The 72,089-nt window shown below is 39.2% G+C and overlaps 1 protein-coding gene across 3 annotated transcripts; it reads right to left on the minus strand.

Moving 5' to 3' along the window:
- Positions 1-679: 679 nt before the first annotated feature.
- Positions 680-36,749, minus strand: LOC127550176 (rho GTPase-activating protein 7-like). 3 transcript variants are annotated; one of them, XM_051978874.1, is made up of 14 exons: positions 36,676-36,749; positions 29,379-29,450; positions 27,937-28,018; positions 26,960-27,023; positions 25,337-26,676; positions 22,655-22,825; positions 21,754-21,913; positions 20,597-20,795; positions 12,371-12,596; positions 7,895-8,009; positions 5,985-6,176; positions 5,262-5,479; positions 3,531-3,704; positions 680-1,301 (listed from the first exon to the last, which is right to left on the minus strand). In XM_051978874.1, the coding sequence occupies exons 1-14, from the start codon at positions 36,686-36,688 to the stop codon at positions 1,196-1,198; spliced, it is 3,132 nt and encodes a 1,043-aa protein (XP_051834834.1). In that variant the 5' UTR covers positions 36,689-36,749; the 3' UTR covers positions 680-1,195. The 3 variants fall into 3 exon arrangements, with proteins under 3 accessions (XP_051834834.1, XP_051834833.1, XP_051834835.1); XM_051978873.1 differs by lacking the exon at positions 36,676-36,749 and adding an exon at positions 30,630-30,743; XM_051978875.1 differs by lacking the exons at positions 27,937-28,018; positions 36,676-36,749 and having other exon boundaries at positions 29,379-29,426.
- Positions 36,750-72,089: the final 35,340 nt, after the last annotated feature.

Consider the following 72,089-nt stretch of genomic DNA (forward strand, 5'->3'; position numbering starts at 1 on the left):
TGAGGAAGCCTCTACTTTAGAAGACTGTGACCTTGCCTGAGGCATTAGAGGAATTAGATGCCCATCCATAGGCCCTCTCTTTAGTTCTGTAAATTCTCTTGTTTTTCCTGAATTATCCAATGAGGTTTCAAAAACCAAATAAATAGGCCTTTTAATAAAGAAAAATTATGTTATGCACCACACAGGATAAGCTGACTTCCTTTCAGCAGTTTATTGGTTTTGATGAAACTAATATTATGCAATAGCTACACTAAAAGTAGCAGTGATGATTTACTTAAAATATTGTGTCACAAATAAATGACACTCTTATCAATTATATAAATCACATGCACATGATATGCTTCCTTACTCATTGACTTTATGGTAAATTATTACTGAAAAGAAAAAAAAATATCCCTGGAAGTTATTGTTGTTTGTTCTGGAAGAAGACCAGTAACATGGAGACAATATCTTGATGTGCAAGTTACTTGGATTTAAGTGAGTCATTGGCAAGACATAGGCCAGATATCCTGGTGTTCGTCCCACATGTCTTAGCCTTTTTAAACTAAGATTTTTCCCAGGTCTCATAGTGGATGTTATTAGTTTGTGGCAGTAGATCCTTTCTATACCTATTTTCTGGCTTCTAATAAAAAATTTATTATTCTTTCTTCCAATTTTCCTTCTTTTAAGTACTACACTCTTACAATTTATTAATGACTTTATTATTAACAGTGTTTTATATCACAAATGGAAATAAGTGGCAATTCATCTTATGTCCTTTAAGGCTTTCAGGCTACTCTTTCCATGCTAAAAATAACAAGCAAACAAAAAATAAAGATCATTTTACAGCAATTTGTACAAATTTTTTTTAAAGTGACATACAACTTCATCATTAAAAAAAAATCAGCAAATCTAGGTAATCACCAAGTTTTTAATAACTTACTGCACAGCATAGATTTAAACCATCACTTTGACTATTTCTGGGATGTTAAGATTAGTTTTTTATATAAATAGTTTGACCTTTAATATCCCTCTATATAGAGTCTCTCCAAGAACAGCTTTTTCTTATACAATTATATTCCTTTAGATATTCTTTGATTATCAGTTGTTTAAAAAAAAAAAAACAGCATTCCATTATCCACATATTTCCAAACATGGCTGAAGGGCATAGCAATTAACTGCGCCTCGAAAACAGCTCTGGCTTCAGATTTTGGGCTTATTTGACTTCTGAGTTCGAAGACTGAAAAGAGTCTTTTAACCTGAGCAATTCAGCTGCACACATATGCCCGAAAACATTCCTGTACCATTTAGAAGTCCGTCCTCTGCAAAGCAACAAGAATGAAATTAAGTTACAGGCATTAATGTGGTGAGGGGGAGTCTCTTTAGCTCTGAAGAAAGGGTAAAGAAATAGGAAGAGTGAAGAAGAAACCAAAAAGAAACAGCAGTTATGTGTAAAATGTTGGTAGAACTGTTTTGGTAAATTTAATGATCCTATTCCGATGAGTTGCTAACCTTCATGGTGGAGCCCTCCAAAAAGAGTTAATTAGAAAAATTGATTGAATACTTACTGAAAAGTTGTGAGTTCCAATTTTTTGATCTAAGTAAGAGACTCAATTTTTTTCTTCTTCACTAATGAGCTATTTTGTAATCTATTGAATTTTCTCAGGTACAAAGGATGCTGAGGACCCATAGGACTGAGTACTCAACTAATGGAGAGTAGACAAGTTTGTATCATGTCTCCAGGTAAATGGAAAAGAAGAAGAAAAACTAGTTAAAATCTCCTTAGACTGGCTCTACCATCAACTTCACAGATGAATCTTCTCAAATGTTTTCCCTGCATAGTCTCTTTGTATCAAATTTAAACAATTTTCAGTACTGTTTGCATGCTACTCATTCTCAATTAAATTTTCTTCTTTTTTGGGGGGTGGGAGTGGTCTTTCCACCTTTAGTTTCTTCTGCTTCTAGTCTATCACAAAGATTCGATAATTCCGTTGCCTACTAAATACAGTGCTAACTCCTTAGTTTGACTTTCAAGGCTGCCCACAATCTAGCATTCTTCCTTTATAGTCTTATCTCACACTAACTCCCTTCCATGCTCCAGGAAAACTGGCCCACTTCTGGGACTCAGTCTTGGTTTCTATCATAGCATTTTCTGCACCGACTTTCTTTTCCTATCCAATTTCTGTCTGTTATCTTTATTCAAATACCATATCCTCCATTAAATCTCCATTAAATTCTTTCAGATGATAGACACAGTTCCTTAAGATTTTACAGGCATTAAAAAAATAATAGCTTATTGTGGATTTTATATCCTTTTCCTAGACTGTGAAGGAAAATACTCTAACTTAATCTTTCTCCCTCTCATAGTGCCCTACACATTGTTGGCATTTAGTTGTTGTAAATTTGTTAAAATAAAATAAGTTCTTTTTAGGGACCAGTTACAAAATATTTCTTTCCAAATCGCTGAATGTCAGAAAATGAAAGTGATTTAGTAGTTACTGTTTCCATTTGCTTTACAAATTTAAAAATAAAGTCCAGCAAGTGAGAAGATTCACTTGCTCAAGGCAATTTACCAAGGAGTGAATTGCAGAAGTAGAATGAAACCCCAGATTTCTTTCCCGATTCCTATTCATTTAAGAAAATTTTCCTTTGGATATAAACTGTTACTTAAGGCCAAATACCTTTTTTTTTTTGTTTTTTTTTTGGGGGGGGGGGAGATAGCAATTTTAGGGGAAGAAAATGCTTAATAAAATTTGTTTGATACAATTCCTTACAGTTAGCTCTTTTAGCCACTCAAGAGAAAGCATCTGTGAATGGTAGTGATCTGCAATCATCTGATCTGTAGTACAGCCAGTGAAAATAATGCTGGCTTTGCAATAAGGCCACTTTCTTTTGAATCCAGGGCTCACTGGGGCTTATTTCTTCCTCTATAATATAGAGGGATTTAAATTTATTTGATCACTTAGGTCTCCTTAAGCTCTCTCTGTGATCTATAATCCTCAGACCTTTAAACAACCAACTAATGCTTTATATATAAGAGAAATTGCAACTTTAGTTACAGAGAGATAGGCCCTTCCATAATAGGGCAGGAAAGGAAATACCAACTGGCTAAGTGTTAAAAATTTATGCTTAATATTTTTTTCTGGTCTACTTCAGGTCTCCTTAAATATTTTAGATTGTAATGCAAAAGAACTCTTTAGAAGTTGGAGTGTTTTTTAAAATAATTGTATAATAGACTTCTGTGGTACCTTTTGACCCCTGGCATTTCCCTTAAACAAAAAACTATTCTAGCTATGAAGCTCAACTAATCCTAGAGCCTTCACCCCACTGCTCATATTTGTTTGCCACCACTAGAGGTGAAGTGGATACCTAATTCACAGCAACTCTTTCCTCTTTACCAAGGAGGAACAGAATGTAGGAGCAGCCCACTTAAAGTGATTAATGGAGAAATTTCTCCAAAGCCACGATAGATGGGAAGGAATATATTTAAATAAATGCCATTCACTATTCCCATTAAGGAATTAACTTTATGAGAAGAGGTCCATTCATACCTGGTATCTTTCCTGCAGATATGAGTCACTCGAGATTTTTCAGGTCCCACCATTTCAATCAGATACTGACACAAGATGACCTCTCCCAAGACTCCATGGAGTTCAGCAGCTTCACACCATACAGAGGTTGCAGCTATAACATAGCTATTAATCTGGGGATATGACTTCCAGGTCCTAAAAAACAATGAAGTCCAGTTTGAGCTCCCAGACCTCCTGGGGCATTGAATAACAAAAGCACTATTAATATATCAAAAATGTCAGCTCCATTCATCCAGTCAAGAATTCTGGGGCATCCAGTCAAGAATGAGTTGTGGGAATATATTATAATATCACTCCATCACACCTATATCAAAAGTTAACTTTCTCTTCAAAATCCTTTAATATAAATGAAGAAAGCTTCATTCTACATTCAATTAGTTATATTTTTAGCCTATAATATCTTTCAAGATATGTTTAAATTCTGTAAATTTACTGCCTGTTCAGTAAAATGAGACTTTTGTTCCAAAATAATCTCCTCCTTCAAGAAGGCCTCCTATTTCTAATATTTCAAAATTTTGTGAACAGTTATTTAAGATCCCACGTCCTTCTCTTATCCATCTGATCTCCTCTTCTCAGTTTTACTTGCTGGATCTTCAACCAAGTTATCATCACTATCCATGAGTATTCCACAAGGCTCTGTCCTGGACGCTCTTCTCCTTCAGGACTGTACTGTTTCATATGGTGCTATCATCAGCTCCCCAATATCTGTGCTAACCTCCACTCTTTTATCTTTAACTACCTAATGAATACCTCCAACTCAACATATCCAAAAATGAACTCCTCTTTTTCCCAAAACATTTTGTCCTTCCAAATTTCCCCACCTAACAACTGCTGTACTCCCTTCCTCTCACCTCCCACACCTAATCTATTGTGGAATCCTGCTGGTTATTCCTTAGAAAGATTTTTTTTTTCCCTGAGGCAATTGGGGTTAAGTGACTTGCCCAGGATCACACAGCTGGGAAGTGTTAAGTGTCTGAGGCTAGATTTCAACCCAGGCCCTCTTGATTTCAGGGCTGGTGCTCTATCCACTGTGCCAACTAGCTACCCTTTGAGATCTCTTTTTTACATCCCTTTCTCTGCTCTGAAGTCACCAACTGGTACAAGTCCTCACGCCTGAGACCCCTGCTGTAGCCTACTGCTTCCCATTTTTGTTCCCTGCTGCATGACCTCTCTGCCTCAAGTCTTTCTCCAATCCCAGCTCCTCATCCACTGAGCTTAAACATGATCTTGCTAAAGCAGAGTTATCCCTTATCTCAACAAACTCCGGTGGCTCTTTCACTTCCAGGATCAAATGTGCAGTCCTCCCTTGGGCAATCAGAGTCCTCCTGGACTGCTCCTCCCATGAGATGCTTTATCTCTCCTGGCTGTCCCTTACTTCATTTCTGCCTCTTAGCTTCCTTAGATAAAATCTCATTTTCCATAGGAAGCCTTTGTGGTCCCTCCTAATTTTCACATCTTCCCTTTTTTGGCTTTTTTTCTAAATTTCTATATAGTTTGTGTACATAGTTTTTTTGCATCTCTCCCCATGGGTGAGCTTAGACATTATTCTTTTGTTGTCTCCCCAGCACTTCGCAGGGCCTGTATCAGGCAGAATTAATGCCTGATCCCCATGCTCTCCCAGGCATTTAATACTTAGTGACTGAAGGATGAGCTTCATCCACACTACAAGCAGCACTGGCTGCTGGATCTCACCGCAGCACCACGTAGTCCTGGGGAGGGAGCGGCGTCATGCTTTTCACTGTGTAGTGGTAAATATCAGCCTCTTCATTCAGTACTTCTAGGACAACAGCCTGCTGCAGAGTGTGGTCCCAGGATGGCTGCGCTTTAAGCACCCGAAGGAGGATAGCCTGAGGGGCAGCATGAATGTCAATGGAGGCTTTCCACAGAAGTAAGTGAGAGTTCTCTTCCACCTGTAGGCGGGCCAGGGGGAGGAAACAGAGATAAGGAGATTTTGAAAGTTCATTTCAAACTTCAAACTGACTTCTCCCTTTAAGCCCATCTAATCTGTTTATATGCAGAAATTAAAATCTCAAATTTGTATGATACTCTCTAGTTTACAATTGTACTTTTCGATTCTTACAACAATCCTGTAAAGAAGGTAGTACTTCATTTTACAGATTTAAATTTACAATATTTCTTAGAGCACTTTCTCCATGGGGATCCTAGGACATAAATTTCTTGGAAACACCAGATTATAGCTGTCTACAGGTCACATGGGGAGGAGTGTCCTGGAGATTTGCTCCCACTGCAATATTTCTTCCATTTTCCCCCTCTTCCCCACCTCTATTTACAGAAGAGAGGGAAATGTAAGATCAAAGAAATGATAAGAGCAAAAAAATCTTCAGTGTATCCTCAGATATTTCTGAAGACCCTTTCAGCAGCTTAGGACAACATTTAGACAGGAGCAAAGCTTACCTTTTTATTGGCCACTTCCACATTATCCAAGCAAAAGCGGCTTGCCCAGGTTCGGAACTTGTCCTTGGAATCTCGAAGCAGGTCCTGAATGGACTTCTCCAAAGATCTCAATGTTATTGAGTGACTGACTAGGCTTTTTTCAGAGAATGGGGGTTTCTGGCATCTATTGGATTCCAAATAACTTGTAGGCAGCTACATGGGGTAAAATCAAGGAAAACCAAGGTCACCCTCATGTTATTCTACCATCTATTCCCTCATTTGTTTTATTTAGTTTCAATAGTACTTGTCTATTTAAATTAGATTTATTTAGTTTAGATACCCAACTAAAAAAATGTTACATATATATATATATATATATATGGCTCCATATATATAACAGGCTTTGTAATTTATAAAATACTTTCACATCAATTGTCATCTGGTCTTCACAACAATCCTATGAATTGGCAAGGTGAGACTTATTATTGCCTTTTATCAATGAGAAAACTAGTGTTCTGGGGCACTAGAAGATGAAGAAACTGGCTTGAGATCTCAGAGCTGGTTGGCAGAACTAGGGCAAGAATGCATAGCTACCTCCCGGTATGGTCTTCTTTCCCATCCTGAAGCAGCTGATCTAGAGTAGAGTGGAAGATGTGATACCCAAGGATAAGGATTATGTTTTTTACTAGATCCATTCCATCTCTGTGCCATTCCCCAACTCTGAGGTTTCCTCCTCACTTATTCAAACCTCAATTTAAGTTCTACTTCCACAAAGCCCTTCATTCTTACTCATTCAATGAATGTTTATGAAGTTCTTTTTCTTTATGATATAAAAGAGTAAAACAAAGTCCTTTGCCCAAGGGAACTTACAGACTACTAGAGAAGATGACAAGAGCTGAAAGACAACTAACACCATAGGCTATGCAGCTAGAGTCACCTCTGATCTAAACATTTCTATGTTCCTCACAGCCCTTATTCTATCACTCTATTTTAGAACACTTCATAAATGCCTATTGAATGAACAAATCTTTATTAAATAGACTCTATTGAATATCTATATAGTGCTAAACAAAATCCCATTGAGAAGGAATACCATAGATTTCCTCATAGCTAAAAGAATAAGGCAGGTACTGACTTAGACCAAGAAAGGGATATCATGTCACCAGATTAAAAAGCCTCAGCCCATTACAGAACAGCTTTACAATTAAAGTACAATTAAGGATGTGATGCCTTGGGATGAGGGTGAGGAGAAAGATTTTTATCCATCCATCCCAGATGATGGGTATACATTAATTTAATGTTGTCTCTGGAACTGAAGCAGGGCAGATATTATTAATCCAAATTAAAAGATGATAAAACAGAGAAGAGTGAAACTGAGCCTAGGACTTAAGTTCTCCTGAATTCCAATCTCAATACCCTGACATCAGAGGTATCTGACATGGGGCCTGCATAATTGGGAAATATTTAATCAAATAAAAGTATAATAAATGTAGTTAATATGTGATCCACAAGGATCCTTGTATATGGATTCATGGCTCCTGTCTCAATTTTAGTTTTACCCCTTACCCCCCCCCCCCCCGCCCCAGCCCCTGCTCTACATTATACCTCTTAAGCACATGCTCACACAAGGAACCATGTGAAGCTGAAAACTGGATATATATAAACCTCCCAAAATCATTCTCTCAAATCATTCCCCCCTGCCTTCTCTCCTCTCAACTCCTGAAATAGATCAGCTCTTCTTAAGCTATAGAACTGGTAACCTGTCCCAAAGGTCTTGAGTCTAGGCCCAGTGTTCAGCATACTACTGCTTGTAGCTCTGCACTTAATCAAGACTTTCTGAAGGTGAACACCCTGTCCCAGGTAAGCAGCAATTGAAAAAGAATAGGTTTTGTGTTCTTTAAGGTAGTTCCCATGAGAGCCTGTAGCCATACCTGAAAGAGCTGGTGGCATTCTGCTATCATGTGTGCCAGGCCCTGGGTGGCAGCCAGGTTCTCGCTCAGGTCTCTCTGATCAGGTTTGCCCACATGGTATTTCCTCTGACTGGACCTGAGAGAAAACAGTCAGGTGGGCAGGCCATTAGAAAACTCCGAAACCTGTAGGTAATCCCAAGACACCATACTGCACCCTCACCCCAACCCTTGTCTGGCCTTATAACTACGCTAGGCAGAGGGAAACAAGGTAGAATAGGAAGCAATAGTTTAAAACCCCATGATTTTCCCTTGCAGGGCAATTCCCCAAACCTTTACTTTTACATGAAACTCAAAGCAAGTACTTTTACATGAAACTCAAAGCAAGAGGAGGAAAGTTCTCTAAGTTACAGGGAAGTCAAAGAACAGAGAAGAGAGCCCATGGAATCATAGATTTTGAACTTGAAGGGAACTTGGTGGTCATCTGATCTTTCAACCCCATTTTTTTTAACAGATGAAATTTTAGACCCCAAACTTAACAGTGACTTACTAATAGTAAGAAAAATAAGTGACAGAGATAAGATTCCAACCTGGATCTTCTGACTACAAATCCAGCACGCTTTCCCTGTATCTCACTGTCTGTCAGAAGACCATAAAATCTTATCATTTTAGAGCTGGAAGGAGCCTCACATTGCACATGAAGGCAACAGATCTTGGCAGGAACCTGTATCACAATCTCCATCAAAGTCAAGGAAGAACGTGGGAAAAAACCAACCATTTGATATTTTACAAGCCTGCCTCTGCTCCTTTTTTCCCACATAAATGCAGTCCCTTAATTCCTCTTTCCAAAGAACAAGGCTTGTTCTGCCATCTCCTTGAGCAGGCTCAGTGGAAGCAAAGGAGAATGTGTGTGAGGGTAAAGTGGAGACTGGTATTCATTCTTAAGCAGGTTCTACACTTTCCTTTCTCTGGTGACATCACCAAAATTCCCTTTCAATATCATTATCTGGGAGCATTCTTCTGCCTCCTTTACAGATAAGGACTCTACACTAGAGCCCCAGTCTGGGCTCTTTGAAGTTTGAGTTCCAAAGTCAAACATTAATAACTACTTATCTGAATGTAAGGTTCAAAGCCTTTTTCTTTTATAATAAGATAAAGAAAACACTCAGTCTTTGAAGCCATTTCCTGTTGCATGTGGATAAAAACAATCTAAGTCCCAATTCCTACACACTCTTTCTTCCCCACTGGCTTACTATTTATTTCTTCAGTCCTAGCCTCAGTTCCACACCAGGAAGATTTGCAGGCTTTCTGCCCCTTTCTTAGTAAAGAAAACTTTACTTTTACATCCTTAGTTTGCCAGTGTCCAACTCTCTCCCTCCAGGAAAGTTGAAAGGAGAAGGCTCTATTGGGATGGGGCAGAAGATGAGATGAAAAAAATGCAAACTAGCCTGCTCTTTTCCCTAGCACTATTTCTTTGCCACAACACGAGAGATCTTATTCAGGTCCTTTAAAGCTCTTTCTGGTCCTTCCAAATCTTACTTAGACTCACTTCTCTGGGGCCTCCAGTCCTTTTGAGCCTCTCTCCATAATACCTGTGATGGTCTCTCCATCAAGCTCAAGTTTGTGGATCACAGTTAGAAATGACCTCAGAAGCCATCTGGGTCATACCCTTTATTTTGCAAAGATATTGAGGCTCAGAAAGTATGAGGGAATCACTTAAGCTCATACAGGTAATACAGACTCCTTTGTAGCCATCTAAATCCAACAACCTTCAAGGCTAGCCTATTTCCCTTATGGAACCTGTCTCTTCTTTCCTGCCATGATGGCAACTTTCATAAATTCTTACAGCACTTATTGTTTAAATACCAACTGACCCTTAATATCACAAAATGCATTATTTTGTTGTTTTCTCTGAATCCCATATCACTATAAACTCCTTATAAGAAGATAGAGTGATTTTATCTTCTGCTTCTCTTTTATCCCTGACTCTTAATCCATCAATGTTATGCCTAATATTTTACTATAATACTCTAAAAGACATGTGCTATGGATGTTCTCCTTCATCAGTCAAGATGACAACCCCTCTTGTCTTCCATAGTTATCAGTTTTTTGAGTTGCTGTGATATAAAAAAAAATAATCTTTTAGTGATGTTGCCAAGCCCCTGGTTGTAATATTTTCCAAGTTTCACTGAAGTGATCCTCCAAGAACAGGTCAACAGCCTATCACTGGCTTATGGTTGAAGTCCTTCCAGTTTGATAGAATCTGTCAGAACTTGCCCTCAACTTGCATAGCCCTCAAGAACCCAGAATCATCTCCACGCCACAATTAAACAGAAGAAAACTGTCGGGTTTTAGTCAGCTCTTATGCCAGTTTGCTACACGATCAAGAATAATTTGCTTCATCTTTTTGCTTCAGTTTCATAACTACCCTATATTTTTCCATGATGATTATAAAGCTCAAATTCAGGAAGTTATGCTCTCACATGAATCCTAAGTGCTTTGAAATGTATAAGATACCATATAATATAAGAGATTGCTCTGAGTATTATTATAAAGAATAGCACAGACTAGTCCCTGCCCTAGGAGAGCTGAACGCTTCAGACAGAAAGCCTTACCCAATTAGATATTAAAAAAATGATTACAGAGGAAGATCAAATGGACAGATAATATCAAAAACATCATCCCATCAGGGAAGCTATTTTGTGTTTTAACAAATCTATTTTCTCAGAATCTTTCTTTTGGTCCTCTGCTGGAGTCTTCTCTAGACCCATGCCCCCCACAGTAACACTAACTACAAAAGGATCACCTACTCTATAGTTTTTTTCAAAAGCAGACAGGCAACCTTCTGTGTAGAGTGGCTACACAAGAGAGGATAGACAAGAAATTCTCTGGACAACCTGTCCAGATCTAGTTGCCCCAGAGGCTTTAAATTCTAGGGTTAGAAGGATCATCTGAGCCATCCATCTCATTTTGATCCCCAAAGAAGGTGATTTATCCAAAGTCACTTAATGGAGAAGTGTTCATGGTCTAGATACATCTAGAAGTCAGGTCTCTGACTCCCATTACAGAATTTTTTTTCCACTATCATAATCCCTTTTTACTCTCATTTACCCTCCTTCTCTTCTCCTTTCAGATATAAAGCTATACCATCAAGGTAGCAATTTACATTTTCCTTTTGAGAAATAGTTTCTATAAGTCTGGGTAGAAAGGATAACTTGTAAACATTTTTTTTCCAAATTTTCATTACCAGTTTTGCAGAGGAAAAATAGCTTTATGAAATAATTTACAAAGCCTGTCCCCATATTTACCAGTCCCAATCCTCTAGCTATAGAGAACCACCAAATTTTAACATTATTTATTGTATAAATTAACAATATTTAACATAATAAATATTAACATTAAATTTAACAAATTTAACATTAACATTAACAAATTAGGGCCTGAGAGGTTTGGTAAAGCCCATACCTGAACAATTAATTTACTCTACAAAACTGCTGATAATTCTATCCCAAATCTCTTAGCATAGGGAAATTACCTGCCAAGGCAGCCCCTTCCAACTTGGGGAAACTAATTGCTAGGAAGTTATTCCTAACATTGAACTTACACATATCTTTTTAACTACTACTACTTATTCTTTCTAGTCCTGCTGTGCAGAGTTAAGCAGGGCCTTTCAAATACTCAAGACAGCTGTTAACTTGCCCTTAAGCCTATTGGTTCATCTTCTGAAGGATACACACCTTTGTTTTCTTTAAACTATTAACAATCGGCATAGTATTCATACTCTTCGCATTTCTGGTTAAACTGGATAAACTCCAACGTATCAACATTTTTATTAAAATGTCCTGCCTGAAACTAAAGACAGTAATCATAATGCTATCATGACTTGTAGTATAGATGAATTACTATGACCCTTCTTCTAGACACATCTGAGCCTAAGAACACACAAAGCCTTTAGGCTATCACATTACACTGTTAACTCATTTGGAGCTTACAATCTGCTAAAAATTAGCCAGATCTTTCTATTGGGAAGTGTTACTTCCTAGGAAGTGCATTTCCTAACTTGTGCTTTATATAATTGATTACTAATTTGGTGAACCCAAGTGTGGAGCTTTATATTGATGCCTACTGAATCTCATCTTCTTAGACTTTATTCTTTTAGCTTGTTGGAATTCCTTTGGATCCCTCCTAAAAGAACTCCATTTTTGCCCTTTCCTGGTCTATTGCCAGACCCAGGAACTAAAATAAGGTGATTAACTGAGCCCCTGGTGGAGAGATATTCCTAGCTTTCCTAACAAATACCAAACTACTATCAATCCAGTAAAAGAAAGGCAGATTTCAGCCAACTGAATTCAGACCCACAATCATCAGATTACTTTTGGGGCCCAATGTCTGATTGGGAAACCCTTGGTTCATCAACAGAGAATTGCCTAGCCTACAATTCTCTCATTTGTGCCAACAGAAGGAAGTGGGGTATAGGAATTTGCCAGTTAAGAAGAATACCTGGAAGATGTGGGATTATCTGACCGAAAGGAAGTGACAGAAGTGAGATGGAAAAGAGATGGGGCGAGGCAGACGGCAACGTTGGTGGGAGTCATCTGGTTCTCCTCCACAAATCTTACAACATCTCGGAGGAAGAAGAGAAGGATAATCAAGGCTTCTCGATTTTCATCTGGAAGTAGGAGAATGGCAGCTTGTACAGCATTAAACTGTTCTTCCTTAGGCAGATCTGGAAGGGAAAGAGAGAATAGACTCTATTGAGGGGACAAAGGGGACCATGGGAAAAATCGATGGCTAGAAGGTATGCCTACTTGGAGTAAAATATTGTTTACACAATTTGATGTCTTCATAGAACTTCAGAGATTTTTAGGAATATCACTTTGTGGACTTTGAAATAGAGTAGGAAGAGATTTGAGGCACAGAGACCATCCAGAAAGTTAATACATTAGTCCACACATAAGAGGGCCTGGACTAGAATGGGAATTATTTATGTAGGGAGTGATTACTGTCTTAAGTTTCTTATCCAAGAAATGTAAAGACAGAAACAAGAATTTACACCATATTCTATGTGTAAGGTGAATTTGAAGGAGAGACTGAGCATGGCTGTGCCCTCAACAATAATAAAGAAATTGGGAAGAGGGAAGGGTTTGGAGGGGGGAAATTGAGTCCTATTTTGGACATGCTAAGTTTTAGGACATCTCATTCAAGATGCCCAACAGGCACTTTGTGATGTGAGATTGGAGCCTAGGAGAAAGGTTAGGGCTAAACACTACATAGGCTAAATCATCTACATAAAGATCATAACTGAACCTATGGGAGCAGATATTACTAAGGAGACAGGATAGAAGGAAAAGAGAAGAGGTTCAGGCCAGACCCAGCCAGCCATGGTTAGTAGACTGAGTCACCTGGAGGATGATCCAGAAAAGGAGACTGGGGAGAAAGAGCCAGATGGGAGAACAACCAGAAAAGATAATGTCAGGCTGGAAGACATGGCTTTTAATAGTATCAAAGGATACTGTTCAAAAAGCATGTAGATTGAGAAAAGGCCATTGCATTTTGGTGATTAGGAAACTATTTTAACTCAGGAGAGAGCGGTTGAGTGATGAGGTCAGAAGCCAGACTTCGGGGTGTTTAGAAGAGAAAGGAAGTGGAGATATTAAATATGGTTGGTTTTTTAAGGAATTTAGCAATGCAGGCAAGGAGGTGTACTGGATTATAGGCAGCAAGGATGGTTGGACCAAATGAGGGTTTTTTTTTTAAAGAACTGAGGAGGCATAATATCTTTGTGTGAGGGGAACAAAGAGAAGTTTGAGGAAGGAGGAAAGGTTTTTTAAAGTTGCTGTCGTAAACAGTAAACCGAGTCAAAAGGGTTACTTTGCCACAGTGAAGTGGCATTGTGGTTTGGGGGGGAGTTTGCCTTTCCCTACAAGACAGAAGGGAAAGAAAGGAGAAAGAAAACAGAAAACAAGGAAAAAAGGTAGACTAAGAATAAAGAATTGTGGAGGTTTTCCCCCAAATACTTAAACTATGCATTTAATTATCATCTTAATAGATAGACATAAATTACACAGATTAGAAGCACATAAAGCATTTGGTAGGATCATCCCTGTGGGGTTCCTGAGGTAGATCGGATTAGGTCATGGGATTTGAAAACAACTAAAGAATTAGGAGATTAGAGTCTTCAAGGGGACATCAGCATGAAAGTTGAAATTCCCAGGAAGTTCCATAGGAAAGAAAAAGAGTATTTATTGAACTCCTTGAGAAAAGGAGGATGACCTTGGGGGGTGGTAAAGGAGAACACCATGATCTAGATTGAATTCTAAATTTTGATCGAATGCACTTCAGAGAAGGAAAGATTCCTGAGGGACAGTGAAAGGGAGAATCTGAAAGAGCAGTAAGAAGCAGAGAATTCTGACTTTCCTGGGTCAGCCTCTCCATTTTCTCTTTAATCTGCTATTTCTTTCCTACCTACTGGTTTTTTCCACGCTATTTACAAATATGATTATGTCTCCTCAATTGTTTAAAAAAAAAAAAAAAGCAAGCTTTGCTTGATCCTATTATCCCCCCCTTAACCATCTATCTATACATATTTATATATACATATATATCTGATATTTCTCAGTAATCCTTGAGAAAGCTATCTATTCTAATTGCCTACATTTCTTCTTCTCTCTCCAGTTTCTGATTTCATCATTCATCTACTGAAACTACTCTGACCCATATTGCTAATGTTCTCTTAATTGCCAAATATAATAGCCTTTTTTCAATTATCCCTGACTCCTCTGCAGCCTTTGACATAGTTAATGATCTTCTTCTCATGAATACTCTCCCCACCCTAAGTTTTCATGAAACTCCTCTCTCCAGGTTTGCTTTTTACTCAAGTGAATGCTGTTTCTCATCTATCATTTCTCAGTCTAGGTCTGCCCACTAAGCCTGGATGTCCCCTAAAATTCTGTCCTATGACTTCTTTTCTTCTCTTTCAATAATACCTTATTGGGGATCTCATTAGTTCTCATTGGTTTGATTATTTTTATGCAGATGATACTCTGATCTATATATCTAACTCAAACATCTCTGGAGTTCAAATCAATTAATCCCTCAAGACCTCACAATCCACTGTCATAAAAAATATTTTTGGGGATAGTTCAGAAGCAGAAACAACAAGCAGGGAAATGTTAGTACTAGCACATTCAATTGAATGCTTATTAAAAGAAAGAAGCTGTTGTAGTGGATTATAGCTTCATATATAACTCCCATATTTCTTGCCTTCTTTGTGTATGGAAGTTTTCTAGTTCTTAACACTTTCTAAAAAAAAAAAAATGAGTTAATTCAAATAGATGGCCTCTAATTCTAAATCTATGGTTCTACAATAAAAGAAAACCCTAAATGTAGTGGTAGAGAGAATCAAGATATAGGAAGTTATTTTTCTTCATCCCAGGTTTTATCACCAGAGAGAGATAGCCTGATGCAACAAGGAATCCTAAAGATTCTTTGCCCATGAAAAGACTGAGGTGGAGCCTACAGGCAAAAATGTCGCACTACCTATAAAACAGGATTGCTAAGTCAGATGGTTTGGTTTAACTGTTTTTGTCTTTTAACAATTTTCCTCTGTATTTTCTTCATATAAATCAGACCATTTTCTACGCCACAATTTTCACGTGAATATTTTCATAATATAAATTGATTTACTGTCTTCTTACAGGGGTACTTAGAATACTTCTTGCTCCCCATTGCCACTTCCAAACTCTCCTTCTATTACCATCATTTAGTAACTAGATACATTCAAATACAAAATATTTACAAATACAAAATCCCCAAAATTCCGTTTACAGTCTGTTGTGGATCTACCCTTCTCTATGCCTTGTGGTCCCCTCCCAATCCTGTTATTCATCCTCACCATGAAACTCTTGTCTTTAGACTCCTCACTTCTTTTCCAGGCTATCACCCCTACCCTGGCTATATTCTTTACCCCTCCCTATCTTGACTCCTTAATGAACGAGTTCAACTCTAAATTGCTCTCTCATCTCAAATTCTATATTTTGTTTTTGTTCCTATGTTTTATCGCCTTGTTTATTTTGCCTTGCTGAGTTTCAGCTCTGAATCACTCCTGCCACCGTCTACCTTTGCTCCTGTTCACATGCTATTGAATGAAGCTGGAGAAAATTCATGGCATTTGTGTTGATTGCGTCTATTACAAATTTGTTATATAATTTCAACTAGACCCTTATTGTGGCAAATTTCACTCTTCTACCACTCACTAAAGCAATTTCTCCAGACCTTTTCATCCATTTTCAAACTTTCCATTGGTTCCCCATCTGTCCTCTCCCATGAAGAGTTGTCCTTGCCAAAACATATACATGTACAAGTGACCCCATATTCTCCAGCAGACTGAATCTTCTATTGCCCCAACTCTCATTTATCTTCAGTATCTTCCCCTCTACTGGCTTTTTCTCAACAATCTACAGACACATCTGCTTACCTCTTAAATTAAAAAAGTCCTTACCTGATCCATCCATCCATCACTATTAGCTATCTCCCAAATCTCTCCTCTTGCTTGTGGCTAAACCTCTTGAGAAGGCCCTCTAATAAATCTGGGCTTCCTCTGCCATTTCTCTCAACTTTACAATCTGACTTCTGACCTCGCCAGTCAACTGAAGCGGATTTCTCCAAAGCTACTAATACTCTTTGAGTTGCCAGATCTAATGGCCTTATTTTTTTAGTCTTCTCCCTCTTCTTGATATTCTTTTCTCTCTAAGTTTCTCTGGTACTTCTTTATCTTGTCCTCCTCCTCAGTCTTCAGTCTCCTTTGCTAGATCTTCATCCGGGGCATGTCCAATCCCTTTGGATTTCCCCAGAGGGCTCTGTTTTGGGCTCTTCTCCTCTGCTGATGTTTTGCAGTTCACAGGACTTAGGTGACTCTGGAACAGAGGTCCTCAAACTATGACCTGTGGGCCAGATGTGGCAGCTGAGGATGTTTATCCCGCTCACCCAGGGCTATGAAGTTTCTTTATTTAAAGGCCCACAAAACAAAGTTTTTGTTTTTACTATAGTCTGGCCCTCCAACAGTCTGAGGGACAGTGAACTGGCCCCCTATTTAAAAAATTTGAGGACCCTTGCTCTGGAGAATAGAGTGCAGCCCTGCCTCACTTAAATCCAAGTCACCTGCAGTCAAGACGTCACCCTCCTGATGACATGGTCCTCGTCAAGAGCAAAGAAGGAACAGCAACAATTTTTTCTGCTATACTATTTAAACTAATGATCTCTAACTCCCATGCATTCAATTATCATCTCTATGCTTATGACTTTCAGATCAATTTATGCAGCTATAATCTCTCTGCTAACTGACAGACTCGGGTCTCCAATTGCCTGTTGGACATCTCAAACTCACCAATGTCCAAAATGGAACTCATCTTTCCTTCAAAATTCTCACCCCTTCTTAAGTACTCTATTTCTATTGAGATGCCCCCATCCTTCAAGTCACTCAGATTCACAATTGTAATATTCTTTCTGACCTTTTTATCCAATCTGTTGCCAATTCCTATTCATTTTACTTTGGATACTTTACTTGCATATGGCCTATTCTCTCCTCTGATACTGAGACCACCCCAGGGCAGGCCCTCTATCACCTCATACTTAAGACTGTTGCAATAGTTGTTTGTTTCCTCAAGTTTTTACCAAGCACAGTTTGTCATTCGCTTGGGTCTCATTGTAATCTTTCTAAAGTGCAAGTGTGACAATATTACCTTACTATTTTTGATTGATTACCTCAATCAAATACAAAATGATCTTTTTGGCATACGTAGCCCTCCATAATCTGGCCCTCTGCTACCTTTTTGGCTTTTTATATATTATTTCCCAATGTATTGCACTGTATGAGAAAAATTTATTCTGTAGAGATCTAATGTAAAATATTTGGACTTTTTTTGTCATCTACTGTTTGCATACCATCTTCCTATCCAGAATTTATTTGCAGAGGGCTGAAAATTTTTTATTGTAGAACTATGTGATGATAATGCCCCTTTTGTATGTAAATAATTTGTTTGCTGAGAGGTGTAAAAAAAAAAAAGAAAGAAAAAGAACATCTACATGAAGAAAACTGATCAAACCAGCATGAAAAGAAACAGACTCTCAAATACAATGTTGAATCACACAAATATAGCCCTGACCCTCAGGGGTAGGAAAATTCATACATTACTAGGCATATATTTATAAAATAACAACAACCATATGAGGAAAAATAGTTCCAGAGGAACAGTAATGAAGTATGTTATTACCTACGTCCTAATAGAAAGGTGATAGATTCAGGGTGTCCACTTTTTTTTCCTTTGGGACATGAGAAATGTCTGAATTTGCTTTGCCTGACTATGCATGTTTGTTACAAGGATTTTCTTTAGCATAATGAAAATGGGAACTGCTTCTCAGTTGACTATACTGAGAGAACATATTTGAAGGCAAAGGAATAACTGATATAATGATGTTGGCAGGGTATTATGGTCTCAGAGATCATTTGCATGTGGCTGTATCTAGAATTTTAAAGATCATAACTAAAAAAGTTACAAGTCAAATAAGAGGGACTGTATGTAAGGAGTGTTGGGATCATACCTGACAGAAAGGTAGATGAGTCACTGACCACCAGGAGGCTCAGGTTTGAGGTATTGGATGATATAAAAAGCCAGAGAAGAAGCTATAGGAAGAGACAGAAAAAGCAGAAGATTAAGCTGAGTACAGGAAGCATTACCAAGAAATAAAGGACAAAAGACACAGAAGGCTTCTAGACCAGACAGTTAACTTTCCAAAATACTTTGATGGGAGCCTGATGTTTGGAAAAGAGGCTTGGATTTGGTGCTAAGCTGAAAAAAAGTGTAAGCTGCTCTAAAGTCTTGAACTCCTGTGCTAATTTAAGGAAAGGCAAGTCCTGCTGCTTTGCCCAGAGCTGTTATTGCTCTTTGACATTATCTAAAGCATGAGAAACAGAAACCTTTCAGGGATACCTGATTGCCATTTAGTGTTCTCTCTGGCTTCAGAGAAGGAAACAAGACGACAGACTGCCTTTACACTTACTTTGTTGTGAGAAGAGACTTGTCTTTGTTGAGAACCAGATGGACAAAGCAGAATCCTCTGCTATTTGTAAACATGAGAAAATTTGCAGTTCTTTGGCTTAAGGTAATGGCTTTTCACTGAGAGTAATACATTTTTCAGTGTCCCATGAAAAGTGGTTTTGAGTAACTTGTCAGCAGTGGAAAGGTAACTGCCAGAAGGGGAGCAGCTCCTGTGGGAACGATTGTTAGTGAAGGGACCAAATACATCAAGACCTCCAGTTTAGAGTTGCAAGTTGCCCTGAGTGTTTGGGTTTTTATGATGATATGCCTCCCTGTTAGGTTTCTATTAAGTATGTATCTATTCACTTTCATAGATACTGTTGCAAGGCTCAGAGAATGTCACCCAGGTTTATGTGATCTCTTGATTATTCCTATTTTGGCCTTCTATCAAGAAACTATGATAGTTGATTATCTTTTCATTCTCCATCTGATGAATTATTAGTCTTGAGGTGTTAAGTGATACAGTGGCCAGAGCATTAGACATGGGAGTTAGGAAGTCCTGAGTTCAAATGTAACTTCAGACACTTTATCTTTGTGATGCTGGCAAGTCACAACTTTTGCCTCAGTTTCCTCAGGTATAACATTGGGATGATATTAACAGCACCTACCCTCTCGTAAGGCTATTTCTAAAGCATTTAGCACAGTGACTGCATATAGTAAGTACCTTTTCCTTACTTTTTATAATAATATAATGAATTAATAATACTTGTTCCCTTGTTCCCTTTCAATTTCTATGAATTAACTGAGCTATGACTTAATGGTATCACAGTGATTGATTTGTGTGACTCAGGAGTTAGAGTGTTAAGCAGTAAGGGGAGTATTTATTTCCCAAACCAGAAACCTAAAATCCAAGAGTTTTGAGTAGTAGTCACATGGTTCTTACAGCTGTAACTGACCCCTGACTTGAGAAACTCCTTTTCTCCCAACCTGCCAGTATGAGGGCAGACTGGGGTGAGTAATCCAAGAGGGGGAGAGGGAGAAAGGGAGAAAAGAAAAAAAAGAGGAGAGAAGACAGAAAGATGTTTATCTCCACAAGCACCTGCTACATTGATCATGTGGCTGGGTCTAGGTCATGGCTGGGTTTCAGTCACAAGGAAATTTTCTTTGGAAGAAGAGGTTAATCAAGAAGAGATTCTGACATAACAAAAGGCTTCAATAAAAAAAATTAACTTAAAAAAGAAAAGGTAAGATCAGTGCAGTGAGGATTGTCATACACACCTCATATGGAAGGCAGCAGATGTGGGAGGATGGATGCCACAGAAAGCGGTGGACTTTGAAGCAGAAGAAGCACCCCCTCCCCTTCTTCTAGCTTTAAAGGCCTAGTTATAGGAGACAGAAATTTCTGGGCCTCCCTCAAAAGAGCAGATTCGTAATGAAAACATCATAAGGAAAGCCATCTTAAAATTCACACTAAAGTACACATGATTTGCTTTTCTCTGATAAAAGGAAGGGAGGGAGATAGGACATGGCTAGTGGCAGGGAAAAGAAGAAAAAGACAAACCTAAGTCATTTTTACAATTCTGCCAGAGACCAGCTGCAGACAATACTAAATAAGGATGGGGTAACAGAATGTTCTAGGAGTCATCCCCACCAAACCAAGAGCACCATCTCCAACTCCCCAAACACTTACATTGGTATATATGAAGGATAGATTCACAGATCTTGCTAGTGAAGATTGGCTCAGGGAGGTCACGGAAATACTGCTTCACCATGTCAGCTACATCAAAGGCAGACTGACCTTCATAGTCCACATGGTCTGGGTGGGCTTCATTCATCTCCCGAAGGGACATGATTCGAGACTTCACCCCTGATTTCCTGAACAAACCAACCTAGGGGGAAACCATTATGGAGTCATGAGATACCAGTTACACAGGAAATTAAGTGCTCACCCCAGGATCTGTGCTGTTCTGAGTCTTCCCCCTTCTTTCCTCTCTCCCCTTCTATTACTTACCTTTCCAGCAAATAGGGCTAGAAAAATTATGTATTTGTAAATATGTGAAAAGGAGGTCAGGATGGTAAAAATGCATATGAATGGAGGTTGGCTGTGGGTATATATGTATTGAAACCTGTAATTTCCTAGAAATGTTTTAGGAAAAATTTACAAATATATGTATATATATAGAGGGTCTTGTGTATTTTAGACTTTTTACATGTGTATAGGGCATACATGTACACACACACATACTGAAAGTCTGGATAAACTGGTTGTCTGTGCTGTGTGTCTGGGATGAATTCACATGTGTCCAAATTAGGTTGTGTATTTATTTCAGGGGAATACTGTCATATGTGCACAGTTGTCATAATTGGGACCCTGAGCTAATTGTAAAATAAATCCAGACAGTGGGAGAGTTGTTTTCTGTGGAGCTAGTCATTGAGGAGTCCAGAAAAGAGAAGTCTAGCTCAAGCACTATTTCTCTTGAGCTCTGCCCATCTTTAATCCATGAGGCCCATAATATATATTTACCCTGAAATATTCTCTGCTTAATGGAATAAACAAGGAACTGATTTATGTGATTTACTTGTTTAATGTATAAACTTCATTGTTTTTTATTATATAATATGTATCTTTATTTCTTTGGCTCAGTTTTTCAAAAGCAGGGCCTGCATCATTTCCCTTGGTCAGAGATTGGTGAAGATATTTTCTAGTCTCTATGAAGTACACCACAAAAAATACTTATTTAATAACTGTTTTATAATTAATGAATAATGATGTCAATGATAACAATGATAGTGACAGTGGGAATGATGCTGGAGAGTTAAGGACAGATTTAAACAATACAATGGTACCTGGTCCAAGAACTGTGCCCTCAGATACTCCATAGCTTGGAAAATGCCTGGTGGGAGTGGATGGCCTGTCCTCTGGACAACTAGTAGTAATGGAACTCCAAACACATTCTTGCCTTTAAAATCAGAATATTTGTTCTTCCTGATGAACTTGGGAACCGGCCTGAAAGCAAAGCCAAAAACCTTAAATTACAATCCAAATGGATGCATATTCTTGGTTTCTACTTGGTCCAAAGTACTACTTGACTAACTTGGTAAGTGTCCATTGTGTAGGAAGCAGATAAATATTTTTAAAGTCAGATCAGCTAATAGAAAGAATTAAGGAAAATGATCCAAGTTATTGATGATATGTCCTTGTAACATACTTCTTCTACCTCTAGTTTTGGGCCCACCAGGGAGCTTGATCTTCTCTGAGTTATAAGTGAGGTTAAGAGAGGATTCTCAAATTGCCCTCCCATTAAGACTATCCATGCAATAATCATGAATTTTGATGTCTAGGAGCCTACTAAATTAACAACAACAATAATAAATTTACCATTTGTTATTATTTATAATAATAATCATTATTATAGTTAACTTTTACACAATTACTATGAGTCAGTCATTGTACTAAATACTTTACAGTTATTATTACATTTGGTCTCTACAACAATCCTGGGAGGTAAGTACTATTATAATCCCCATTTTACAGGTTAGGAAAGCAAGACAAACATATATTAAGTGACTTGCCCAGAATCACATAGCTAATAAGTGTCTGAAACCTAATTTGAACTTAAGTCTGATTCTGTACCAACATTCTTTCCATTACTATACCACCAACTGCCTGGAACTACATTGGACAGTCATCTCTCCCATTCCACCTTCCAAAACCAGCCCAAGTAGCCCCTAGCTTCTGGAGCCTCACCAGTTCCAGCCCTGTTTGCTGGATAGAGGATTTTTTTCCATGATGGCAGAAAGATTTAACATAGCCACACTCTTTAAATAATTGAGTTGTAGAGCTGACTGTTCTTCAACCTGCAGGAAGGACTTGGTCAGGCCGGTTGTTTCTTCTGTTGACCAGTTCCATTTTCTAGGCCTAGAAAATCAAGAGAAATGTGAGATGAAATCAGATCATATTTTGTCTTCCTTCCACTGGTATCCCAACCTCTTCACTGCTTTAGAGCTTCCAGAACTGTGAGAAGGGAAGTGACTCATCTACTCTCTTTTCTAGGCTCTGTCCACCAACTCCTACAGGATTAATTGTCACACCATTACAAATTTTTATTTGCTTTCTCATCGCCTCTTCTTCCTCCTTCCTTTAGATCCCTAGACTTTATCCTAAAAGATAGAAGATTGCAGCTTTTCTTCCAAAGCCTAGTCTGGATCTTAGGGGCCACAATTTTTAGAACTGGAAAGAACCTCAGGTCTTTTTTAAAAAATTATTTCAACTTATATAAGTATAGGCTTTTCTATTCTTTTCACAATATAATAAATATTCAAATTATCAGCTATCATTCTTCAATGTATGAGCCGACTGGCTTAGTTGACAACTATATACTAGGAAGACCCTACCAACCTTAGTGTCATTTATATGGATGGTTCCATCTAACCTATAATCACAACAAATGATAGTAATGCTTTATAAATAGCTAGATTTTAAATTAATGGCTAAGGATGATGGAGACCATCTAGTTGAATCACTTCTTTAACTGAGACTCATGGCACAGGTGTCAGAATAAGATCTGGCCCTCAAGTCCTTAGGCAGTAAATTACCTAGACTTTCCTCCTATACTGCACCCTTCAAATGTCTGTCTCCAGCAAACACAGCAGCCACATTTTTGTGGCTAATGTGTGGCATAAAATTGGCAAATGGATGTATACATTTGTGCCTTGATTCACACAAAAGACAGATTAGGAAGCTAGAGCTTAAAATGGATTGAGAGATTCCCTGTTCCAATCCATTTTACAGATTTTTCTTATAGTGACTTGTCCAAAGTCTCAAGACAGAAATGAAGATTCTAAAAGATTTCCAAGTACTCTTTCTTTCCATTATGAATCCTAAAAAAAAAAAAAAACCAACATCTAAACCTGAATCTACTTTATTTTCAAAATAGACACATAGGGAGTTTTCAGCATTTACCCTTGCAAAACTTTTGTGTTTCAATTTTTTTTTCCTCTCTCTTTTCCCCCCTCCCACCCTCTCCTCTAGACAGCCCTATAATTCAATGTATGGTAAACATGTGCAATTCTTTTATACATATTTCCACAATTATCATGCTGCACACAAAAACTGATTCTACTTTAAACACATCATGCAAGCTTGCTATGAAAATTGCTGGAGAAAATGAATCCTTTCACCATTGCCAAAGTGAAATTCCATGTTTTTATATATTTAAGCAAACCTATACACAAAATTTGTGATGTGTGTTTGTGGTAGGGAAAGAGTGCTGAACTTCAAAAGTGGAGAACTTGGGTTCAAATTCTGTTTCTAAAGATAACTAAAATGATAACAGGCAAATCACTGAGCTTCCCAAAGGACTAGAGCAGGGTTGTTGTGAGGATCAAAGAGGATAGTACTTTTCCAACCTTATAGTATTATACACATGTGGAAATGTATATATTCTGTGGGAGGCATGAGAGGATCTGGTTAGACCTGTGATATATGACACTTCTAATAGGAAAACTACAGATCATTGATTTATATGTCTATCTAAAAATCTAAATGTAAATCTATGATTTATAAGGCTTCAGGAATTACCTGGGAAACTGAGAAATAAAGTCACACAATTAATTAGTGATTGAGTTTGTATTAGAACCCAGATAATTCAATTCTTAGCCCAATGCTGTTTCCACCAGGAATGTCTTTCTCTTGGATATAAACTTTAAATTTTAATTCGAATCACTTGATGTTCAAGTTCATTTCATCTTTTTTTTTTTCTTTTTTCCTGAGGCAATTGGGGTTAAGTGACTTGCCCAGGGTCACACAGCCAGAAAGTGTTAAGTGTCTGAGACCACATTTGAACTCAGGTCCTCCTGACTTCAGAGCTGGTGCTCTACCCACTGCATCACCTAGCTTTCCCAAGATTGTCTTTCTCTTTGAAGTTGGGATAAGGGAAGAATGGGATAAAAAGGAATCAGACTCCCTAAGAGGAGGCTGTGTAGAGGGACAACAAGATCACCAATTGGTAGTCCAGAAACATAGGTTCTTATTCTGCTTCTGTCACCAGCTTTCTCAGCTAGATAGAGCAATGTCACTAAATTGGAAGACCCAAGGAAGACCTTAAAACACTAGCTTTGTGACTATGGGCTGAACTGTGAATTGGAGATCTTAACAGCACTTACCTTCCAGGATTGCTGGGACCACATCTGGCACATGGTAGGTGCCTAATAAATGCTCACTCCCTTCCCTTATGACCCTTTCTCAGTTTAAGAATATATGATTATAGTGGGTGTAGTTATTAATGTCTCATGTTGTTGTTGGTATGATCAGAGTAGATGAGAAATATAAATAAAAGGATGCAGTGACAATGAGCCCAAATTCTTATTAACTTTCTAAAGGAGAGCTCTTAGACAAAGAAGAGATGGAATGAGGCAGACCAGAACTCACCTGCAGGGGCTTGAGGAGGCAGTATCGGACTTCAGTGAGCATGATGATTTGGAAGAGTCCCAAGGACCGTCTCTTTTATGGTGATGCTCCGTCCCTCCACCAGACCTGGACCCAGAGATTGTCTCCCCAGAAGGCTCCGTAATCTCCAGGAGGATTTGGGCAGGGGAGGCAGTTAAGTTTGGGGAGCTGGTAAAGTCAAAGTCCCCAAAGTATGAATCCTTCTTTGCCCACTGATTCTCTAGCCTCTGTAGTTCATTCATATCTTCCATCAGATGGTCAAAATCTAAGATGAGATCATTGTCAAGGGACCCGACACCCTCTGTCCTGCCAAGGACCAGTACTGGCACATTGTCATAGACACTGAGCCGATTATCTGGCAGTCTAGATAGACAATAGGGGGGTTCCATCTCCTTGGAGCTGGTTCCAAACCGATTCCGGTGGCAGCCATGGAAACTGCCTGTCCGCCAATTGACCGATGGGTGATCTAGGGGGGGCGGGGAGTTAAGGGTCAGATCCTTGGGGAAGGTGCCTGGTTTATGACCCACTGGCACTTGGAACAGCTGATTCTGAAGGTTCTGCTCAGTCACATCAGCCCATGGTGAGGGGGGACTTAAGCTGAGCTCTCCATCCCTCTGCCTATGGCTGCGGACTCGAGTCACAGGACTCGGAGTGCTCACAGTGCTGCTGGTCTCAGACTGGCTCCCGCTGCTGCTGCCACAGATTGGTGGCGAGGATGGGCAAGCTCCCATCTCTCGACCGATGCTCACACAGTTGAGACTGCGGAGCTTGTCATCGTCGAAACCCTCAAGGAGGACAGGCCCACTGATGGGAGGCCGGGCCCGTGGAGTCCCGCCGCGTTTGGACCCTGTGCGGAGCCGCAACTTCTCCATCTTTCTCAAGAAGCTCTTGCCTCGGTTGGGTTGGAGGGTCTTCTCTGCAGGAGGTGGATCTTCACCAGCAATATTCAGAGTCTCTATGGGGGATGGGGAAGGGCTGGGACTAGAAGCAGGTGAAGAGAGCTTGTTGGCATAGGAGAAGCAGGACGAGTCAGGAGGAGTCTCAGCATCCTCCAGGGTCTTGGGAAAGGGAGCATCACTGTCGCCACTGCTAGAGCTACTCACGGAAAAGGCGTCTGGCTTCTCCTCTGGCTCCGGGGAGGCTGGCTCCTCAGCATCCCTGCTCGGGATCCTCGGCACTCTCTCCAGGACAGGACTGCCCAAGGAACCAGTCCCCCCAGAGAAGACCTCCAGGCTGTCCAGGCGGGACCAGCGCCGGCTGCAGCGCTCGTAGGCCCACCTGCTGCTGATAGCACATGGTTCATCATCTTCTGACTCATCACTCTACAAGGAGACAAAAATGAGTTCAGCAACAGACACAAGCGCAAGAGGCAGGAGTCAAGCAAAGGGGCAGAGTGTTCTTGAGAAGGGGCTTCCCAGGGCAGGCATGGGCACACTCCTGCTGATTCTTCCAACCCCCTCCTATGAAGTGCTCTGCCACCTATATACTAACCATACCTAGAGCCCATTAGGCGGGCCAGATCAAACATTCCCCCCTTTTCCAGAAATGGACCTGGGGATCCCTGCTCCTCCTAGGAAACTGACCACACTAGTTGTAAATATTTACCCTCCTCCTTTGGCAGCTGAACTCCACCTTCATCTCTGCACATTTGTTCAGGGTGTTTAGTCGCCTAGGAGAGAAAGAAGATGTCCTAAAGCTTTTCCATTCAATTTTATTACAGCCAACAATCCTTGAGACCTAAAGAGCCATAAGACACTCTGCCTTCCATCTTCTTCCTAGCTTTGAGACCTCAATGGGTGACTTCCTATAGCCAGTTTGGGTTCAAAGGGTTAGACAAACATGGAACTTTAAAGTAGGCTATTTGTACAGTGCAGATGTGCCCTGATTTATTAAATAGTTATGTAGTGAGATTGATAAAAACAAAAAGAAAGATAGAGGGGGAAAAAACCAAACATGAGATAAATGGGGAAATGAATATTTAAATTGTAGAAGTATATCCTACCGTAGGCCATTTAAAAAATTAAATAATTATTCCCTAATATCTTTATTGTGTAGGTTGGAATTTTTTGAGGGCCAAGGAATCTTAGACTTATAACCTCATCTACTATCCTGATTTATTGATATAAAGGTGGGGATAGTGATAGAAGAAAAAGTAGCTTCTGACTTGATTTGGCAGGAATCAAGTAGGGGAAAAGATAGTCTGAACAGGATACTCACTAATTCTCACCAATATTGTAGCCAGTTTGATTAATGAGCCAGTTAGGAAGTATATGGAATCGGCAGTGCCATATATGCTTAGCCTCTAATTCTCCCCTTATTGTCTAAGAGCAGAGTAAAAGAGGTAAAGAGATTTCATTTTCTAAGAACTAGTTATTCAAAGAAAGAATGGACTGCTCACTTAAGAGGAAGTCTTCAGGGATCAGATGAACATTTACTGGGAATGTTGTGGAAGGAATTCCAGCATGCAAGGATAGGTTTCAATTTAAACTATCTCAGAGAGCTCTTCTAACTCTTGACAGTCAATGACTATGTAATCACAGGGTGCATGCAGGTGGTGGAGAGGTGGACAGCTCCACACCCACCTGTAAAGAGCCTCAAAGGCATCCTGGTCTAGGAACTCGTGGTCACGTCTCACAGTTTGGATGTCAATGGGAAACTGCATATCTGAAAAAGGTTAAGCTCCATCAGCTCCACTGAAGTGATTTCCTTTACTCCCATCCAATATATTCACCAAACTCCCCAATTTCGTGGATTGGTATTTGTGCCAGTGACCCGTGGCCACTTATAATCCTCCTCAAAAGTATATAGGACCCACTGATTGCCCAGAAATATTTATCATGTTCTCACATTTCTCTTTCTCAGAACCTTTGTTTCCCTTCCAGACTCAGCTCAAATCCTCCCTCCTCCATGAATCTCCACCTGCTTCTCTGCTTCTCCCAATTAGTAGTGTTCCATCAATTTTCCTCATACTAGATTCTAATATATATAAATGTCTTGAAAAAAGTAAGCTCCTTGAGGTCAGGGGCTATTTTGTCTTTATATCCCCATGATATTGTACATAATATGCAATTAATAAATATTTGCTAAAAATAGACACAAAATGTTCTAAATCAATAATAAAAGAAATTAAAATTTAAAAAACTCTAAAGTACCAACTCCAACCCATTAGATTAGCAAAGTTGACAAAAGGAAAATGATAAATATTGAAGGAGCTTGGGAAAAACATTAATATATTATTGGAGAAACTAAATTCAGTTCTTCTGGAAAGCATTTTGGAACAGGTCCCCAAAGCTATTAAACTCTGCATACCTAGCAAAACCACAACTGGGTCTAGACCTCAGAGAGACCAATTTATTTGGGCTGAAAAAGTTATATAATTGTAATAGACTATTTTGCTATAAAAAATGTTAAGGATAGCTTCAGAGAAAACTGGGAAGACTTGTTTTATTAACCAAGGTAAAGTGAAGTGAGTGGATTCAGAAAAATCATTTATACAGTATCATTGTAAAGACAAATAACTTAGGTATATTTATTAACTCTGGTCAACACAGACCAATTATTCCAATGCTACCCACCTCCAGATAAGTGTTAGATCCAGAGTACAGAATTTGGGAGAGGGTTCCACTGACCCTCTGAAGAGGTTACGCTGACCAGTGTAAGAATTTGTTATGCTTGAGACGGTTGTGATGTTGCTTTTTCAGTGGAGGAGCTTGAGGTGGTGGTGGTGCGGGAGTGGAGTGGAGCAGGGATAGATGAAAGAATGAAGACTTGAAAATAAAATGGAATTGAATTTTTAAGAAATAAATGTCAAATTGAATCAGGACTCTGTGTTCTAGTTGAAAGAGTCCTTGGTTAAGTCGGAAGTAGAGGAATGAGATTGTTAACCTTTCTAGGCCTCAGGTTTCACACAGGGAATAACAGTGAATGTAAGATGACAGAATACTTTTAAGATCACCCTCCACCACAAACTACATAAATGCAAGGTGTTAATGTTCATGTAGGAGGAAACTATAGGTTGCCATACCATCAAATAACTGAGCATACTGGGGAAAACCGGCTGCCCTCAGCCACTCACAGGCCTCCTTGGCTTCAATTTCTGGAAAGAGAGAAAAATAAGGCTGAAAAACAAGTCAGATTGTGAGCATGAGAGCCAGGGGCAGAGTCTGGGAGTTGAAACTCTTCACTGGATCCTAGACAAGAGGCAGCTCTAAGATTCCCCTCCACAGGCTACAGCCATTCCCAGCCTTGCCTTTGCTAAATAGAAGCTTCTTTAGGGTCTGAGTCAGGCCAAGAATGGGATAGGCCAAAAAACAAAAAGCTTCCAACAGCCAGAGGCAAGGGTGCTCACAAGGCCATCTGTGCAGAAAGGAGAACTTCTGTACAGAAGGTAAAAAGCTATAGCCAAGAATAACTTTAAAACACTATTCAAAATAAAGCAAGGCAGAAAGAAATATAGAGACAGGGTGCTGAAATGGCATCTAGTCTGCCATCTGAAAGCCAAGGGGAAAAAATGACATGGTTACATGGTCTCATAGAGAAACAGATGGACTGAGATAAAGATACAGATAAAATAAAGGCACGAAGATAGACAGGGAAGACAGAGTAAAGACAGAGACAAATGCAGGGAAACACACTCTTATAGACAAAGGACTATTCTGTGTAATCAGTTCCTGATTGATCTCTTCCACTCAAATCCTGCAGGTAAAGTTCCTTTCCCCGGGTGGGGGTAGGGAGCAGGGAAGGGATCAGGAGGGGGGTGGAGTGGATAGGAGTGGGGGTCCTAGTCCCTCAGACCTCCAGATGGTGGGAATCAGCTGTTCATTTGGCAGCCTTGATGCCAGTGCCCAGCTGTGGTAGAGGCAGGCCCCAGCAGTCACCAGATGTCTGAGGAATGTAAATACATTCAACACATACTGGCTAAGTATTTGGAGAGCATGGGAAACGAGGATCTTGGACAGCGTGTATACCCTGGATAAAAGAGAGCGAAGATTCCTCTTCTCTCTTTATTCTCCTGGAGAAAAACTCAGAGAATCTGAGTCATAATCTGACCACAGTAAGAAGTTGATGGAGTTGAGTTTTGGAAAGGTGTCTTTTCCCTCCCTCTAAATCTTTTCCAAGAATAATTAGCACTTAAGGTAAGAGACAAATCATGACCTGAGGGAGAAAACCTAAAAAGATTGCCACAGTGCCTGAAATTCCACCATTAGAATCATGCATTCATTTGAATTAAAACATTATCTTCAAAAGACTCCTTTTAAAATACATTATGTGTTACCTGGGGTCTGGGTTGGGGGATTAGATCTCTCCATTAACACATCAACACCCATTAGCACACCATTGTGGATTCCTTTATCAGCTTAGCTGTCACCTTAAAAAGAAGAAAGCTGTCTGCCTTTTCCTGCCTCCAGTTCCCTAGGAGCCTCTGGCTCTTTCCAGAAACAGGAAGTAGGAGCTATCTTTCTAAGTCTTTGAAATGCTCCCCGTCCCTGCTTAGGATCCCTGCACCTCCCCACCCAAGGTCTTCCCCATACCACCATCTCTCCCCTGCAGCAGAGAAGGTTGTGATCTAATCAACTCTCTCACATTATCTACCTTCAGAAACACATAAACTCAGGGTGGAAGGAATTTTCCATTTCCTCCTTTCAGCATAACCCCAAATCTCTGAATGTTCCCTCCATAAATTCTCCCTTCCCTAGAGCGAATAATGCTACTTTTCTCCTTGGCTCAGTCCAGTTTCAGCACTGAGCAAAATCTGGCTGGAAGAACCAGTCCTGGGTCTTGTTCTAGAAACTCTTCTCCAAACCTGTCCTCTTGTGCCCATGGCTTCAATCTTTCTGCTCTGCTATGTGTCTTTGTTTTTCCTCATGTCTCAGCTATACATACTCTCTGAAGAAGAAGAGGAGAAATCTACCTATTTTTACAAAAGAAAAAAAAAGAATTGCTCCCAAACCCCAGTGAGAGTGAGAGCTAATAGCTGCTAGAGCCTCTTCTAGTTTCCCAGACTTTATAGAGTAAACCAAAGGATCTGACATACTGTGAAGCTCAGTGAACTTTCTTGGTCCCCTACCATCAGGACAAAATATAAACTACTCTATTTAGCACACAGCCTAGCCTCTCCCTATCTTTCCAGGATGCAGGGATACTGACCCAGCTCCAATGCTTTGCATTCAATACTACCTCCCATCTGTCCCTTTGCACCAGTTAGCCTCAGACCAGAGGATGCTCTGCCCTTTTACCTATACTTGTTAGGTTTTCCTGGCTTCCTTCAAGACAGCCCAAGTCTCATTTTCTACATGAGGTTTTCCCCAAACTGTCAGTGCTTCCTTTCCAAAGGTTATCTTGATTATGCTCTGTAGAGATACCTAGTTATTTACATGTCTCTCCCATTAAAATGTACATTCCTTCAAGGCAGAGACTGTTTTTACTTTTACATTTGCAGTGATTAGCACAATACCTGGCACAAAGCAAGCAATACTAAATGCTTATTGACTGACCAGCTTCATGGCACAATGGATAAGAGTGCCAGATCTGAAGCCAGGAAGATTCATCTACATGAATTCAAATCTGGCCTCAGACACTGGCTATGTGATCCTGGACAAGTCACTCAATTCCGTTTGTCTCAGTCTCCCCATCCAAAAAATGAGCTGGAGAAGGAAATGGCAAACCACTCTAGTGTCATTGCTATGAAAGCCTCAAATAGGAGCACAGACTCAGCCACAACTGAAAAACAACTGAACAACAAAAGGCAGAAACAGTGCCTCAGAGTACAAGAGTATCACCTCAGAACTCCTGCTCATCTTTGTCTTTCCCTAAATTGAAGCTTATGTAGCCTCTTATATATTATATTCCAGATAATATAGCCCTAAATAAATACTGTCAGTTTATCCCACAATCTACAGAACTGGAGTCTTCACGACCCACTAAAGACTGAATAATTTGTTTTGTTTTTTATTTTTGCAGCATTTAGGTTTAAGTCACACAGATAAGAAGTGTTAAGTGTCTGAGGCTGAATTTGAACTCAGATCCTCCTGACTCCAGGGTGGGTGCTCTATCCACTGAACCATCTAGCTCCCCTCATTCCCAGTAAAGACTGTAAATGTTATAAGATGCCAAGAAATTACTTCCTGATTTGTAAATGTTCTCCTGATTTTACAATCCAACATCTGTCTCTAAGAAACACTGTGCACTATTTATTCCTTATGGACAAAGCACTGCCTCTTCCCACTCCCTCTCAGTATGTCATCACCAACAAATTTAACATACTGTCCGTACTAAACTCTCACAGTTTCTGCGGCACATTTTTAATCAGATAAGATAATGGCTGTGAAATCATGCTGAAAACTGTAAGCACTATACAAATGCAAGGAATTATTATTAATCCCAGATTGGCTTCTTAAACCACCAAGCATCTGTGTCCATAATCCCATAAATATGGGTTTGTTTAAATGTTACTCTGAGCCAAACACAAATAGGCAAATTTACTGGGGAAAACAAAGTAGGTTAGAGCAGTGGCCACTTTCTTACCTGCAAAAGGCAATTCAATGGCATCATTCCAGTCACCAATGAAAACTCAGTACTAGCTCAAGAAGGACAGTCTTCTTCTGCAGGACAGGTAGCCTCCTTTTTCAGTTGTTATTCCCTTCTCTCCTCGAAATTTCACCTTTCCCCACCACCAGTACACACAAAGGTTTTCATTGAGTCAGTTGTCTATTTGTTTATGACCCATCAAGCAGATATGCAATTTTGTCTGCTGCCCATCATTTATCTTAAATTTTATTTTGATAGAATATTATTTTTCCAGTTACATGTAAAGATGGTTTTCAAATTTCATTTTTGAAACATTTTAAGTTCCAATTTTTTTTCACTCCCTTTCTTCTTAGCTCCCCATGCTAGCAAGCAATCTGACATAGGTTATATGTGTACATTCATTTTTAACATATTTTCATATGAGTCATGTTGGGCAAGAAAAATCAAAATGAAAGTCACCCCTTATGTGCCCTTCTACAAATGCCAGCCAAACCCCTGCAACTTTACATGTGCTCCCACAAACTCCTAGAGATTAATAAAGTATAGCCACCTCCTTCATTTTGATCATATGTAAGAAAAATAACCCTGGCCTTCGTCTGGCACACTAAAGGGAATGATTTTTAAAGAATAACACTTTCTCTCCCCCTCTCCTTCCAACCCCCCAAAATGCACCTTTTATTTCATTGCTGTAAAGAACTGCTCTACCAAAGTAGGGCTGAGATTTGAAGTCTTATTCAGTTGCCTGGGGCATTGAGAGGTTAAATGATTTGCCCAGGATCACAAAGACAGTATTTGTCAGAAGTGGATATTTAATCCAGGACTTCAAGTCTGATTCTCTATGTACTTACTAGGTTATGCTGCTGATTTTAGGAGTCATTGATTACTCATATTAGTGCCTTCTCACAGATGCTATGTGATATGATAGGGTTCCTAATGACTCTATGATTTGTATTGACAAATTCTGGGCCCTAGGAGCTCATTTTTATTCTAGTCATTGAACATAAGCTGGCCTTGCTATCCCAAAAGGAAGACCAGGCCAACTCCCCATATGGATGGGCTGTCACGTCATAGATCCTAGGGATTGACAGGCAAAATAAAAAGAAAGAGATACAGGTCCAAAAGAAATGAGAAACGAGAGTAGAAATCAACAGAAACCATGATAGGAGTAGAAGAGAGAGAGAAGAAAGATTGACAGAGGAAAAGGCAGACTCACATAAAGTGGCAGGTTCATGCAGAGAAACAGTCATATAGAATGACAGAGAAAGAGAGGACCAAGAGAGGTGTTCATGAAACAGTGTATTCCCTGAAAGCTTTCTGAGTTACATACTTGCTGGCACTGAGAATTCTTGACCTGAAGGGCCCCTTAATTATGAGTTTTTTCTCATGAGTCACCAGAAACCTCTTTCTCTCTGCCCAACACACACACACACACACACACAAGCATAGCTGCCTCTTCCCTAGAAGCTCCCTTAACAGAGGTGCTGCCTGCAGAGAGCCCAAATGGAAAAAATCCCACCCAAAGCCCTTCCTAGAAATCCTGACTCAGGCTTGAAATCATTCTCCCTGAAAAATCCCTAAACCTAGCACTTTTTCCCTTCTGGGAAAAATGCAAAAGCAAGTCTCTGTTCTGGGGAATGAGAAAAAAGTTTGGTTCCAAATGACCACTAAACCTCCATTCAAGTCAAGATCACTACAAATCTCAGTGTCCCAAAGAGGGAAGCCTCAGCCCCTCAAAAGCACTACTGCGTGCTTAACTTCGGTCTGTGAAGGGAGAGACCAATCTACTCAAAGAGGAGTGAATGACTTCTTAGGGACTCATTTTTTATGAATGACTCCCACAAATACATAAATGCACACTGTTTGCAGAACATAGTCCAGATGGCTAGAGGAAAGAAAGACAGCCCTAGGGAACTTGATTTTTCCCAAAGGCCCCAGGATTAGACAGTCTTATTCAACCTGCAGGGTTTCCTTAGCTTTCAGAAGGAGGAAAGGGCACTGAGCCCCCTGCAAAAAAAAAAAAAAGAGTTCTATTCTAGTTTGTAGTGAAGAAAAAACACAGGAGCAGTCAGAGGAATTGCAGAAAGAAGAGCCAAAATGGTAGATCTGAAAGGGACCTTAGAAATCATCTAGTCTAACCCCAACCTTTTACTAATAAAATCTGCCTTCCCCTAGATGAGTTAAATGACAAATGGGGATTGGAAGTGATGCTTGACTACAGTCCAATGCTCTTTCCATCACACTAAGCAGCCTGCCCCAGATATCTCCTCCCACTCCTCAACAGTGGCAACCAAAACTTTTTTAAACAAGATTCTTTTTTAAAATTTTAATTTATGAAATAACACAAGCATTTCCATAACAAAGTAGAATAAGAGGATTTTTACAAGAAAACTGCAAATCTATTATGTATAACTTGCTGTTCTCCTTTTAAATACATAATATCATATAACTTTTCCCCTCCCCCAAGGGAGGGGAAATTATATATGTGTGGATATACATATACACACATAACATATGTATATACACATACATAGAGATGGAAAATCGTTCCATGTACACTTCTATTTAGCAGTTCTTTCTCTGAATGCAGATTACCTCTTTATAGGTCCTTTGTAGTTAATTTGGGTTTTTAAAATAGCCAAATTACTCTGTGTAAATACTGGGGAGTAGGGAGTAAGGAGGAAGATTATAAAATTATTGGAAGATGGGGGACCAGAAGAAGAGGGAATAAGGAGGAAGGTTTTAGGAAACTGAGTCAGAGAAATGGAAAGATTGGGAGAAAGATGCCTTGGACCTCAAAATGTTCTCCAGTTCCTAAATTTCTTTCCAAAGACATGTCCCTTGTGTGTTGCTAGGGAGATGTAGCACCATCTCGTAGAAAGAGCGGAGAATATTAGTCTGAGGACCTGTGCTCCAACTCTGTGTGGACACACCCTGCATTGATTGCCTCTGGGAAGGAAGTTGGACTAACGCAGGGATTAACTTTTTTTTTCCAGTCATAGACAATCTAATAAAGACTATAGGGCCTTTCCTATAATAATACTGCCAAATACATAAAATGCACAAGAAAATTAATTACACTGAAATTCAGTCTTACATATATATGTATATGTTTACGTACATTATATTATGTATGTCTTTAAATTTACAAATCTCAGGTTCCAAACTGTTGAACCAGAAGAGCCCCTGGCACTGAGACCCTTTTAAACCCCCTTTTAGCTTTAAATCATTCAATTCTCTAATAACTGGCATTTGGCTTACTCCGCTTCCTTTCCGCAACAAACCCCTCTCTGGGGACAGCCTCAGGGTGATCACCACTTCCCACCCCACATCAAGAACCAGGGCTCCACCCGAGCCCCTTGCCAAGCGATACCCCATTCCTGGATTCCCAAGGCCACCCCGGCTCCGGCTGGAAGTCTCCGCTTTAGGAAGAGGTGGGAGTTAAAGGCCGAGGCTGGGCTGGAGGCGAAGCCGGAGAGTGGGGGGTGGCAGTGCTTGCCCACAGTTACCCGCGCACGTCCGCTCCGAGCCTCCACGTTTCCTCCCTCCAGCATTATTGTCACCCCCACCCCGCACGGCACCCCGGGTCACAGAGCCCCGGCTGCAGGCTACTCTCGCTTGGTACTACGCAGATAGAGATCAGCCCTTCAGGCTAACGCTCTCGAGGTAGTACTCTCCACATGCTCCCACGTCCCACGTGCGTACGGGGCAGTAGCACTTTAGGGATGCCCGGGGGCCCTGTTAAGGCGCGCAAAACACCCCCTTCCCTCCTCCCCGAGACCCCTGCCCCCACTCACGGGTGATTATCATCTTGTCCCCGTCCCGAAAGGACCGGCCAAATCCGCCACCCCTACTCCGTGGACTGAAGAAAAACTGCGCCCGGCCCCGCCCGGGAGCTCTCCAAACTGACTCGGCCGACCCCTCGGCCAATCAGAAAAGAGGGAGAGGCAGGAGGTGGGGCCGCTCTGCCTCCGCGCCTCCAGCTTTCGACCACTCCCCTTTCCCCTACTCTCCGGCTCTACCCGCCCCCGCCCCCGCCCCCTATCGCCGATTCTTCGGGCTGGACGCCCAGACTGGGCGGGGCAGAGGCTGACAGATCGCGGAGCCGCTGGGAGCTAGCAGAGCGCAGCCTAGCCTAGCGGACTCCAAGCACGGAGGATTTGGCCGGGACTGGGGGCAAAGGGGGAAGTAGTTCCCGCCCCTCCCATTTCCCTCCATCTTCCTGCAGGCCCTCAAAATCACAGAACCTCGCCGTGAGAAGGTCCCTCAGGACGCCTCTAATCCAACCAAGTACCACCCAACAGAGCAATCATCTCACACTCTCCCAGGTGGAGCGCTCAGCATCCCCCGGAAGCCCCCAGTACTTAACAGCTCACTGTCTGAAAGCCGGTTCCACTCCTGGTCAGCTCTAAATGTTGTAAAGTTGTTCTACTCATATCCAAATTCCCCAGCCACAATAACGTCTGTCCATTATTCCCAGGCTTGTTCTTAGGGACCAAAATAAAGTGAGATTACCCTCCAAATATTTGATTCAATCAATAGACCAATCAGTGACCAAGCAAGAAAGAATCACAATGACAAATGTATGCACTTCTCTGCTAACCCTGCTCATCCACATACGGCAGATATCCCTAAAAAAAAGGCTCCCCCTTTAAAAAGCATTGTTGCAGAGCCACCGGATTCACACATTAGCTTCCCGCAAAGATTAACAACTGTCCAGAGAGTAATAACCCCCTTTTAGGATCAGTCACATCCCAAGAAGCCCAGGCCTTCCCAAGTAAAATGTTCAAAGAGTCAGGTATTATCTTCTAATCCTTCCATGGAAAAGAGTTCCTCCATAGCACCCCAAGCACCTATCCCCCACCCCCTTCAGTTTCCCATCTACTCCTAATAATTATAAATCTGAATTCCTCTACTGAGATAGGTTGCTAAGGAGAGGGAGAAAACTAGGAACGACCGCTCCACTTTCTTCGGAGGCAAACAAAACATTCTTTAGAACAAATTTTAAAGACCAAAAGTCAAGTGAACTGGATTTTAAGCTTGGTTCTGTTACTCAATATAATCTCAAGTGAGCAGCTAGAGGGGTAGTGGGTACAAAGTACTGGGCCTGGAGTCAGAAAGGCTCAGCTTCATAAATTCAAATATGGTCACAGACACTTCACGTAGCTGTGTGACCCTGGGCTGGTCAGTTAACCCTGTTTGTCTCAGTTTCTTCTTCTGTAAGGTGAGCTGGAAAAGGAAATGGTAAACCACTCCAGTATCTTTGCCAAAAAAAATCTCGAATGGGGTCATGAAGAATAGAACATGACTGAACAACAACCAATACCATCACATTAGGCGAGTCAACTTTAGCTTTAAGAAAATTATTGATGCTTTTTGTTTTTATGTGACACTGATTTTTCATCCCTATGCCTAAATTGAACCCACCTTGTTGGAAAGAAAAAAATAAACAAAAACAACAGATACAGAAATCTTGCTTGATGAGGTATGCAAATATTTTTCTCTAATAATCCCCTATCTGAAGGAGGAGATATTTTTTGATATATCTTCTCCAGGACCAATTTGTTTTTCTGATCAAATCACCTCATTTTTTTAGGCCTCTGTCATATGTAATAAGCTTAATATAATTTTGAGCACATAATAAATGTTCAATAAGGCTTATCAAATTACATGTTATTTTGCTGATTTTTTTAAAATATGGGAAAATTTGAATGCCCACCTTGCTCCATTCTGTCTGGATTCCCACCTCCTAATACTCCTTTTTATCAGTTGGATGAGGGAACTTCTTTTTCATTTATTTATCTATTTTTAACATTCTTTTTTTTAAAATGAGTTCCAAATTCTTTCTCTCCTACTCCTCCCCCATCCATTGAGAGGGCAAGTAATTTGATATAAATTATACATGTAAAGTCATGTAATACACATTTCTATATTAACCATGTTGCAAAACAACAACAATGATAAAAACCAAGAAATATGTAGAAAGATTAAAAAATATGTCTCAATCTGAATTCCTTAGATCTCTCTCTGGAGACAGATAACATTTTTCATCGTGGGTCCTTTGGAATTTTCTTGGATCATTGTATCAGTCAAAATAGCTAGTCTTTCACAATTGATCATTGTTAAAATATTGTTGTTACTGTGTAAAGTATTCTGGTTCTTTTCACTTCACTTTGTATTAGTTCACATAAGTCTTTCCAAGTTTTAATTTTTTCTCCAATTACATGTAAAAATAGTTTTAATGTCCTTTTCTCAAATTTTGAGTTTCAAATTATCTCCCTTCCTCCCGCCCTCCCTTTCATTGAGAAGGCAAGTATTTTGACATAGGTTATACATATATAGTCATATAATACACATTTCCATGTAAATTGTGCTATGAAAGAAAACACAGAAAAAAAAAAACTTAAGAAGAATAAATAAAGGAAAAAGTATCCTCAAGCTGCATTCAGGCTTCACTAGTTATTTCTCTGGAGATGAACAGTACTTTCATCACGTCCTCCAGAATTGTCTTGGATCATTGTATTTCTGAGAATAGCTAGATTATTCACATTGAATCATCATACAATATTCCTGTGAGTGTGTACAATATTCTCCTGGTTCTGCTGATTTCACTTTGCATCAGTTCATGTAAATACTTCCAGGTTTTTCTGAAAGGATCCTGCTCATTATTTCTTATAACATAATAGTATTCCATCACTATTATATACAATAACTTGTCTAGCCATTCCCTAATTTGTGGGCATCTCAATTACCAATTATTTTCTACCACTAAAATTGCTGCTATAAATAATTTTATACAGATAGATTCTCTTCCTTTTTTTTTTCTTTTTTTTAAAATCTCTTGGGGATACAGGACTAGTAGTAGTATTGTTTGGTTAAAAGGTATGTATGATTTTATAACCCTTTGCTTGTTAAGTTTTTATGAGGGAACTTCTTAAAGATAATCTAACAGGCCCTGAACTCTCAGTCTACTACTCCTCAGATAAGATCCTTGATCTGTCAGTACTATGCTTGTATAGTATAAGAAAAGTCAGTCAGGCCTGGGTAAGGGCTGATCCATGCTTTACATTGAAAAAATCAAATAGCCTGCCATTAGAGGTAACAAGTTCCAAACTACTGAAGGCATTCAAAGGGAGAGTAAATATCTGGAATATTACAGAAGTCCAGGCATGAGGAGATGATGGTTTGCACCAGGATCTTGGCAGAGTCAGGGAAAAAAGAGAATAATATATGAAAGATGTTATTATGGCAAAATCAGTAGGGTTGGCAATAAATTAGATATGGATATGCAAGAGACAGTGAGAAATTCAGGATAACACTTAATTTGCAAAACTGGATGACTAGAAAAGTGGTGTTTACTCCTCCCCTGTTCTCTCAACATATTCCTAATTTAGGGATAGTTCTAGAGTCTGTGATACAAATATTATTTTTCTAAAATTGGGAAAGCTACATTCAGCTTCAGCGAAACTTCAAAAGTCAGACATGATAATCTGAATTGATTTTTACTTTTTTAGCAAAGGATGTTTTTTATTGTTTTATTTATTTAATTTTTAAAATAGCAAACTCTTCCTCAAGCCTTATTCTTTCTAGAATATACAGTCTCTGTATATTCTCAATCATGTACCATCCATGCCATGGGGACATGATGTGTATGTTATTTATGGACTTCTTCTTGCTCAATATTCCTTCAGAAGTATTAATTGTATTTATATCAGGGTGAGATTCCCAGACAGCAATAGGGGATGTGCTTTGAGGGGAACCTGCCTTGTCTTTACTTTTGTAGGGACACGTCTTTTATCTTGTGATGAACTTGAAAGAGAGAGAGAGACAGACAGACAGACAGAGAGAGAAAGAGAGAAAAAAATGAGAAAAAGAGAGAGAAAGAAAGAGAGCGAGAAAGACAGAGACAGAGACAGAGAGAGAGAGAAAGAGAGAGAGAGAAAGAGAAAGAGAGAGAAAGACAGAGAGAGAGAGAAAGAGAGAGAGAGAATGAGAGAGAGAGAGAGACAGAGAGAGAGAGAGAGACAGAGAGAGAGAGAGAGAGAAAGAAAGAAAGAGAGAGAGAAAGACAGAGAGAGAGAGAATGAGAGAGAGAAAGAAGAGAGAGAGAAAGAGAGAGAGAGAGACAAAGAGAGAGAGAGAATGAGAGAGAGAGAGACAGAGAGAGAGAGATAGAGAGAAAGAGAGAGAAAGACAGACAGAGAGAGAAAGACAAAGAGAGAGAGAGAGAGAGAGAAAGAAGAGAGAGAAATGAGAGAGAGAGAGAGAGAAGAAAGAGAGAGAAATGAGAGAGAGAGAGAGAAAGAAAGAAAGAGAGAGAGAAAGACAGAGAGAGAGAGAGAGAGAGAGAGAGAGAGAGAGAGAGAGAGAGAGAGACAGAGAGAGAGGAAGGAAGGAAGGAAGGGGAAAGAAGGGAAAGAGAGAGACAGAAACAAGGAGAAGGACTAGGAGAGGGAAAGGAATAGAGAAAGGGTCAGGGAGAGAGTATCAGAGATACACCACCATTTTCCAAGTCACCCTGGTTTACAATCTCATTCCTCTCAACTGCCCATATCCAATCCATTGCCAAGTCCTGTTAATTTAATCTTCATAACATTACACACGCACATAGACACACACACATGTTTGTGTGTGTGTGTGTGTGTGTGTGTGTGTGTGTGTGTGTGTCCCTTTTTCTCCCCTGACACTGATACTGGCCTTCAATTCCTGATGCCTAGACTACTGTTGCAATAGCCTCCTGATTGGTCTGTCTGCCACAAGTCTCTCCCCACGCCAATACATCCTAAAGTGCAGGATTGACCATGGCACCTCTCTCTCTCTCAAATTCCAATGATTCCCTATTACCTCCAGAATCAAATACAAAATTTTCCATTTGAATTCAAGACCCTCCATAGTTTGACCGTCTTCTACCTTTCCATTCTTACATTTTTCACCTGGACATGTACACTTCAATTCAGTGGCATTGTTATTCCTCCCATCTCCTGATTCAGAGCATTTCCACCAACTGTTCCCCATCCATGGAATTCTCTTTCTCTTCATCTCTGCCTTCAGATTTCCTTGTTCTCCTTCAAGTTCCATCTAAAATCCTACCTTTTACAAGAAGTCTTTCCCAAGTCCCTTTATTTCTCTGTTTCCAAACAGTTGTTTTCATGTTGTCTTATTAGATTTTAAGCTCTTTTGCCTTTTTTTGTGTTCCCTGTTCTTAGCACAATGCTTGGCACATAGTAGGTGCTTAATATCTTTTTGTTGTCTGACTGACCTGAACTGAACATCGAAAGTAAGTATGAAAGTGAGGAAGTATGGGAAATGAAGGAGAAGGAGATAGAAGGATGCAACTTGTGCAAAATCTGGTAGGCAGAAATAAAATATCAAGTTAGAGGAACAGATAGTCAACTAATCAAGGTAGAAGTTAGATTTTGTGATTAACAGTAGCATGAAATAAGACTAGCATTATATTAAGAGGCCTTTAAATTCCTTTGAGAAATTAGTAAGAAAGAAGCTTGAAAGCAAATGGAAAGTATACCAGAGGGCATCAAGTTCAAATCTAATCACCTCATTTTACAGATGTAGAAACTGAGTCCCAGAAAAGTTAAATATCTTACTCAAGATCACAAAGGGAGTAAGCAGCACAATGATCTTCTGCATTACAACTCAAAGTCTGTCTCTGAATATCAAAAGCTACATGATTTTTTTTCCTTCTCTTCCTAGTAGATAAATATTCCCATTTTTTTTCTCCCTGTAAGCATTTTGAGGGACAGGACTTTAAAATTTTTACCTTTGGGTTTTTAGGGTCTGCTTCAGTGGCAAATTTAATATTCATTGAATTGAGGGGGGAAACTACCAAAAATCCAAAATAAAGAGTTCAAATTTTATCCTTGAGCCAAAGGGAGTCTTCTGAAGAAATTTCAGCAATGGGAAGGATAAATTGAAGAGAATGGAGAATTGGTGTAGGTAGGAGTATATTATAGTGCTTTAGAGTTCAAGTCTCCCTTGGGCTGCCAACATTAAGGTCATGGTGGGAAAGGATATAGAAGTAGAGGAACAGAGAAAGAGACTAGGAAAGAAAATAGTGTGATGAATAGAATACAAAGAAATTGAGCTCTGAATGTGCCATATGTCTTGTTTACACATGCAAATGTCGACATATAATAGCTCACATTTTATATAGTTTTAAGATTTACAAATCCCTTTACAAATTACATTTCATTTTATCCTCACAACATCCTAGGAGGTAGTTGCTATTATTATCCCTCTTTTACAGATAAAGAAACCAAGGCAAAGAGAAATTATGTGACTTGTCCAGTGTCACACAATTAGTAAGTGACTGGGGCAGGAAAATAATGATAATAATAGTCATAGTCATAATCATAATAGCATTTATATAGCACTTGAAGGTTATAAAGTCAGGTCTTCCTAACTCTTACTCCTTATGAAACTTTAGGAAAGTCACGTAAACTTTTTTATGCCTCAATTTCCTCATCTGTAAAATGGGAAGTTTGAAGAGGGAGGCCACTAAGGTCCTTTCAAGCTTTGAACTTTCTTTGACACAAGGAAAAGTCTTCCCAGCATTCTGAGGCAACCAGTCTGAATTTATTCTCATTCCTCCTCAGATAACGTGTCAGACCAAGTCCCAGACATCTCAGAGCCCAGAGAAGCCAGTTGTTTTTTTTTTTTTAAATAGGTGCCCAAATTCACCAGGAACTAGGTGGCACAGTGAGAAAAACACAAGACCTACAGTCGGGAAGACTTGAGTTGAAATCTGGCCCCAAACACTTGCTAGCTATATGAGCTTGAGCAAGTCACTCAAGCCTGTTTGCCTCAGTTTCCTCATTTGTAAAATGAGCTGGAGAGGGAAAGGGCAAACCACCCTGGTATGTTTACAAAGAAAACTCCAAGTGGAGTCACAGTCAGACATGATTGAAATGACTGAACAACAGCAGAGTCAACATTCCATTCTCTCACTGAGGCCGTGCTCTTAGCAGGCAGGTGCCAGGGTTATGCTTAGGAACAAGGTAAGTGGGGCATGAATATGTCACTGAGCAACCGTTGCTAGGTTTTCAGACAACATATCAATGCCATTCCCCGCCCCCCCCAAAAAAAAACCTTCTTCCCAGCCAAGCAGAGAATGAAGCCCAGACCTTGATAAGCATCATCAACTCAACCCCTCCTTCTTTGTGAGAGACAGCTGCGCCCTGCTTCATAGGTGAGGGTATTGCAACAATTCCTCCAGATCATCAGAGATTGAAAATATTTTCATTTTGCAACTTGGCTGAGGTTTGCTAGTGGAACTATCTGTAAGAAGTCTTTTTGTGATGTTGGGGATCTCCTTGATCACCTAATTAAGGGATGCAAAAATGATTGGTGGGGAAAAGGCCGGCTCTTGAATCAGAGCTGATTTCAAACCCCACTTCTCCTACTTTCTATATGACCTTAAAGTCAATCATTTAATCTTGACTGCAGTTTGGTCATCTATAAAGTAAAGGAATGGGATTATTGGGCTCAGAGATTTTTTCTAATGCCTGATACATGAGCAATGCTTGTTGATCGATTCATAGAATTGTGAGGGTTCACCTCAGATCTTAATCAAGACTTTAATATAACCACAAATCTAAACTGTGACCAAGAGCAGAGAATATAATAGGAAACAAGGTCACCCCTGACTTCCCCTTAAAGATGATTTCCCTATAGAGAGCCAGGATGATGGCTTCTCAGTGAGAGAAAGCATCCAACCTTTATAGAGGCTGCTTCCCTGCCTTCCTCTAGGGCTAGCCCTTTGCTCCAGAGAGAGTCTGGAGCCCCCGACCCTGCCCACTCTCGGCTGCGGCCCATTGGTGAATCGTTTTCATTCCTTTCCCATGATGCTATTGCCTGGGAGAGTAATAGGAGACTGGGAGAAGGAGGTCCCTGACCCCTGAAGGAATGCACCAGGCTGAGGAATCCCCATTTCTGTTTCTGTCTGAATGAGAGTATCCATACTAGTCTTTTAGCTCCTCAGAATACAAAGAGGAAACTTTCCCTTTTGCTTAAAGCTCTTGTTTCAAATAGTTCCTTAACTTGCTTTTCCTCATCCTTAGTCTTCTCTAAACTCCCCTGAATATAAACAAGAGATTTTTGATCTTTTTGAGTATGTCACAAACCTCTTTACCAGCCTGACAAAGCCTATGGCCCCTATCTCAGAATAGTGCTTTTAAATGTCCAAAATAAGATATAATTATATTGATAGCAATATATATAGATTAGTCTTTATTTAAACATAGGAACTATTTCATATTTTATTTTTGTAATCCCAGTAAAATTATGCTTGGCACATAGCAGTGACTTAATAAATACTTGTTAATTGATTAATTACTTATTACCATGGTGGATACTTCAAGGCAAGACAGTCAAGCATACAATCAATTAATGGTTCTTTTATTTAAGATGCATAATAAAACCAACCTCAGTATATAGTTTAGTCTTAAGTATCTTTTCCTTTTTCATTTTTTATCTTCAATTGTCAGTTCCAAATTCTTTCCCTCTCTACCCAAGAGAAGGCAATAATCAGAATATTTTTAAAAATTCTTCCTGCCCCATATTAAGAAATTCTGATATAGAGCCTGGACTTGGAAATATTTATGTCCAGACACCTGCCTTGATTTCTGAAAAGGGAAACAGGAGTGGGCTAGATGTAGTCTGTGCAAAGAGGATAGCAATATGCCATTACTACAAAAGGCTCAACCTACTTCTACCTCTAGATCTCCTGCACATGGGAGAGCAGCATAGGTGGACTTTTTCCAAGGTATCTCTGTGGCTAACTAGAGGAAAGTCTCTAAAACAAATGCATTAGCCCTGCTCTTGACTTTTTTCACAAGAAGAGGATTTAGCCTCCATTTTAGTGATTTAAGGAAGAGAGTAAATGTTTTCTCAATAAATACTTCACTGTGCCCAGTATTCTGGAGCTCACCAGGAATTAGTGGCACAGTGAATAAAATACCAAGCCTACAGTCAGCAAGACTTGAATTTAAATCTAGCCTCAAACACTTAGAAAGTTTATGACCCTGGGCAAGGACCCTGAAGTCAGAGAATCTGGGCTCAAATTTGAATTTATTATATGATCTTGAGCAAGTAATTGGTCCTCCCTTAGTTTCATCATTTGTAAAGGAAAAAAAAAAAGATCTGATTAGGTAAAATGAGCTCTGAAATCCCTTTTCATTTTAAATCTGTGATCCTGTGAATTGTGGGAATATGTTAATGGGGGATTCTGTTAAGCCAAGCCATCATTCATTTCAGCTTTCAGACAAAAAAGTGACACAGTAATGTTAGCCTTGCTTAAGCTTCCAAAGTTAGTGGGATATTAACAAAGAGCAAACCCTCCCTCATCTCCCAGCAACCCTTGACTCAGAGAGCTCACATCATAAGGACTGGAATTCTAGGAGAAGCCGGATCTCACTGCCCAGATCCCACCCTCATGCTAGTGTTTACACACTGGCCCCAATCTGAATAGTGATCTCTCAAGATGGGGCTCCAGCAGGAAGTTGGTCCTTAGTGACCTTGGCTTCCTGGGAAGAGTTACATCATTCAACCCCTTGAGAGGACAACCCTAATTGAGGGTCCTGGTGGGAGGTATTGAGATGATTACTTTGTCCTTCCCATAAAAGATGGGGTAAAATTTTTTCCCTTCTCTCCCAGCAAGCAATGCTATGAATTTTTTTCATCCCCTCCCCAAATTTCATTACTCTGCTCACTGGGATAGTCTCTTCCTGTTCCCAATGCAGGAATTGCTTGGTGTAAGGATTGGAATTCAGGGAAGAACAATGCTGAATAGCTTCAATTATGCCCTTGAGTGAGCTGGAGGACCTTGGGCAGGTCAATTAACCCCCTTAAGATTGGGTGAACTGGAGAACTTTGGTCAATTAACCCCTTTGGGGTCTGTTTTCTCAACTGCAAAATAAGGGGATTGTCCTAGATCAGAGATATTAAATACTCATGGTCCTCCAAATACTTCTTAGTGCAGTCTGAATCAGATTAGAATGTAATTGGGAAATTTTTTTGGCATTTATTCATTTTGAACTTTAATACAAAAAAGACAAATTTCTACATACACAGCACAGCATAAGGAAATATAATTTAAGAGCAAAAATACAATAGAATATAAAGCTAATATGTGTTTTTCTAAGTCAGTCGTGTGGCCACAGGGATCCTCATTTAGGGTTTAGTGTTCCTGCTTCTATTTGACTTTGACACCAGTGGACTAGATGACCTTTTTGAAGATTCTTCCAACAACAAAAAATTAAACAATTCTATAATAATTGTTCTAGAAAATCAATTTTCATAGGATATTCCTATTATCATAGGTAGGTCTAAGGCTATAGGATCCACAGATTTCAGGTTGAATTTGATTTTCTGCTCTGCAGAAGCCAGTCAATAAATATTCAGTAAGTATCTATTACATGTCAGACACTGTGCTAAGTGCTGGGGACACAGAGGAAGAAAAAGATACTCACTATTATTAAGGAACTCAGTTTAATAAAGAAGACAACATGCAAACAACTATTAACAAATAAAATATATCCAGAAAAATTGGAAATAATCAACAGAGGGATGGCACTAGCATCAAGGATGAACAGGAGAGACTTCTTATAGAAGAATTTTATCTGGTTCTTGAAATCAGGAGGCAGAGATGAGAAGGAAGACTCTGTGCATGGGGGGATAGCCAGTGGAAATACCTAGAGTTGGGAGACAGAATGTCTTGTGGAAGGAGCAGCAAAGAAGTCAGTACAACTGGATGGGAGAGTTGTTTGTCCTTCATTCTCAAAGACGACCATGATGTCGGGAAAGTGATGCTGTGACATGCAGATGAATTGGATTTGAATGACTGTGCCAAGTCACCTACTTCAGTTTCTTCTCTGGAGCCACTGGCATCCAGTAGCTAGAACTGAATCAGGATGACTGGAGATGACCATAGATGCCGTGAGAGACCTTGGCCTTTAACAGGTATCAGTTTGATTGAGGCAACACTCATCCAGTGATTAAAGGCTGGATTCAGCTATAAGAAGACTAGGAAGGTAGGAGGAGGCCAAGTTACAAAGGCCAAGTTTGAATGCCACAGGATTTTACATTAGATCCTGGAGGGGACAGAAAGTCTTTGGAGTTTATTGAGTTGGACAGAGATGCAGGAGTAATGTGGTCAAACATATATTTTAGAAAAAGCATTCGACAAGGATGGATTGAAGAGGGAAGAGCAGGCAAACTACGTTAAACAAAAACATAATGACATTCTTATCAACTTTGTGGATAACACAAGACTGAAAGGGATAGCTATTAAGTTTGAGGATAGAGTCAGAATATTAAATAATTTGGACAATTTGGAAAGTGAGTTAATAATATATCATATAGAATAATATAATAATAGTTTAACTTCAGTGCCTCAAATTACTTTCTTTTTTTTAAGTATTTTATTTTCCCAAGTACATACAAAGACAGTTTTCAACATTCACTATTGCAAAACCTTGTGTTCCAAATTTTTCTCTTTCTCTTCCTCCCTCCCCTCTCCCTAGACAGCAAGCAATTGGATATAGGTTAAACATGTGCAACTCTTCTAAATATATTTCCATATTTGTCATGTGCAAGAAAAATCAGATCAAAAAGGAAAAAATGAGGAAAAAAAAGCAAACAAACAACAACAACAATAATAAAAGAAAAAAATACTATTCTTTGATACACATTCAATCTCCATAGTTCTTTCTCTGGATGTGGATGGCTCCTTCCATTACAAGGATATTGGAATTGCTCAACCTACTTTCTAAGAACATAATTTGCCAAGAAATTGACAATTCGTGTGGACAGATAAAGTTTCTTCTTGGAAGCTCCCTTTTATCAGTGGAATCATATGTTTGTTTAAAGAGAAGATTAGAGACTGACAGCAGAAGGGAAAGAAGACTTCTGTAGAAGAGGGTTTCAAGAGAATATTGTACACAGCAACAGCAAGATTATGTGATGATTAATTCTGATGGACATGAATCTTTTCAACAATGAAGTGATTCAGTCCAATTTCAATAGACTTATGATGGAGAAAGCCATCTGCATCCAAAGAGAGGACTATGAGGACTGAATGTGGATCAAAGAATAGTATTTTTACATTTGCTGTTGTTGTTTGTTTGCGTGTGTTTTTTTTTCTTTTTCTTTTTTCCTTTTTTGATCTGATTTTTCTTGTGCAGCATGATAAATGTGGAATAGAAGAATTCATGTGTTTAACATATATTGGATTATTTGCTAACTAAGGGAGGAGTGAGAAGAAGGGAGGGAGAAAAAAACTGGAACACAAGGTTTGGCAGGGGTGAGTGTTGAAAACTTTCTTTGCATATATTTTGAAAATAAAAACTATTATTAAGAAAAAAGAATAGGGTTCAAATTCCACCACAGACATTTATTATCTAGTTTTTTCATCTGTAGAATGTGGAGTTTGGAGTATAGAACTTCTTAGGTCCCTTCCAGTTCTAGATCAAGGATGATATTATCCTGTCAATATAGACTGAGAAGACTAATAAAAATCATATGATCATCTCACTAGATGCAGAAAAAGCATTTGATAAAATCTAACATCCATTCCTAATAAAAAAAAAACACCTGAGAGTATAGGAATCAATGGACTTTTCCTTAAAATAGTCAGGAGCATGTCTTTAAAACCATCAGTAAGCATCATATGCAATGGGGAAAAACTGGAATCTTTCCCAGTAAGATCTGGAGTGAAGCAAGGTTGTCCATTTTCACCATTATTATTCAATATTGTATTAGAAACACTAGCCTTGGCAATAAGAGTGGAGAAAGAGATTAAAGGAATTAGAGTAGGCAATGAGGAAACCAAACTATCACTCTTTGCAGATGATATGATGGTATACCTAGAGAACCCCAGAGATTCTACTAAAAAACTATTAGAAATAATTCATAACTTTAGTAAGGTTGTAGGATACAAAATAAAACCCCATAAATCCTCAGCATTTTTATATATCACCAACAAAATCCAACAACAAGAGACAGAAAGAGAAATTCCATTCAAAATAACTGTCGACAGCATAAATATTTGGGAACCTATCTACCAAAGGAAAATCAGGAATTATATGAGCAAAATTACAAAACACTTTCTACACAAATAAAGTCAGACTTAAATAATTGGAAAAATATTACGTGCTCTTGGATAGGCCGAGCGAATATAATAAAGATGACAATACTCTCTAAACTAATCTATTTATTTAGTGCTATACCAATCAGACTTCCAAGAAAATATTTTAATGATCTAGAAAAAATAACAACAAAATTCATATGGAACAATAAAAGGTTGAAGAATCTCAAGGGAATCAATGAAAAAAAAATCAAATGAAGGTGGCCTAGCTGTACCTGATCTAAAACTTTATTATAAAGCAGCAGTCACTAAAACCATTTGGTATTGGCTAAGAAATAGATTAGTTGATCAGTGGAAAAGGTTAGGTTCACAAGACAAAATAGTCAACTATAGCAATCTAGTGTTTGACAAACCCAAAAATCCTAACTTTTGGGATAAGAATTCATTATTTGACAAAAACTGCTGGGATAACTGGAAATTAGTATGGCAGAAATTAGGCATGGACCCATACTTAACACCGTATACCAAGATAAGATCAAAATGAGTCCATGATTTAGGCATAAAGAACGAGATTATAAATAAATGAGGAACATAGGATAGTTTATCTCTCAGACTTGTGGAGGAGGAAGAAATTTGTGACCAAAGATGAACTAGAGACCACTATTGATCATAAAATAGAAAATTTTGATTACATCAAATTAAAAAGCCTTTGTAAAAACAAAACTAATGCAAACAAGATTAGAAGGGAAGCAACAAACTGGGAAAACATCTTTACAGTTAAAGGTTCTAATAAAGGCCTCATTTCCAAAATATATAGAGAATTGACTCTAATTTATAAGAAATCAAGCCATTCTGAACAGACAATTTTCAGACGAAGAAATTGAAACTATTTATAGACATATGAAAATATGCTCCAAATCATTATTAATCAGAGAAATGCAAATTAAGACAACTCTGAGATACCACTACACACCTATCAGATTGGCTAGAATGACAGGGAAAGATAATGGGGAATGTTGGAGGGGATGTGGGAAAACAGGGACACTGATACATTGTTGGTGGAACTGTGAACACATCCAGCCATTCTGGAGAACAATTTGGAACTATGCTCAAAAAGTTATCAAACTGTGCATACCCTTTGATCCAGCAGTGTTTCTACTGGGCTTATACCCCAAAGAGATACTAAAGAAAGGAAAGGGACCTGTATGTGCCAAAATGTTTGTGGCAGCCCTGTTTGTAGTGGCTAGAAGCTGGAAAATGAAAGGATGTCCATCAATTGGAGAATGGTTGAGTAAATTGTGGTATATGAATGTTATGAAATATTATTGTTCTGTAAGGAATGACCAGCAGGATGAATACAGAGAGGACTGGCGAGACTTACATGAACTGATGCTGAGTGAAATGAGCAGAACCAGGAGATCATTATATATCTCAACAACGATACTGTTTGAGGATGTATTCTGATGGAAGTGGACCTCTTCGATAAAGAGAGCCTTAATTGATCAAAGATGGACAGAAACAGCTACACCCAGAGAAAGAACACTGGGAAATGAATATAAACTGCTTGCATTTTTGTTTTTCTTCCCGGGTTATTTATACCTTCTGAATTCAACTCTCCCTGTGCAACAAGAAAACTGTTCGGTTCTGCACACATATATTGTATCTAGGATATACTGCAACCCATTCAACATATAAAGGACTCTTGCCATCTGGGGGAAGGGGTGGAGGGAGGGAGGGGAAAAATCGGAACAGAAGTGAATGCAAGGGATAATGCTGTAAAAAATTACCCTGGCATGCGTTCTATCAATAAAAAGCTATTAAAAAATTTTAAAAAAAAGAAATCAAGCCATTCTCCAATTGATAAATGGTCAAAGGTTATGAACAGACAATTTTCAGATGATGAAATTGAAATTATTTCCACTCATATGAAAGAGTGTTCCAAATCATTATTGATCAGAGAAATGCAAATTAAGAAAACTCTGAGATACTACTACACACCTGTCAGATTGGCTAAGATGACAGGGAAAAATAATGATGAATGTTGGAGGGGATGTGGGAAAACTGGGACACTGATGCATTGTTGGTGGAATTGTGAACTAATTCAACCATTCTGGAGAGCAATCTGGAATTACCCAAAAAGTTATCAAACTGTGCATACCCTTTGATCCAGCAGTGCTACTACTGGGCTTATATCCCAAAGAGATACTAAAGAAGGGAAAGGGACCTATATGTGTAAATGTTTGTGGCATCCCTGTTTGTAGTGGCTAGAAACTGGAAAATGAATGGATGCCCATCAATTGGGGAATGGTTGGGTAAATTGTGGGTATATGAATGTTATGGAATAATATAGACTGAGAAGGAGTCTGGAAGGTTTTCTTGTCTGACTCTCTCATTTTACAAATGAGACACTAGGTAGTATAGTGACTGAGCAGTAATAGACATTTCATATTTAAATGGCCATCAAAAGTTTACAAAATATTTTCATCACAACAACACTGTAAGATAGCTAGCAAAAGGATTTTTATTTACATTTTGCAAATGTGAGACCAAACTCACAAAAGCTCAATAACAGATCCCTAGTTTTGTCAACTCAAGTCTTTCTATTATACCACATTAATCTCTTATGATTGCATTCAAGCCAACAAGAAGACATATAGGAGTAAAATAAAGTCCATCAATTAGGTCCAAATTATTCTCTAAGTCCTTGTGGAAGAAATGTGCTCTAACAGTAATCATCTCTGTGAAAAGGATTTAGAGATTATCTCAAAATGAGACAACAGCTTGACAGAACTGCTAAAAACAAAACCAGAACCTAATTTAATCTCAGGTTATATTCATGAAAGCAGAGTTTCTAGTCCAAGAAATGTAACAGTCATATTGTACTCTATGTTAGTTAGACAACATCTGAACTATCATACCTAGTACTGAGAGCCACCTTTCAAGAAGATTGATAAACTAGAATGTGTCCAGAAGAGGGGCAATGAAAACAACGAAAAGTCTGGAAATGACATCATAAGACAAACCATTGAAGCAACCAGAAATATTTTAACTTGGAGAAGTATTAGAGAGGATTTGATAGTAACCTCAAACATTTGAAGACCAGTCCTGTGGGGAAAAGATAAGATTTATTCCTTACTGTTAGAAATGGTGAAAGTTACAGCGTAAAATGGTTCAGAGAAGCAGTTTTCAGCTGTTGGACTAGTGTTGGAAAGATTTAAGTCCAGTACAAGGTGAGGCTTGTGATTAGTAAATGCTAAGGATTAACAATAGGTAATTAGGTAGTATGGTGGGTATAATGGAGGGCCTGGAGTCAGGAAGATTGATTTTCCTGAGCTCAACTCTGGCCTCAGACACTTACTAGCTGTGTGATCCCAGACAAGTCCCTTTACCCTGTTTTCAGTTTTTTCATCTATAAAATGACCTGGAGAAGGAAAAGGCAAATCACTCCAGTATCTTTGCCAAGAAAACCCCAAGTTGGGTAATGAAGAATCAGGTATCACTGAACAGCAACCACAATGATAAGAGAAATTTTTGTTTTATTAGTATATTTGCTTTTTTTTAACTAAGAAAAGGATGGAGGGAGAGATAGGACTCTGCAGGTTGTAGGAAGTAGCCATATTTCCTTCCAGTCCCAAGGTACTTTTACTATAAAAATGTTTTAGCATTTTAAGTTGTTCAGTGTTAGAAAAACTTCCTTGTAAGGTGAAGAGACAGCTTCAAGGAGGGCTTGGGTGGAAACTAGATTAGCCTTTAGTCAGGGAGACTGAAAAAGGAATTCCTGTATTAGGTTGGAGGTTGAACTAGACAGCTAGTTCCTAGAAGTTGAAGTAGATGGCTAGTTCCTAGCTCTTCCTTCCAACTCTAAAATGATACTACACTATAAACTCTACAATGGCTTTCTAAATAAAATTCATCTGGTATATGCACGTGAATCTGTATGAACATCTAAATATTTCCTGTATGAGATCCTGTTGAGTCATTTTTTAGTCATGTCCGACTTTCCATGACCCCATTTGAGGTTTTCTCCGTGAAGATACTGGAGTAATTTGTCGTCTCTTTCTCCAGCTTATTTTACAGATGAAGATACTGAGGCAAACAGCCTCAGCTAGTAAATGTCTGAAGTCAGATTTGAATTCACTAGAGGTTTCCTGACTTTACTCCCAGCAGGCTGTCCACTGCATCACTTAGCCTGCTCCTATTTCCTGTAAATTCACAAACATTTATAAGTGTATTTCTAGTCATTTAACTTCTCTGTTCCTCAGACAGCTCTCTAAGACTACAAGTTCCCAAAGACGTGAGTTGAGAGCTTTCTCACCTGGGAGTTCTGTGCCAGTAAATAAAAGGTCTCGTTTCTAAACTTATCTCTATAGGTGTGCATTTTTCGATGTAAATATATGTACAATATGAACTGGTAGAAAGAAACCCCTCACCGGGAGCTCCTTGCAGCCAAGAAAACGTATGATAGATGTATATAATGAGTGTGACTATGGGGTCACATATATGCTTGTAAACACATTTGTGATCATGTGAGCGTGTTGTGGGTCAGACCTGGCCCGGATCTGTTCCCATTTCCACTCCCTCATCCATACCCCAGATCCCAGATTTCTCCAAAGACTTCCAAGTGGCTGAAGACCAACAGATAGAGTCATGGCTTATTAAAAACCAGCCCTCAACATACTTTCACTCTCATGTCATTGGAAGGATTCCCAAATAAACTTGTAGCCGCCACAAATCCCGCAGATGTGCAGCCGATGTAGCGTACCTTCCATCCTCCCTCCAGACTTCCCTTTCCTCCTAAGACAGCTGCACACAGAAGGCCAGGATCAGAGTTGTCCTGTGGCTAGGTGACTGAGCCCGCCGGTCCTGAGCTCTGGAACCTTTCAATAACAGATTCAGAAACTGGCTAGCAGATGGGAAGTATCCTGGTAACGAGAAGTTCTTTTGAGGCAGCCCCCAAATCCTTCACAGACCAGAGTAACTCTCTCTGTGTTCCTGGCCTCAGGAGAGCAGCTCTAAGCATCAAGTATCTCTGCAACAGACCCTAAACTCCCATGCGGCTCCATCCATCCTCTGAAGCTCAGGAAGAGGCAGCGTCCCCAGAAGCCTCCAGTCTAGAACCAGCCAAGTCTTCTGACTTGGATTTGTGTTTTTACAAGTCTTTTGGGAAGAATCCCTCGGCCTAATTCCTTGGGCAGTCCCCGAAGGCAGAGCACCAACAAAAAAGCAGCCCAGCACCTGTAATCCTCACTTAGCGGAGGAATCGGGGCTAGGGGTGCCAAGGCTATCTCCGCAAGGCTGTGACTTACCAATCACCACCTTCACAAGCGACTCTGAGCAACTACTGCAGCCTGGGGCAGGAGAGAAGAAAATGACTGAAAGAGACCTGTCTCCAGAGCCTCCTCAAGCTATTTGGGGAGGGAACGGGAAAGGTGCAGAGTTGGGGGTGAGAGAATCCCCAGGCACTCCTTAGCTTTCTTGGGATTACAGCTCAGCCTCTGCTTTTCTTTTTGACTGGACAGTGCTTGATTCACCCAGTCATTGACTGGACGCACAATCTGGGACGTGCTCTGACCGATATATGCAGAAAAGGAGAAGAGCCTTTCTGCTCGGGCGAGTTAATACTCTACTAGGTTTGGGCACTCTAAGGATTGACCTTTATTTTAAAGAATTAAAGGGAAAGCCCCAAATCCTCTCAAAATGAAGGTTCTATACCTCTGAGATATGACTGATTCCTATGCCTTTTGTAGACTTCCCCACCACCACAGTGCCTTGGGCAGGGTTTTGTCCACAGTGGGTCCTCTGGATAGTGACTTCCTCATAAAATGAGCCTAAAGAATAGCATCTACTTCCCAGAAATATGGCAAGCGTCAAATAAGATAATGTATTGGGAGATAGTGTGGATAGAATGCCAAACCTGAATGAAGGTAGAAAAACCTGGGCTCAAACTCCTCCTCAGAAAGTGTATTAGAGGGGCAGCCAGGTGGAGCAGGAGATGGAGCACCAGCCCTGAAGTCAGGAGGACCTGAGCTCAAATGTGATCTCAGACACTTAACACTTCCTAGCTGTGTGACCCTGGGCAAGTCACTTAACTCCAATTGCCTCAGCATAAAAAAGAAAAAAAAGACAGTGTTTTAGTTGCGTGAGCCTTGGTTTCCCCAACTAGAAAAGAAGATAATAATAGTTGTAGTACCCACCTCAAAGCATTATCTGTTAAGCATTTTGCAACCTTGAAGGTATCACACTGATGTGAATTATTATGAAGTCACTCACTGCCAACTTCTGGTTGCTTCCCTCAGGAAGAGGCAAGTATGAAGGAAGCCTAATGTCTAAAGACAATAGCTCAGCATTTCGTCCCTACAAGTTCCTTCACACACTCTCTCTCTTACTCTCTCTCTCTCTCTCCCTATGTCTGTTTGTCTCTTTCCCCTACCCCACCTCTTTCTGTCTGTCTGTCTGCTCTCTCTTTCTCCCTCTCCTCCCTCTCTCTCCCTCTCTCTCTCCTGTTCCCTCACCCTCTCCCTCTCCCCCCTCTCTATCTCTTTCTGTTTCTCTCTCTCCTCTTCCTCCCTCCTCCTCCTCCTCCTCCTTCTTCCTCCTCTTCCTCCTCCTCCTCCTCCTCCTCCTTCTTCTTCTTCTTCCTCTCTCTCTCTCTCTCTCTCTCTCCTCTCTCTCTCTCTCTCTCTCTCTCTTCGAGTCTGTCTGTGTGTCTGCATGTCTCTCTCCCTCCATCTCTTTTCCTTTATCTCTCTTCATCTCTTTTTCTCTTCTTCTCTCTCTCCATCTGTCTCCATTTTTCTCTCTCCTTCCATTTCTCTCCCTCCAGTTCTCTCTCTCCTCTCTTTCTCTTTCTGTCTCTCTATTTCTTACATTCTTCTCTGTGATATATTTGTAAAGAGTTTTCTTAATAAACACATAGTAGGTACTTAATCAATACTTATTCCCTTCTCTTTCCCCATTGACTAGGATAATCTTCAGCATGTAATTCCTTTTCCAGACATTCTTCACAGGTAGGGTTCACCAAATGGGACTTTGTGACTAAAGAACTAGGCAGAGAGAATGTGGCAGAGTAGAAGGAATTCTGCCCTGTAAATTAGGAAATGTAAGCCCTTGTCTTCATTCTGCTATGATCTGTGTGACCTTGGATATTGCATGCCTCAACTCTAGGTCTCTGCTTGGACAAGCTCCTAGAGTCTCTGGGTCTCTCCCCAAGTTTAAGATTCTAGAATGCCTCAAAGTTAAACTCTTTGGCAGTCCCCATGGGTTTAAACTGTCCCGTGACTCACCCAGAGTCTCACTAGAGGAAGGAAGGTAATTAGAAGGCTGGCAGGTCTGGCCTTCTGTAGGCATTGCCAGGGCCTGAATCTCCTAGGGAGGTGGGGTAAAGGGCCACAGGGCAGAAAGCATGGGAAGGAGCTATATCTTTTTCAGCGAGTACTTGGCATGAACATAAACACACACACATACATACACTCAGTCCAGAGGAATGTGGAGGCATATGGGAACACAGGAGGGGCCAGGACAAGGCCCTGAAGCAGAACTTAAAGTTTGCATCTTCTATAGCTCTCCTACCTAACTCTGTATCAGGATTGTTGTTCACAACATGATGAGGTTTGGAGATAGGAGGAGAGAGGATTTTGCAGAGAGGATGCAAAACTTTTGACCCTCCCCACATTCTTTTCTAACATTAGGATCTAAAATAGCTTAGCTTATAGTTCTTTCCATTCTCCAACCCAAGCCAATTTGTTCAATATGAAATCTATGCTACATGGTGGGAATACAAAACAAAGCAAAAAAGAGTCCCTGTCCTTAATAAACTTACATTCTTTTTTGGGGTGGGTGGGATGGGTGTAAAAGGAATATGATGTTTAAAAAGATAAAATGTACATGATAAATTGAGGAGATAGAAGAGAAGATTAATAACTAAATCACTTGAGAAAGAAAGCACCTTATCAGAATTCTTTTATGAGAAAAAGATAGTCCTAATATTTAAACCAGGGAAAGATGAAACACTAAAAGAAAACTATTGGCCAATATCATTAGTAAACATTGCCAAAAATTTTGAACAAAATCTTGTCAGACAAACTAGAATGATTTAACCAAGAAGTCATTCATTGTTATCGAGTGATATTTATACTAGGGATTCAAAGATGATTCAATATTAGGAAAATAATCAACACAATCATATTAAAAACCAAAACATCCAAACCACATGATCTCAACAAATATAAAACAAGCCTTTGACAAAGTACAACACTCCTTTATGATAAAAACTCTATAAAGCATAGGAATAGAGAATTTAAAAAATATCATAAAGAGCATGCATTTGAATAAAAACAACTTTTCATGTGCAATGGAGGCACATGAAACTTTTTCAACAAATATGAAATGAAAGATGTTTTCTTTCTCTATTATTTGATATAATTCTTGAAATTCTTGTAAGAACAGTAAGACAGGAATGAATTAAAGGAATAAAGATAGGTAAAAGGAAATAAAATGATTCCTTCTTTGCTGATGATATGATGTTTTATCTGGAAAATTTTAAGGAATCAGCAAAGACATCAATTGAAATAATAGTTTCAGCAAAGTTGTAGGCTACATAATAAATCCTCAAAATTTAACAATATTCCAATATAATAATAACAAATTCCAAGAAGCAATAATAGAAAGGAAATCCCATGTCAAATAACTATAAAATGCCCAAACTCTCTGGATATCAACCTCACAAACCACATAAAAGACTTATATATATATTCATTTACAAAATATTACTTATATAAATAAAGAACAACTTAGATAACAGGGGGAACATTCAATGCTCATAGCTAGATCATGCCAATAAAATAAAAATGATAGAACTTCCAAAATGAATTTACACTTTTAATACTATACCAATCAAATTACTAAGGGAATACTTAATAGTTCTTGATAAAATAATAAAATTTGGAACAAATAATAACAACATTTAGAAAACCAAAGGACCTAAAATACCAAAGGATGATTAAAAGAAGTAAGAATAAAGGGGAAATAGATCTTTATCAAGTGTTATACTAACTATATTACATGATTGTAGATGTATAACCTATATTAGGTTGCTTGTGGTCTTGAGGGGAGGTAAGGGAAGAAGGGAGAAAAAAAATTGGAACTCAAAAATCTCACAAAAATGAATGTTGAAAACTACTTTTACATGTAATTGGAAAAACAAAATATTGAAATTATTGAAATTAACTATATATATATATATATATGCATATATATAAAACCCTTATAATGCAGAAGTCATTAAAACCATTGGTTAAATTGGTTTTGGTTAAAAAATAGAGACATTAATGGAATAGACCAGACAAAGGGGAATCAGAAACAATAGAACAATAGCCTAATGTTTGATACAGTTGAAAATATAAATTACTTAGAGAAGAGACAAAATAGATAACTTTGATTACTCCTAATGGAAAAGCTTCTGCACAGAACAAGCTTGAACTGTCTTTAGTATTTGAATCTCCAGTTCTTAGAACAGTGACTGATACAAAATAGATGCTTAATACATATTTATTACCTGATTAATTGCAGAGGAATGATGATGAAAAAGATTATTCACCACCTGATTCCTAATGGAGAAATAATGTATTAAAGAAGAAGAATGAGGTATATATTTTTGGACATGACCAATGAAGGAATCCCGGGGTGGGGTGGGGAGTAAATATATATACACAAAGTACTCCCACGTGCACACAAAATGGGCCATAGCTAGACAAAGGGCAATGAAGACTTGAATTAAATAGTTACTATATAAATGAAGAAAAGAGGGCAAATCTAGGTAAGTGGAGGGAATAGGAAGAAGCTTTCCTGGAGTCTTGAGAACTTGCTGATTATTGTATTTTGGATACTTAAGGGGTTCTGGTTCCTCTATCCCTACCTGGCTCTACAAAGTAGTCTGTTTTCATATTAAGGCCCCCAAGCAACCTGGTTTGTTTTTGTTTTTTTTTTTTTTTTGGAAGGGGAGAGGGGAGACACCATTCTCCTCTCCTAATTGCTGATCCAGAAAGAACCAAGCCTTGTTCATTCACATGGTTCTGGCCAAGGTATCTCAGGCTGAGGGATCCCACGCCCCGCCATCATGTAAAGTCTCATACTTCAATGAGTCTATTTCAAGAAAATCATTTGAAAGAAGAAGAAAAAATCTAGATATATTTCTAGAAATGAAATACAACATAGTAACCCTAAACATCATTCACTTCTTGCCTTCCTCTTTCCCTCTCTCCTTTTCCCTCTCTCTCTTTCTCTACTATATGGCAAGCAAGTTCCCTATCTCTTCTCTGATTGATCTGATTCATTGCCTTTTAACTAAAACCTTTAACTAAAAAGAAGAGTCTAAACAGCAATACATGAAGGACATAGTCCTTCAACTCATTCATCACCAGGTAGAGTTAGCCCCATGTTTATCCAAATCAGGATGTGAAATCTACAGGCTGCTGAATCCACAAGCACAGGATTCTCAATTTATTCACACTAAATTGAGAATACCTACCACATAACAGGTATGATATTGAATTCCATTATTCACACTAAATGGAATTCAATATCATACCTGTTATGTGGTAGGTATTAGGCTAGGCTAGTAGGTATTGGGAATACAAAGAAAGAAAAAACAGAACCTGCCTTCAAGGGGCTTACATTTAAATGGAAATACATGACATGTAAATATATAGATAAGTGTAAAATTATATCAAAAATAATTTTAAGAGGGAGGGAGTGGTAAGAACTGGGGAGGGTGGTACATGAAAAAAGGGAAGGAGATGTACAAAGGTTTCAAGGTAAAGAAGCGATATCAAGGAAAAGAGAAGTAGTGATTAATAGTGAAGAGTTAATCTTAAAGACAATTAATTTGAAAATGATAAAAACAAAAAACAAATATCTTCACAAAATGATAATTGAAACGGCCATAAATCTAAAAAATAAACAATACAAAAACATTAATTTGTTACTAATTGAGTTTGAATGACTGTGTCCTTCAAATATTGCTGTTTAGATTTTTGTCAATTCTTGGTCTCTTCTTCAAATTAAAGGGAAAAGGTGAGGAAGGAAAGGGGAGGACAGAAAAAGAATGATATTTAAGGACTCCATGCTTTATTTCATTAATTTGAAAATGAATCCCAAAAATCTTGTCATTAGAAGGAGACCTTAGAAGCCATTTAGACTTTTATAGAAGTTCCCCCAATTCAAGAAATTGACAAGACTATCATTGTTGGATAGCTATGTTTTCATTTCTGGCTCTTTCAATTTCTTTTTATGCGTTTTTCTTCATCTATTTTAATATAAACTCCTTGAGGGCAGGGCTTGTCATTCTTTCTACTTATATTTGTATTCCCCAGCACTTAGTACTAAGCTTGGCACCTAATAAATTTAATAAACTCTATTTCACTGACTGACACAGTTAAATAGTCTGCCCACCCCATCTGACCTCCTCCATTCTATCCTAGTGTCATGTTGTTAAATCTGAGGTTATATTTATCCCTAAAAATTTCAATCTTATTATTCTGATCTCATTTTTCTCAACAATAGAGATCAATTTGAACCTTGATCATAGGTTCATATATTGATCATATATGCAGTACTCTGTGCTCTGTGGTTCAATCATTTCAGTCATATTCAACTCTCTGTGGCCCCATTTGGGGTTCTCTTGGCAAAGATACTGAAGTAGTTTGCTGTTTCCTTCTCCAGCTCATTTTGCAAATGAAGAAACTGAGGCAAAAGGGGTTAAGTGACTTGGCCAGGATGACACAGCTAGAAAGTGCTGAGAACAGATTTAAATTCAGGTTTTCTTGACTCCAGGCCCTCTATCCACTGTACTACCTAGCTAGCCCCTATTTATGCTTAGGCTGATAGAAAAATAAATTTGTAATCTGCTACCCAGCAGGAGTCTATGTCCCAGATTAAAAATGTCTTTTATTAATTATTAATAATTGTCATGATATAAAGAATCAGAACCAGCTTGGGAGTTTAGAAGATGTGAGTCCAAGCCCAGTCCCTGATATATACACACTCTATGACCCTCAGGGATAAGTCACCTTACTTCCAATGGCCCCAGGCAATTGGAATCTCCAAAGCTATAAATTACAAGCACATTGCCATTTTGCTTTGGTAGATGGACTGTTCATATTGGGAGTTCTCTACATTGATGAAATCACATCCACACCAAGGGAATAAATTAACAGAGGTTAATAATTTCCATTTTATAGAAGAAATATTTTATATTTACAGTGAAATATCTCAGTCAAGGAAACACAGCTAGAAAATATCAGAGATATGACTGAAACTCAGATCATCTGTACCTAATTCAGCATTCTATATTAAGAGATGAAGTCATTTTCCCCGACTATCTAATATCGTCCTAACAAGTCCAGTGTTGTCCCTACTATTACAAGTTGGTGAATTACTTAGAAACTTTCTTGAGGATTTTTTGATTTTTCCATGCACCCCAATACAGGTCTACCTCTCAGGGCAAGTACTTGGGAGCAACTCAGCTGACTCCAGCTCTCCCTCACAAGCACTCAGGGACAGACAGCTCAGGCCAGCTCCCCCTGATCCGTGCTTGAAGCCACTCTGGAAGTGGGAGGTGTGTAAGAGAGCAAGGAAAAGGATGGGAAGGGCAACATCCTAAAGAATTCCTCTGGGTGGGAACAGGTTCCTCAGACAATGGAACAACACAGAATGTACAAACAAATGGTAAATACAGTGGCAGAATCTGGGTGGGGATTGGAGGGTGAGGCTGGAGCATTCAAAACAGACTCAGGCCGTGGTAGGGGAGGGGAGACCCTTTAGGAACCCACAGAGGGGCTGAGAGAAGTCTTTGAAGATGATGGTACTTAGAGACGGATTACTTAATCCTGAGGAAAAACATAAAACCTACAAGATGGAGTCTTTGAGATCGCTAGCACTTCCTTCCTTCTAGTTGTTAATGGAATAGGGAAGATAACATTAAAGGCTGAGGGACCTATTGGCAAATTGATTGACTCAAATACAGTCCAGACTACAAGAAAGGGTTCTTGAATCTCACTCAGTCCATTGTATTCAAGTGGAGGAACTCATGTCTCCTGCCACGTAATATTTTCCATTCCCCTACTCAAAATTAATGACTTTCTAAGATCCCTAGAAGAAGGTTGTAGAACCATGACTTGTAAATTTTACCTCCATAGAATCCCTCAAATCTATTTTTCTTGTTTCAATTCATCAACATGACTGCCAACACAAGGGCATCTTATCTCACCTGGATTATTGTAATAGCTGTTTGGTCTTCTGTCAGAGACTGAGAGCAGGAAGACAACCCAGAAACCATGTAGTCCAATCCACCCCCTTCTTTTACAAATGAGAAAACTGAGGTCCAAGAGAGATCAAGGGACTTGCTCAAGCTCACACAAGTTTCTAGGGTAACAGAGCAGGGATTTGAACCCAGGTTCTGTGATTGCCTTCTCCATTTCATCTTCCACTCAACCATCAGTCCATAACCATCTATTAAGCATGTACAATATACCAAGCATTGTACAAAGATTCTAGACATATAAATAGATGCAAAAGACAGTTTCTGTCCTCAAGAAGCTTACAATCTAATCAGGCAGATGACAAGCTATATACAGGAAGAATAGGAAATAATAAGTGAAAAGGTACTAGAAGTAAGCAGTTCTGTAGCAGAAGGGATTGGAGTTGGACTTGAAGAAAGCTGGGGAAGCCAGGAGATAGGAATGAGGAGGGAGGGCATTCCAGGTTTGGGGGGAGCCGTTAAAAATATCCAGGGCAAGAGATGGAGTGTCTAGTTTGAGAAACAGAAAGGAGACTAGTCTCGCTGGATTGCAGTGTACATGATGGAGTACAAGGGATAAGAAGACTGGGAAGGTTTAAGGAGAAGAGAAGGACCAGGTTATGAAGGCCAAACAGAAGATTTTGGATTTGATCCTAGAAGTAACTGTGAGATACTGGAATTAATTATTGAATATTTATGGGTAGGTGACATGGTCAGAGCTGATGTTTAAGAAAATCACTTTAGTGTCTGAAGGAGAGTGAATTGGAGCAGGGAAAGACTTGAAGTTCATAGCACGTTCTTTTAATAGTCCAGGTATGAGGTGACATTGGAGAAAAAAAATCTTCCTAAGGCTCTCCCTATTCAAGCACTTGCTCAAAAAGTGTTCCCTGTTGCTCTTAGGACAAAATACAAATTCCTCAGGTTAGTATTAAAAGTGTTCTAACCTACTTTTGCAGTTTTATTTCCTATAATTCTTTACACACTCTAATTTCAGTCAAAGGGGACTAAGAGTTTCCCCCCCAAATTTGACATTCCATTTCAGTCTCTGTGTGTTTGCTCAGGCTATTCTTACTTCTGCTTGATACACATTTTTCCATCTAAGACTCAGCACCAATGCAATCTTTTCTGTGAAGCTTCCTTATTCCCTGTTAATGTTTGCTTTCTCTCTGAATAACTTTGTATTTGTTTATCTGCATATATGTTCTATTCTCCCATAGAATATAAGTTCCTACTCTCCAGTTTTGAGCCATTGGAAACATGGAATTGCAATCCATAAATACTCAGCTAGTGGTTGGGTTGGATTTCTTCCCATGGCCCCACTGGAAGTTGGTATCCCAGTAGTAGCTGGGATTGCAGGGAATGGAAGGCAGTTGTCATGTTTTTAAAAACATTTATTAAGTTGATGTGCATGAGAGAGGTATCTCAAAGATGCTATTTTTTTTGAGAATGAAAACTCATAGTTTTCCTCCTTCTCAAACAGAATCTTATTGATTCCTTCTGTAACTCAATCAAGGTTGCTTCATACATTCTTTAAAAAAAAAAAATTGAATGTAAGTTCCTTGAGGACATCTTTTGTATTTGAATGTTTTCTGTGCAAGAACATATCTTTTCCTTGTCGCTAAGTGTTTTTAGATGGATCCATTTGGGGTCTTCTTGGCAGTGAAATGAGTAATTTGTTATTTCCTTCTCTGGCTCATTTTACAGATGAGACACTGAGGCAAATTCCTCCAAATTCACACAACTAGTTAGTGTCTCAGACCACATTTGCACTCAGGTCCTTCTGATGGCAGGGCCAGCACTAGCTAGCCACTGCATCACCTAGCTGCCCTAACTTTACATAATAACAGCTTAATAAATATTTGCTATTAAATTGAATGCGACTTTTCCTGCTTCTGAAACTCACTCCAACAAAACACGAGCTATTTATTCTTTTTAAACTGAAATAGACCAAAAAAAGAAAAGTACAAGGGGAGGTGGAATCTATTCCTGGTTCCTAAGACTTTAAATCATCCTCTCAAAGTCATTGCCTATTCTCTTCCTGATAACGTAGGCAGTTATTTCCCTCTTGATATGAGTGCCTGCCTTCTATGTTGAGAAGTCTTTGTTGCCAAAAGTCACAAAATAATAGAACCTTAGAAATGGAAGGCATCTTAAAAGCCATTTTGATTCTTCTTGTCACTTTGCAGATGAATTTGTACACAACCCTCCCTTTCCAGCCTCTTGTCTTGGTACACTGACTCTCATGCTTTGAAAGCTTTCCCTTTTCATTGTCACCTGGAATCCTTGGTTTGCTTCAAGCCTCATCTCATGCACCATCTTATAGAATGAGCCTTTCCTGGTGTCCTGGCCACCATCACCCCCTGTTTCTAGTTCCTTTCTATATAAAATTCCCTTGTATCTGTTTTACACATGATAAATACCTACATACATGTGCTTGCATATATACACATAATATAGATGTACATTATATGTGTGTCTATGTTGTCTCCTCCTTAATATTTAAGCTTTTTGGGAGCAGAGACTGTTTTGTTATTGTCTTTGTATTCTTCAGAACCTGGCATATTGTAGGTGTTTAATGAATAATAGTTGGTTTATATTTTTGTCTTCTCAATGGGTGGAGGATGGGATGGAGGAACAGAGGGTATTTGGAACTGAAAATGAAAATTAAAAGAAAAAAATTATTTAATTGATGAAGAAATTGGCACCCATAGAAATGAAGAAGAGTATGAAACTGTCTCTGGTAGTTTTATAAAGGGCCCCAGAAGTCCTAAACCTTGTTCAGGATAGATTCTGATATAAGTTGGGATGGATAATAAAAAGGAAAAGAGAGGAAATTCCTGACCATCTCCTCAGCAAGTGAGCCTCAGTATTTCCTGTAGAACAGAAGGGATGGAGGGAAATCCAAAGAGAGATCATTTCATTTACTCTAAGGCAGGACCACACCATATCTAATGGAGAGCCTTTTTCAGTCACTCAACAGGTATCAATTAAGCTTTTACTCTATGAAGGCACAGTAGTTAATGTTGGAGATTTAATGAACATTAAAAATTAATCTGTCCTTGGGCAGTTAAGTTAGATGGTGCAGTAGATAGAACACAGGCCCCGAAGTCAGGAGGACCTGAATTCAAATCTGGGGTTTCCTGTAACTTAACCTCAATTGCTTCAGCCAAAAAAAAAAAAATCCCTGTCCTCAGGGAATTTTCCATGTCCTAATGTCCCACCATATTTCCTCCAAAAAGCATCTTAGTCCTCACATTGCCAAAATCAGAGTCTGCCCAATTTAACATCCTTATCTTGATCCCTTATAAGGGAGCAAAAACTAATCACAGAAGCAGTGTAGAACATTGGCTTTGGAGTCAGAGAACCTGGGATTCAAATCTGAATTTTACTGTGTGTGTGTGTTCCCATTTAACCTCCGTGGAATTCAGTTTTCTCAACTACAAAATGAAGACTTTGAACCACATGGTCTTCGAGATCCCAGCATTAGACATATGATCCTATGGTAGCTAGGTGGTACAGCAGCAGAGCTCTGATCTGGTAGACAGAACTGAGTTCAAATCTGACCACAGTCACTTACCTGCTATGTGACTCTGAACAAGTAATTTAACTTATGTTTCAAGTTTACTCTTTGGTAAAATGGAGATTAAAAATAGCACCTGCATCTCAAATCAAATCAAATAATTGTAAATTTTGATTGTAAATAATTGTAAATTGCTTTGTTCAATTCCTGGCACATAATAAATGCTGTGTAAATGTTAGCTATTTAGCTGAGATCCAAAAATCTGTCTCTCACTTTCATCTTTTCCTGGTGGTTATTATACTACTTTATGTCAGCTGTTATTTTTATTGTTCCTTTGATTTGGTTCCAATTCTGATTTCTTGCCTTACTTCCTTGGGTTGATGAATTTCAGCCTTGGTTGCCACAAATTCTACCACAAATCCACTCAGTTTTAGAAACTGGCCTTTGGACTGAGTTGTCCTGATTATTGAGTGGAGGAATATGGACTCAGTTAATGCATTCACTGGATCGAGCTGGCTCCAGCCAATATTTCCCAGCCGTCCACCCAGGTCATCTTGTTATTTGCTCTGTCCCCTGTATACCTTGCTTTCCATTTCCTGTCCTGGAATCAGTGGGCCAAAAGCTAAGGCTAGAAGTGACTTCAGAGTCCAGCCCCTCTTATAGATAAGGAAATTGAGGTACAGGAGATAATTTGTCCAAGTTCAAATAAGGAATATTCTCTGTCTTTTGAACTAACACTCTTTATAGAATCAATACTATCATTGCTTATGGAAAGGGCTTGATAGTTGACTGCCCTGTGGCTTTATTCATTAGTTCTGTGACTCCTTGGATGAAAAACTTCTTTTTTTTGGCCATCATGCAACCCTTCTATGTATTGTCTCTCCCTATAAAATGTAAGTTCCTTGAGGGCAGAGAATATCTCACTTTTTATATTTCTATTTCTACCAATGAAGCCTGAAACATAATAATCTCTAAATAATGTTTTCTCATCCATCCATTCAATCATCCATCCATCCATGTCCTATAAAACTGGATAGACCTGGGAATAAGCTATATGCTGTTATACAAGAATCAGACAAAATAATTTCAGAGATGTTCATCACTAGGTTGTCCATAAGCCAACAAATAGCAGCAAAGTCATGTCAACTTCTGAATACGATCTCCATTTGTAGTCAATCACTTTGCAGAGTAATTTGGAATTATGCCCAAAGGTCTATAAAACCATGCATCATACCCTTTAACAAAGCAATACGAGAAACAAGTCTGTATCCCAAAAAGATAAAAAACATAAAGGAAAAGGACCTGTATGTATAAAAGTATTTATAGCCATTCTTTTAGGGATAGCAAAGAATTGGTAATTCAAGGGATGTCCATTAATTGAGAAAGAGCTGAGCAAGTTAATATAGATTACTTTGATGGATTACTATTGTGCTATAAGAAATGACAAGCAGGATAATCTCAGAAAAACCTGGAAAGAACGTACGTGTGCTGATGCAAAGTGAAATGAGCAGATCTAGGAGAATGTTACAAACAACCCCAGAAATATTGAATGAAGACCAACTATGAATAATTTAGCTATTCTCAGCATTACAATGATCTAAGACAAAAAAAAATTTAAAAAAAACAATGATCTAAGACAATTCTGAAGGATTTATGATGAAAAATGCTATATAACTCACTTCTAGGGACAGAATTGATGGAGTCTGAATGAAGATTGAAGAATTTTCTTTTATTATTTTTCTTGTAGTTTTGTTGTCTGTTTTTTTTTCCACAGCATGAATTACATGTGATTTGCATAACTACACATGTATAACATTTCAAATTGCTTGTCTTCTTGGAGAAAGAAGAAGAGAAGGGAAGAATTTGAAATTCAAAATTTGGAGAGAAAAACCCCTAAAATCATTGTTACATTTAATTGGAGAAAATATTAAATTAAAAAATAATTTAAAGAAAATTATCTACAAAGTTATAAAGAAGTTATAATTGGCATTGGTAGAAGTTTCCACAATTCAAAAGTCCAAGTCAAAAACCAGATATTTTTTAAATACCTATCTTGTGCAATGCTTTATGCTGGATGGTAGGGATAAAACAACAAAGCACCTTCAAAGAGTTCCCATTCTACTTGGAGTGTGTATGTGTGTGTGTGAGGATGGGGAGGAAGGTGGTAATACAGGTATACAGATAAGTTTATATAAAGCAATCATGGCCTATCAGGAGAGCCTTAGCCCAAGAGGTTGCATCCATGTTGATCTTTGAAACATTTAAATACCTTCCATTAAGTTTTCCATTCTGGAAAATTGTGTTCCTCCTGGCTACTACTTTCCAAGGCTTGAATTAACCTAGTACTTGGGTAAAGTGGTGTGAAAATAATTGTTTGAGATAATCAGAGAAAGCAGCTAGGGGCTAGGAGACTCTAAAATATCTTCACAATTCACAGTAGTTGGATGTAAAAGAAATGATTCTGCCCAAGAGAAATCTCTTTATCCTCTGGAACCAGAATGATGGACTCTCCCAAGCTGGTTCAGTGGAAAGAGAACATTAGTTATGAATTCAGAGTACCTGGTTCAAATTCGGACTTCCTCCTAACTGCCTGCATAATTATTAGACAAATTTTGCTTCACTGCTGGGCCATGATTTCAACATCTATAAAAGAAAGGAGTTGGGCTGGATGACCCTCTCAGATCACTTCTGGCTCTAAATTGTTAAATCCTATGAAAGACAACATGGGGCAGTGGATGGAGAGCTGGACTTCAGGAAGTCAGAAAGACCTGCATTCAAATCCTGCATTTGACAGATCCTAGTTATGTGACCCTGACCAAATTACTTAAATTCAAGAATATTAAATTCCACAAACATTATTGCACATATGGAGTCCTTTTCCCTCTTTTAAGATCTCTTTGGGATACAGACCCAGTAATGGCACTTCTGGATCAAAGGATATGTCCAGTTCAAGAGTATTAAATTCTAGAGAAAGTCAATCTTGTATATAAATGAGAGGAACTTCCTCACCAATAATTATCATAAATACCTCACCAGTAAATTACAGATCCACTTAAAAGAGAGAGAGAGAGAAAGAAAGAAATACTCTCCTTTGCATCCTTCCAGATGGTCATCTAGGTTTGCCTGGGGGTGGTACATAATGATTCGCACATCCTTGAAGAATATCTCCTTTAGCCACTCCTAATGGTTCAGAAAGTGACCTAGGTCACTTAGGAGAGATCTGGGTTTGCCTCCTACCTCTGAGGCTTTCTTCATCCCTACAGGGAAGTAACTATTTCAGCCTTAGTTTCCGCATTTGTGAAAAGGGGACATTAATATTTATAGTCCCTACTTTACAAGGTCACTGCAAGTCTCAAATGAGAAAATGTATGCATAACGCCAGTAAACTTAAAACACTAATTCATATCAACTGTTATTATTATTCCTTTGGCAATGTTCCCCTCACTGGATGGATAAATTCTACCCTGGATAGTGCTTTGGTGGCCACAAATTTCAACATAAAGTCTGGCTAGATGCTTCCTTTATTGGGATTTCCCTCTGTTCTCCCCTGAATCTTCCCCAATAGCCTGTCTCCTCCCCTTTTTCTTTGGAAAAAAAAATCATGATTGAAAAACAAATCAGTCACCTTATTGATAGTAGTAGGTAAAGAAGCAATGAGGGAGGTTTCTTGGGATACTTTGGAGAAAATTGCATTAATGTCTCCTGGACAGCAGAGGAAGGAATTTGAAATTGTTTATACTACATCCAATCTGTCTCCGCCTTCCTTACAGCACTTCAATCCCGCTCTCTTCTCCCTACCCCCAACACACACACACACACACACACACACACACACACACACACACACACGCACAAATTGTTTAAACATCCTGCCTTCAGAGGGGATGACTTATCAGCAAGCAAGGGTTGGGTAGAAACGGCAAACACCCTCCCCTGCTGTCATCCCAGTGCAGGGTCTCCTACTCTCTGCTCTTCCTCCCTTAATCTTTGATCATCAAGTTCTGCTTTAACTCTGGTTGGGTTCTCAGAGACTTCCCATCCTCATGGCCCTGTCTCTTTGTTCCCAGTAACTGGAAATCTGCTGTGCTAAAGGGAGAAAGGGAGGGTTACCCCGTTTTAATGAATGCGGAAACGGATTCTAGGAATTCTGGAGGGACCCTTCCCTTCACAGAATAAAGGACTAGAATTCCTCTCCTGGCTTCATTTCTGACTCTTCCTGGCTTCTTTCTTGATCCCCTCATTTAGACCCTTTCTTACTGTCCACCTGCTCTCCTTTTATGTCATATTCCCAACACATAGCAATGTCTGATGCATAGCAAGTGCTTGATCAATGCTTATTGACATGATTGTAATGGTGAGATTGGGTCTGCAATCCTCAACTCTCCTCTCCTCTCCCAAAGCTTTTTCCTCTCAGATTTGGGTGAACAAAAGCATGGGGTCTGCAGATAACTGTGAGTAAAATAAAGAGGGAAGGGAGGGAGGGACTTCAAACTTCATCCAAATTTACTGTTCCCAATCTCATTAAATTTGGATGAAGTTTGAAGTCCCTCCCTCCCTTCAAACTCAAGTTACCTGCCACGTCCTTCACTGAACCTCTGATGTCATCCTCCCACAGAGTACATTTCACGTTCCTTTCCTTTGTACTTAGCCTATATTACCTTGTTTCATTGAGATAGACATTTATTTCTCTTTCCCCTCTTAGCCTGTGATCAAAAGCAAGCAGGTATGTTTATAACCTCAGAGCTTAGAACAGTGCTCTGTTTGCTTAGAACAGCAGTTTGCTAAATAAGTACTGAAAGAAAGGGAAGGAAGAAGGAAGGAAGGAAGAGAGGGAGGAAGGAAGGAAGGAAAGAAGAAAGGAAGGAGGGAAGGAAGGAAAGAAAAAAGGAAGGGATGGAGGGAGGAAGAAAGGAAGGAAGGAGGGAGGGAATAGAAGTTAAAGGGTGCCAATATCTTTATGGTTTGTTGAGAAAAGCCAATGATTAATGAATATGAAGGAAGGGGAGGGAGGAAGCAGGGAAAGGATGGAAGAAGCAAGGGAAAGAGGAAGGAAGTGGGGGAAGGAGGGAAGAAGGGAGAGAAGGAACCCCTAAAGGTCCCACTCTGAGGATGAGAACCACAGAACTTTTCTTTCTTCTCTCACCCCTTTTTTCCCTGGAGCTTTAGGTGGTTAGAGAGATGAAGCAACTGGCAGAACTAGGTGATGATTTCCAGCTGGGGACAATGCATAGGACTCAGCGTAGAATGAAGAGCTAGAAGGTCCTCGGAGACAGTCTTAGTGCAACCCTATCATTTTACA

Source organism: Antechinus flavipes, chromosome 2 (genome assembly GCF_016432865.1).
Source record: "Antechinus flavipes isolate AdamAnt ecotype Samford, QLD, Australia chromosome 2, AdamAnt_v2, whole genome shotgun sequence".
NCBI classification, from domain to species: domain Eukaryota; kingdom Metazoa; phylum Chordata; class Mammalia; order Dasyuromorphia; family Dasyuridae; genus Antechinus; species Antechinus flavipes.

What these genes read in the sequence shown, in the direction of transcription:
- LOC127550176 (XM_051978873.1), bottom strand. Translation starts at nt 30,681, where the DNA reads ATGGGTGTTGATGTGTTAATGGAGAGATCTAATCCCCCAACCCAGACC. An exon ending in TCAGCTGCCAAAGGAGGAGG is followed by an intron (nt 26,677 to 26,959) that starts GTAAATATTTAC and finishes GTCTCCTTGTAG; the next exon opens with AGTGATGAGTCAGAAGATGA. An exon ending in GGGCACAGTTCTTGGACCAG is followed by an intron (nt 20,796 to 21,753) that starts GTACCATTGTAT and finishes GTTTCCCCCTAG; the next exon opens with GTTGGTTTGTTCAGGAAATC.